Source organism: Temnothorax nylanderi, unplaced genomic scaffold, assembly GCF_030848795.1.
Source record: "Temnothorax nylanderi isolate EJ_2023f unplaced genomic scaffold, tnyl_v1.0 TNYL_tig0664_pilon, whole genome shotgun sequence".
In the NCBI taxonomy this organism is placed as follows: Eukaryota; Metazoa; Arthropoda; class Insecta; order Hymenoptera; family Formicidae; genus Temnothorax; species Temnothorax nylanderi.
In genome coordinates, this window is record NW_027249726.1 from 21,010 (window position 1) to 88,166 (window position 67,157).

Sequence of the window (67,157 nt, forward strand, 5' to 3'; positions counted from 1 at the left end):
TTCCTTGTTTGACAACGTCAACTGTTAATGACAATTCTGATTTCAACTTCCGTTGAATGAATTGTTTCCTTTTTTTCTTTAATTCTTTTTCTTGGAATGTTTTGGCAGCACTTTTTCGAAAATCGAGATTGTACGCGATGTGCAGCAAGTATTCAAAACTTCGAATCCAAGCATGTAAGGTGGACATCCCAAATTTATAGAATTCTTCATTGCATTTGCGTGTTATGACATGATTGAGATCATTCATCAATTTTGGGCCAACTCCGCAGATATTACACCGAGAAGATGCTTTATTCTCCGTCAAGATATTACAAATTTTTCCGTCTATCATCGTACATTTCATATTAAAACTCAAATGAAATTCCATATCTCCAATTTTAAGATAGTACAATTCAACTTTTTTAAGTAAATTTTCATACTTCTCATATGTTGCTATCACAATTTCATGGGTTTCTTTAGTGAAATTACATTACAATTCAATACAAAATCATTTATCTTCAACCTATAATTTTTTTCATATTTAAAATTGTAATATATACTCGGTTTCCATTCATAGGGTTCAGAATTTCGGATGCACATTGCAGCAGTGAAATTTTGCTAATTCATATTGTTGAAAGATGGAATATAGGGTGAAGAACTTGTTCTTGTGTGAAGTTGTGTGGAACAGTAATCGACGACGACACGGACAGAAAAGTAAATTAGATGTGATATTAGAAGATATACAATCTTCGAATTCTTTCTCCGATGAAGAAATATCTCAAATAAGACAAAAATTGATCAATAACTTCTTCCCACAATTCAACAGACAGTGGACTCGTGTCACACGTAACAAAAGTCTATTCTTAAAGAGGTATGAAACTTTTTGGCAGAAGGACTTCGTAGTTGTGTTCAATAGAGACGCAAGGAATACAAAGGTGGATGAAAATCGATGTGTAACAACACCAAAAGTTGGTCGTCCACGTGTGAATTATGAAGAAGGATCTGTGAAGACTAAGCGTAGACAAATTCAAGATAATGCTAGGAATTACAGCGCGGAAGAATTGAAAAGAGCGCTAGAATTGACAAATTTATCCGTAGATGACGATTCTGCTTCAGACGTTGAAGACGAAGTTGATTCAAACAAAGTACTTGCTATGTACAGCGATTTATCATTAACAGTTGATAAATATCGGAAGTTGAGACTCCACAATGAGCAACTTTTTGGAAAGAAGATATATCCGCCTTATCGCAAGATTCAGGCAGCGAAAGTCAATTGTTATCCTGAACACATTGACATCACCGACCTTGGAGCAAAAGTTGACTTTATCTCATTGATAGATCATACAGTAAGAAGAATATTACTTACCAATTTCCAAGAAAGTGATCTTGAGAAATTACAGAATACGAAGTTGTTCCTCTTAGGTAAATGGGGAATGGATGGAGCATCGGGACAACAAACAACCAGACAAAAGTGGTCCAACAGTCTCCGGTATCAACTTAGTGATGCAGATGATGCTGTTCTCTCAAGTACCATCAATAGATCCAATAATAACAATAAGTCCGACAATGAATATGATAGTGAGAATAATGATGTCTATGACGATAATGCTACGAAGCAAATGAAAATTTTTGATGAGACTGTATTTATGGTTAGCATGGTTCCCCTCCAACTAAAAGCTGATGATTCTATCATTTGGGAGAATGAAACGCCCTCATCCATACATTGGTGTCGGCCTGTAGAATTCAATTTCACTAAAGAAACCCATGAAATTGTGATAGCAACATATGAGAAGTATGAAAATTTACTTAAAAAAGTTGAATTGTACTATCTTAAAATTGGAGATATGGAATTTCATTTGAGTTTTAATATGAAATGTACGATGATAGACGGAAAAATTTGTAATATCTTGACGGAGAATAAAGCATCTTCTCGGTGTAATATCTGCGGAGTTGGCCCAAAATTGATGAATGATCTCAATCATGTCATAACACGCAAATGCAATGAAGAATTCTATAAATTTGGGATGTCCACCTTACATGCTTGGATTCGAAGTTTTGAATACTTGCTGCACATCGCGTACAATCTCGATTTTCGAAAAAGTGCTACCAGAACATTCCAAGAAAAAGAATTAAAGAAAAAAAGGAAACAATTCATTCAACGGAAGTTGAAATCAGAATTGTCATTAACAGTTGACGTTGTCAAACAAGGAAGTGGAACAACCAATACGGGAAATGTGGCTCGCTCTTTCTTCGAAAATGCTCGAACTGTAGCTCGTATAACTGGTTTGAATAAATCTCTTATAGAACGGTTTCACTAACATTATGCAGACCATCACATGCAACAAAATGATTGACAGCGGAAGGTTTAAAATTTATGCATTAGATACAGCGAATCTGTGTGTACAGTTATACCCGTGGTACAAAATGCCTCCTACGGTGCACAAGATATTAATACATGGAAGCAGTATTGTGAAGTTCTTCAATGTACCCATGGGTTATTTTTCCGAAGAGCCACAAGAAGCTAACAATAAGATATTTAGGAGAGCTAGACTGACTAATTGTAGAATGACTGATCGCATCTCCACTAACAACGATATAATCCACAACTTAATGATTTCGTCTGATCCTTTAATTAATTCCATGCGGATTAAAGAAAAGAGAAGAACAAAAGAACTCTCAGCCGTTGCTGAAACGTTATTACAGTGATCATGTTCTTATGATCCAATTCATACAGTTTTGTAATATTCAGGAAACATTGTAGAAGCTCTGGAGAATGGATGCCACGATTAAAGGATAGTAATTGGAAAAAATAGAAAAACAAAAAAAAATAAAAAAATGTATATTAATTATTGTATAAAGCAAATACTGTCGTCAGGTGAAGACAATATTTATGAAAATAAAACTTTTTTTAGAAAAAATCATGTACAGTCCTCTACATTTTTGTGCGTACTTTAATCGTGTAAAAAGATTTTCCATTATGTTCAGCCAATTCAAAGATATTGCTTAGACCGATTAGTCAGTGTCGCTGTCACTCCAGTACGGGGATTCTCTAACTCCTTAACGACAGTTTCGGTATCGTTGCGCAGGTATTATATATGGTAAAAAAGCTGCGCAACGATACCGAAACTGTCGTTAAGGAGTTAGAGAATCCCGGGGCAGGATCCCCTTAAGGCTGTAATCTTGTCATGGTAGAAAGGCTTCAGTATTGTTTAAAGAAATTCTTCTATGGCAATCAACTAATAACAGTCAACAATTCAGGATTCCCTGTTGAAATGCAGTTGATAACACAGGCCCACAAAAAAAGTTGTCTGCCCTATTGACTAGACCATGATATTCCAATGTATTTTGGCCCGTTGAAACCGAATATGACCTCAGTTCTGCCCCTACACGTCAGGATTTTTTTCTACAGTCAAAAAAACTTCAAAAATCCATTAACAAGGGAACCTTGCGAAGTGTTAATTTCAGATTTTAATGAAACTTGGCATAAATGTAGAGGGGGTGAACACATGAATTTAGCAATTTTTCGTTAATGCTCAAAAACGGTTTAAAAGGGTGAAACCTCCCTTCAGAAGTAGAGACATTTATTGCTTTTCTCGATATATCTCATAAACTAAACAAAATATAAAAATATGTTTCATATAAAAGTTTTACAGTATAAATACCTCTATTTAACTGTGCTATTCATTTTTTGATAGGGTTGAGGAACTTTTTCGGAGGGTTAATCCACTTTGATCGAATTTTTAGCAGTGAGACCTCAAAGTTAAACTCTTTACGAGTATTTAAAAAAAAAAACATTGCAATCCATGCAGAATTCGGGTGTAGGCAGAATTTTGTCCCCTAAAAAGTACTTTTTGTCACACTGTGCGCCGGCCTGCGAGTCTCGCCGCGGTCCGCTCGCGTCGATCGATATCCTGGCTCGATTCCTCTCGGTCGAATCATTCCGCATTTTACGATCCGCTGCATCTCCTCAGGAACTCCAGTCTCAGCTCGGTGAGGCGCCACGTATCAATACAAAATAACAAAAAAAAAGGATCAAAATACGGAAACGCAATTATAATTATACCCCTGGAGATCTCTCGCTCTGACTCTGTGAACCGTCCTCGGGCGCGAAACGAAATAACCCGCGCCTTGTGACGGCGGCGGGGCGCTGCCACGATGCAGCGAAACTGCAACGTCACAGTGCATATATTGACTAGTAAAGTGTATGCATTTAATGAATTTATTGTAACATATACTTACTAATCAATGTGTGCACATACATATTGATAATATAATATATAGGTAAATTTAGCAGAAAAATTATGCATTCACACATTTACTATATCATATACACTTACTAGTCAATGTATATGCACATACATATTGATAATATAGCGTATAAATACAGCAGAAAAATTATTATAAATGTTACAGTAAATGTATAAATGCATAGTTTTTCTGCTATACTTACATATTGTATTATCTCGTGTATTATCAATATATATGTGCATACATTGACTAGTAAATGTATATGTAACAGTAAATATGTAAATACATAATTTTTCGGTTATACTTATATTAGGCGGTAAACTTAATTCCTGCCGTTTTTTCGTCTCCAAAATTGATTTGTTTAGAAGGGAAGATAAATAAACCTTAATCAAAGTAATTTCCTCCATTTTCTACTACTTTTTCCCATCTCTTCGGCAACAGGGCAATCCCACGACGGTAGAACGCGGTGTCTTTCGAGGCAATCCATTTATCTATCCATTTTTGGACTTTTTCGTAACTGGAGAAGTGTGTGTCCGTAAGTGCGTGTTGCATTGACCGGAAGAGATGGTAATCCGACGGTGCCAAGTCTGGAGAGTACGCTGGATGCGGGAGGACTTGCCATTCAAGCTCTAGAAGTGTCTGCTTCACGCTTTTCGCAACATGCGGTCGAGCATTATCATGCAAAAGAATGACTTTGCGTCAATTGTTGGCTACGGATGGTCTTTTTTCCATCAATTCGTCACTCAATCGGCATAAAAGCGTTTGAGCTGGATTCTCATCGAGCAATTCTTGCAGCTCAACATCTTCAAAACTTTTTTGGCTGTCCGGGACGTTCTTTGTCTCTCACGTCAAAATCACCGTTTCGAAAGCGTTCAAACCAAACTCTACATGTTCTTTCCGATAGACTTTCGTCACCATATACTTCGGATAATAAGCGATGCGTTTCAGCTGCGGTTTTCTTGAGGTCGAAGTAGTGAAGAATCACATGTCGGAAAAACAGCTTATCGCGGTTCATTTTCAATCGATTGGAAAATCTCTTTGGCGTCAAGAAATCTAATCTGTGAGGACTGAATCACTTTCAGCAATGTCTAAACTACAAAAAACATGCGACTTCACCGTCGAAATTCACCAGCGTTGTAGCTGGCGCCCTCTAGTAGCGAGCGGCAGGAATTAAGTTTACCACCTAATATATTGTATTATCAATATTTAAGTGCACACATTGACTAGTAAGTGTATATGTTACAGTAATATGTGAATGTATGATTTTTCTGCTATACATTTATATTATATTATTAATATGTATGTGCATACATTGACTAGTAACTAGTAAGTATAAACATTTACTGAATTAATACATTTACTATGTTGTGCCCCCTTTTTGCGAGGGGTCACTTGGATTCTTTTGGTCCACGGAGGGTACGGGGTCGATGGAATTAAATAGCACTTTTTGAATAAAGGATAACGTTTAATAGTCACTCTGCGTTACAATCGTTATTCGCGTTTGATGCCGTTACTGGTCTGCTCCCTGACTCACATTGCCCTCCCGTCTCCTTTTGTCGCTTCCTTTTGTATCCTCGTCCTGTCCTTCGTTATCGCTGAGTTGCTCGATCGTATGTGGGCCGATCGCGCAACTCATCTCGTTCTGATTCGGCTTGCGTATTCTGTCGGACTTTCGCGGTCGCGTTCCTTATTGTTATTCTCGGTCTTTCTTCTTTATTATTAAATTCTTTTCTTTAAACAGTATTTCTTAATCTATTTCGTAATACTACTTGGGGCCGCAACATCCCTCCCCCTTTGAGAGAAGGAAACTACGGTCTGTAGTTTTCGTGACAATGTTTTGTTGCTTATATCCTACTCCTCTTTCTATTAGGGTGGTTTATCTTCTTTATGGTTTACATTTTTCTTATTTTCTAGTATAATATCGCTGGGTCGCCCTGTATGTGCGGTTGGGCTCTTGCTCGTTTCTTGTTTCTTTTTATTATATAGATACTTATTCCTATTACGCTTAGTATTATTATTATCGTGAGTGTCGAGCCTACGGGGTAGGGGAGACCGGGGCTAGACCGTTAGTTTTTTTTCGGTGCCGATTTTTAACAACAAAATAAATAATTGTAGTTAAATGTGGTATACCACTGTAAAGAGTGAACCTTTAGCTACAAAATTTATACAGGAAATTTTATCTACGTCGCTTTGTTTAACCGGTATAGAGCAAAAACGACAACGGTGCAAAAATTGAAATCTCAAAAATGCCGGGGTTTAACCGTTACACTGCATTTTCAATACATATACGTACATCTAATCCTGAAAATGATAGGATACATCTTAATAATTGTTTTTTAAGAGAAAAATATAAAAATTTATTTAAAATTTTTATGCGAAACGTTATTAAAAAATAGTTACGAGGGTTCCTCTTTCCGCAGAAGTCACTCGCCCGACTTGTTTCACTCCTCGACGTCCGATGACTCTATTCGGTGTCTGAATGGTTGTAATTCCCATCTCATCCATATTCCATATGCAGTGAGCCTGGAAATGCCCGGAAATGCCTTGGAAATGCACCCGGACTGCTTACTGACGGATTAACCCCAAACACAAGTTTCAGGTTTGATCGCCCACGAAATATTAGACATCAACGATAATGAAAAAAACTACACTGGATTCGTGTTCAGCATGCATTACTCTTTATAATCACGTACCTCGAGATTTGGAGAGCAAATATTATTGCAGATATTACAAAATTTCCACGCGCAGAAAATGTAACTTTCACCTTCCGAAAACACGTTTGCCCTCGTAAAAATCATAACACGGCAGGTAACCTGCCGAAACTCCGTTGGTCACATGGGTACCATAAGCAGCGTTTACAATGTTAATAGCGAGTTCGCACAATATACAGGTTCTGAGATATTTGATTTGACGGTTCAACCCCGGCGACGGTTAGGCCCCGGTCTCCCCTACTTTAAGCGGCTTATTTGACTGTATTTCTAAAAAATAAAGATAAAATTAACAAAGCACTTTTATATTTTTGATGGAAGGCAGGTTTTTGATAGAATAGTATATTTTAAGATTTGTAAAAAGTATAACTATTAGAAAAAGAAAAGAAATATTTATAAATGTCAATTTTACAGTAAATAAGTAATATAAGGCTATTTATTATCATATTTATATTGTGTTTACTTATCCAGAATTATTAAAAATGATTTATTTTGACAATAATATTTTTTTATTATATATAAATTTAAGTTACATAAAGTATTTTTAAACAAAAATAAATATTTATATTCAGATTTTGTTCTTTTTAAAATCTTTTATGTATTAATCCGATTGATACGGGAGGATCCCAATTGCCTACAAATCGATTGAATCGCGTTGCTCGATTCGGCCGTCTGTAACCGTAGAAGTAAGAATTGAGCAACGCGATTGTCGAAACCTTACTGTTACGTTCTACGAAAAGTGTGTGTGCCCTGCTTTAGAGCCACCGCACAAGACTCTCGTATGGTCACGTAGCGTAACTTAACGTGAGTTTGGTTACAACCGTTACGGCGTTATACGTTTTTTGTGCGTTGATCTACGTTACGTTACCATGCGAGAGCTTGTGCGGAGGCTCTAACAAATACGTTTCTTGTGCGTTGACTCACGTTACGTTACGCTACGTGACCATACGAAAGTCTTGTGCGGTGGCTCTAAAGCAGGGCACACACACTTTTCGTAGAACGTAACAGTAAGGTTTCGACAATCGCGTTGCTCAATTCTTACTTCTACGGTTACAGATGGCCGAATCGAGCAACGCGATTGGTCGAAATCTTACTGTTACGTTCTACGAAAAGTGTGTGTGCCCTGCTTAACGCTCGTCGTAAGTACCAGATAAAATAACCAGAGTTGGGTTATTACGTCACATGCTGGAATCGTCCAATTAGAACCTAGAAGTAGAGCCTGTGACGTCATAACTCAACTCGAGTTGGCTTGAAACCCGACCCAGTCAAAAATGCTATAAAGCCAGCGGCATACGGAGTATGTTTTCCGGCTGGATTGCTTGCATAAATACCTCGTACCTGAGGTAGAGCGCCGCACGCTTTGTTTACAATTGTCAGGCTAAAATCTAAAAAACTATTTAAAAAACCCGAAGATAGGACATCGATAAATAATCTCTAGATATCGTGACAAAATCACCTGCAAAACCCTGTCTCAATCGGAAGAGTGGTTTATTCAGAAGTACAGCCCTCTGAACTAGTGTAGCCAGTTCAGCAATAGAAAACGGACCTCATGTGTGCAATGTTGCTTGTGCGCAATAGTGTCGTGTGTGCAAACGTGCATTCGTCTCCTAATTTTTTATTTGTGCGCAATAGAGCTTGTAAGCAATCGATCTGTAGGCAATAATATCATGTGAGCAATGTTGCTTGTGTGCAATAGTATCTTGTGTGCAAACGTCCATTCGTCTCTTAATTTTTTAATTGTACGCAATAGAGCTTGTAGGCAATCGATCTGTAGGCAGTAATATCATGTGTGCAATGTGGTTTGTGTGCAATAGTATCTTGTGTGCAAACGTCCATTCGTCTCTTAATTTTTTAATTGTGCACAATAGAGCTTGTAGGCAATCGACTTGTAGGCAATAATTTTTGTGCGCAAACGAATTGTCGGCAAATGAGATGTTGGCAAACGACACTGTAGGCAATCGATTTGTAGGCAATTGGGACCCTCCCAATATTTCAATGACGTTAATGCAAATACGTTATTCTATCAAAATTCATGATTCACAATCATTTCAATTATTTCCCTGCTCATTACATAGTTTATAACGCATTGCAATCAATCTCAAGATTTCGAATCTCATTTCTAACTAATTTTTCTTTTTTATTTTCAGGTACGCGACTTTGCCGCTGGATCATCACAGGAATCAACAGGTAAGTATTAAATAATAATTACCCCGCATGAAACTCAGTTAATTAATATTGACGCTCGCTTAACTTAGGGGTGACGGCTGGTCTAGTGGGTAGAGCGCCAGATTCGTAATCCGAGAACCGGGTTCGAATCCCGCTAGGCCACTGAGAATTTCTCAGCAAAAACGCTGCCCCCCCCCCCCCCATCTAGCGGAAAGAGGTATCCCTAGATGGAGAAACTGGGCTCCGTCTTTCGGAAGAGATGTTAAACCGTTGGTCCAAAGGAAATGGTGATGGTAATGGATGAGTTGAATAGGGTTGGGTACGTCCCTTTAAAAACGCCCTTGCCCCTTGACTTGGATAGGGTTGGGTACGTCCCTTCAAAAACGCCCTTTAAGGCCCCCTCGGGGTAAATAAAGTATATATCTTTATCTTTATTAACGTTTGTTTTCCCTTTTCAGGAATCTTGGTAAAACATTTTTTTAAAATGCCTCTACCGCCTTCAAAATAATGCCAAATAATTCTCTGAGTTATCAAATAAACGAATCTATCAATTGTATTAACCTCGCACTCACTGTACGAAATTCGATAAACTGACCTACGACAATAAATTTCTTCAAACATGAACTTTTCGCATTTTTTGCTTTAGAATATCAAATGTCATGCTAATCCATTGCACTTTATGCTACTTTGCTCACATAATTATCGAAATGTAACTAATTACTAAGTTATGCCTACTTTCTTAATAATCATCCGATCCGCGTCAGACAAAGTTTATTGGCTTTATTTTGTGTTAAGAAACACGAATATAATGTTAAATATCTCAAAAGTATGAAATTACAAAAGTGGGTAAGTGACCCTAAGAATATGTGTTGTGACAGGAGAATATAATCCTTCCCCCCGACATCGACACTCGACGTAATAATCGATCCGATAGGGCTGCCGATTGTCGTATTGCCCGCGCTGTGCGAGCGCCGAGACCCGAAAACCGCCGAGACAAAGGTCCAATAGCGTAGCCGCACGCGACGAAATATATCGACCGATAACGACTAGGATCGAAGGTATGGTCGCGTGGTAGCAGGACGACCGAGAGATCGACGAAAAGGGACTCTCTCGTCGGTCTTCGGCGTGAACAGTCCGAATCATACATTGTCATATTAGAGCGTTAGAGAACTTGCTCGTCGGTCTTCGGCGTGCAGAGTCCGAGTAATTTTGTCTGCCAGTCGAGAATATTGTAGAGCGTTGTGTTGTACGAGTGTTCCGAGCAATTGTCAACGTGATATAGAGATTGTGAGCGGGCCGTACGCTGTATACGGTAGCAGTAACGTAACCTGTACGTAAGTTTAATTAAATTAATACGCTTGTATAGCTTGTCTATCTCCCTTCTTTTGACTTTCGCAACATTCCTTGGGTCCCCGACGGAACTCCCCTTGAGTGTCTCATAATTAGTCGCGGATTAATAAACGTGAGTTTGTTAGTTCTCACAAAACTAACTGGCGCCCAATTATTGGAAAGTACAGAAAATTTTAGAGCCCTGGCAGCCCTTGACCCAGGCCGCGCCAGGTGTCGGCATTATTCGTCGAGTATTAAGTGGTAAAAGAATAACGCCGGTCTCATTTGGCGCCCAACGTGGGGCCACGTCGGCAAATTTAATTGTAAATTATTTGATAATTGCAAATTATAATTATACTGGCCATTATAAAAATACTGGCAATGGTAAAATACTTGTAAGAACCTTGATAATCGTAAATTTTGTTAATTGTGGAATTTTAATAATTATAAAATTTTGTGAGCAACTCAGGAGACTGAGATCCGAAGGAATTTATTTGTAAAGTCGAGCATGACGAGAAACTGTTCGGATTGTAATAGTTCAGAGAACAATAGCACGTGGAATTCGCGTGAGCGATCGAATCAGAAAACATAAACACTGAGAGACCTTCGATGGCAATTTTGACAACACAGCTATCTCGCCATGTTCGGCTCTCTTTCGCTTAACGCATGAATAATATTCTACAGCGCTTTAAAATTTTCTGTGGCAATAACATGTTTCGCCTATTGCTTATCGCTTCTGCGTTATTTGATTAATTGTTTTCGCAACGCTTTCAAAGTTTCTTTTATAACAGTAATTTATTTTGCTTGTTGCTTATTGCTTGTGTGTTATTTATTATCTATTAATTGATTGATTATTTACCTGTCACCTGAATTATTTAATTGTTATTTGAATATGTGCTTATTTATTTATTGTAATTTTGCGTTATTACCTACCCGCTTATTTAATTTAATTTAATTGTGAATCTTGGCCCGATTATAAACATAAACTCGAAATATTGATAACGTCTTGGCAAGACAAATCGTTGAGGAGTAAGTCCGGAAAACTGTAAACACGATAATTACATGTGCCAATAACGATGTCGGGATTCGGTAATTTACTCTGTACGCGTTCTGTCAACGGATTTATACCGCTATGAATTGTTGAGGGGGCACATACTTATGCGTTGTTATTGAAAGTCGACGACATTCCGGTGGCTTGAATCTGTCTCAGTCACTGACTGATAATAAGTATTACATGTTGTTGTCGAAAGTCGACGACATAGCTCGAGTTTTGGTCGACTCACCGAACAATTGTAAATAGATTAAGCTATTGATTTCTAGTGGAATCTTGTTAAAGGAGTAGTTGGTTACGCCAAAATTAAGACACTAAATTGTCAAACTAAGCATTGGCATAATTACCGAGTAATTAAACCGAAACACACAATTACTGTCGGATAAGGCCCCAGCAAGACTAACGTAGTTTAACGTCATGACGTCTATGTTTATTTCGCCACCTAAACGAACGACCAGAGCCGGAACGAAATTAATAGAAACGAGTAATAAAAAACCGTCAAATGACCAGAGTTCACAAATGCCGCTCAACGAAACGTTTCCAAGGGGGGACGCGTCGAACGGAGACTTACAGATCGGGCCCATCCCGTCACAAACCATCGAGGACGTGGGGGTGAAGAGCTCGCTCGCCGCTCGAGACTCGAACACGGCCGCTTTAACACAGCGAGCCACTGGTGCCATTCCCAAAATCATTCGGGGGGGCACGCCAGTGGGTAGAGGGAGAGGTTCGCGAGGACCGACCCCGACATTTAACGAGAATCCGCGTTGGCAATCATTAAAAATGACGCTCGGGACCGTGACGACGAGACTAGACCATCTTGATACAAAATATGCACGCGTCGAGACTCTCGAAAATAAAATAGACCTGCTTTTGCGAAAATTAAATATGTTGGGTGATGAAGCGCCGCCCAACTTAGCGTCTAGAGGGGAAAGCGCGACGCGCGGTATAACAGCGAATAACGAGACAATCGATCCCGCGTACACTAGCGACGAAGAAGACAACGAAGTAGAGGTTAGCCAGATCAATACCGGGTTGTCAAAAACGGCCGGAAATAGGCAACAAAGTAACCTAATTGACATAAATAAAAAGATACAGCTGTTATATCAAAACGTACGTGGGCCACCGCGAGAAAGACCGGCGAGCCCCCCGGGAGCTTTCGTACCGTATCGCCGGGAGAGCGGACAGAGAAAATCAGTACGCGTAGAATCGTCGAACGGCCCACGGAATATTGACAAAGAGACACAACGGGCAAATCAAAATATGCGAGAAATGGTGTACGGAACCGAGCTATTTGGTAATAACAATTGCATGTTCATTAATAACCCGCAAACTGCGTCATACCTTCGCCGTGTAAATTTTCGGACAGGAAACCTAATAAATGGCAGTCACCGAAATCCGCAATTTATGAATACGGAACGGGGCAATCAACGAGCTAATAGATTCATAGTCGCGGAGATAACCTCCGAAGGCGAACTAGTAAATCAAGAAAATGTAACTGACGAGGAATATCGTCAAATGCGAAATAGATCTGAAACAGAACATGGCGAGACCCGTGCGCCTGACTTCAGATCCTGGCGCGAACAACGATCGCCATCGATCAGGAGGGGAGTTCTATCGTGGCGTAGCAGCGAATCGGACGATAGCGACGTTGATACTCGAGGAACCGACGGTTATCAACATGCGCGAGTTCAAAGGAACGCCTCGTCAACAAATCGGTACGGTGGTAGGGAAAATAATTCGTCCGCGCACGACCGCGAACTTGAATCGGCCATGAAAATCGGCCGTATTGTCAGAGACTGGAATCTCACGTTTCCCAAAACAGAAAAAGATCCGGAACAATTTTTATTAATTTTGAAAGATCAGCTGAGCGTGAGCGGAATAAAGAAGGATTTGTTTGTCCCTTGCCTGTCGAGCGTCTTTGAGGGACCGTATAGAGCTTGGTATTTATTAAATAAACAACGTTGGCAAACGTGGAAAGATTTTACACGCGCTTTTCGTTTTCAATGGGCGGTGAAGAAGGACGATGGAGCACTCTTTCTGGAAGTCTGTAACTTAAAATTCGAAAAAGGGGAAACTCTAGCGGAGTTTACTTGTCGAGCACGTCTCATTTTCGAAAGAATGCAGAGTCCACCGTCATTTCGCGAACAGTTGAAGCAAATTCTCGTCAAATTTAATCCAAGATTAACCTTTGAAGTCTTAAATTTACCTATCCGTGACTACGACGAATTCTTACACTACTTAAATGAGCGAAATTATCTATATAATCGTTCAGTCGAAGCTCAAAAGGGAGCGCGCGGAAGATCCCCTAAGTCGGATTTGAAGTGTTTGCAAGATGACACCGACGAGTTCGACATTCAGTCCGTCGAGGGCGGGAGTAGCGACGAGGAAAGTGCAACCGAGCTAAGGGCGATACAAACAAAACCGCGTAATGTTAAAAAGGAAAATAATTCGGCAAACAATACAAAGACATTAGTAAAGCAGAGGCTTGAAAAAAATATAGCGACCTTCAAGAAAGCCGCGAAATCGTCAACCGACACCCCAAACGAACAACCACCGGCTCCTCAAGCAAAGCCTGCCAGAGACTTTACTAAAATACTCTGCTATAACTGTGGCGAGATGGGACACACGGCGCGTTTTTGTACCGCGGAGCGGCAAGTTTTGTGTCATATTTGTCTAAATAAAGGCCACGTGAATAGGGATTGCCCAACGCGGTCGGGAAACGAGCAGGGCCGGCAGTAATCCCCCCTCAGGCTACCGCCACAGAAGGCCCAATCGAGGGAGAGAAAACAAAATTTAATATAGAACAGATAAAATCACTGGATCGATTAGAAACGCGCGCCGATGTGCCTACATCAAATCAATCTCCAGTTACCGTGACTGACGTTAATCGCGAGACAGTATCATTAGATCTATTAGAAACGCTCTCAAGCGATTCGGAATGGTCTGAGGACGAAATCGACCTGGAATCAGTCAATTCGAACGAACAACCCGCGGAAATTATTCAATTGTCCACGTTGACGACTGACGAGACATCAGACGTTAAGAGCGCGAAACAAAGTAGCTCGCCAGATTTAGACAATTTAAAAGAATGGCGACCGATCGGACTACCACCGCACCTTGTCCATCGCTTAACGCAGCGTCGAATTTTTTGTACGGGCAACGGTCTTGCGGAACCGACTAAAGTCGTAAGAATACCGGTGGAGATCTCGATTTTCGGTGAGAAAATTCGCGGGATAATAGATAGTGGTAGCGAAAGATCGTACTTAAATCAGACAACTTACAACCGAGTAAAAAATTTTCAAGTTAAGGAACTTTCTTCGGACTCGACATCGGAAAAGGGAGTACGACTCGGTGATAGGACAGTTGTTAAAACTAAAGGGGGCACGTCTTTTATAATCGACGTAGGCGACGTTTACGGCCCTCAATGGTTTAGTGTCCTCCCAAATTTGTCGAGTGATTTGATTCTCGGTATGGACTTTTGGATGTCCTTTAAGGTCAAAACTGATCCAACGACGAAAAAATGGACTTTGGAGGGGAGTAAATACTCCTACCCCATATTACACCGATTCGTCACACCGACAAACTTAACGGCTTTGACAGACGAACATGCCAATAGACTGAAAACTTTTCTTGACGCCGAATTCGCGAAGTTTGATCGGGAATCCACCGGTGTTACAGATCTAACAAAGCACGTAATCGAACTAACGGACCCGACCCCACACAGGCAGAAACCGTATCGACGTAGCGAAGCAATCCGCGAATTCATTAACAAAGAAGTCGACAGGTTGTTAGAAAAGGGATTCATAACTTGGAGCAATAGTGACTGGGCGTGCTCACCGGTCGTGGCCCCCAAAGCAAACGGAGGTCTGAGGTTTTGTATAGACTACCGTCCCGTGAATCGTCAAACGGCAAAACCTGCTTACCCACTCCAACACATGAAGTCAATTTTGTCTCAGCTACATCAAGCAAAAATAATCTCGACCCTAGATATGAGTGAAGCTTTTCACCAGATTCCGATGGACGAGGAAAGTAGGAAATATACCGCGTTCGTCGTCGAGGGCAAAGGATTGTTGGAATGGTTGAGAATGCCATACGGGTTAACAGGCGCGCCGTCTACTTTCCAGAGTCTGATGGACCAATTAAAACGTAAAATTAAAGAAAAAATCGCCGAAAGACATCTCCCGAATAAGTGGGCGGATCAGGTATTCGCGTATTTAGATGACTGGATTGTAGTTAGTCAAAATCTTGAGGAACATCTTGCAATATTATCAATTTTGTTCGAGGTACTACGCGAAGCAAAACTCGTGATCAATCGTGAGAAAAGTAGTTTTGCCTGTAAAGAAGTAAAATTCCTGGGTTATATAGTCGACGAGTTTGGTATGAGGCCAAACCCAGAAAAAATCCAACCAATTCTTGACTTCCCGGTTCCGAAAGATCGAACACAACTGCGACAATTTAACGGTTTGGTAAATTGGTACCATCGCCATCTGAAAAGTATCGCCCGAGTTCAGGGACCATTGAATAAACTAACCAGTCCGAAAGTTCCGTGGAAATGGACGGAAGTTGAACAAAGGTCGTTTGACGAGATCAAATCAGCACTAGCCAACGCGCCGCGATTGTACACGCCGATACCGGGACAACCTTTCATTCTGTATACAGATGCCAGTGATTTCGGGCTAGGCGCGATACTAGTACAGAAAGATCACGACGGCGATAAGAAGAATCTAATCGAGGTATTGAGTCGACCGTTGAGAGGCGCGGAACTGCACTATACTACTACCGAGAAAGAGTGTCTGGCGGTGGTTTGGGCGGTCGATAAATTGCGCTGTTACTTAGAGGCCATGCCGTTTAAGGTCGTCACGGATCATCAGGCTTTACAGTGGCTCTACGGATTAAAAAATCCTGTAGGCCGCCTCGCGAGGTGGGCCATCTATCTCCTACAGCATAAAATGACAGTCGAGTATAGGCGCGGAACAACAAACGAGGCGCCGGATGCCCTTTCGCGCATGCACGACGTTGACGTTGATCCCCTCGGGTGGGAGAAAACGGTCGAGGAAACAATTAAAAGTCAAACTAGGTTAACAACGATTTGTGACAAAGATTGGTACGATGTAAAACGCGAACTCGTAAGCAAACAACCCGATAGATTCGCGGAATGGAAGATCGAAAATGACGAGTTATATTATCATAGACCAGACTACGCGAAAATGCTGATCGATGACGAACACCCGTGGAAAAGAGTAGTTAGACCAGCGGAAGTTCTCGAGATTTTACGCGAAAATCACGAAACCCCACAGGCAGGACACCTAGGTAGAGATAGCACATACGATCGAATTCGACAGAACCACTACTGGCCAGGCATGTCACAGGACGTAAAATCCTTCGTCGAGGACTGTGACGTGTGTATGAAGGTCAAGTTTAATCAAAGGCCACTGAAAGGACCTTTGATGACAAGACCCCTACTCACACCGTGGGCGCAATTGTCAATCGATACGGTAGGGCCGTTTACTCGTTCGAAGAAAGGCAATGTATACATAATTGTCGTGCAGGATCTCTATACGAAATTTGTCGAACTGTTCCCAGTACGTAGGCAAACCGGTAAAAATGTCGTTAGAATTTTGGAGACGGTATTCGATAAATGGGGAATTATCCCCGAGTCAATTATTACAGATAACGGTACCGAATACGTAAACAAAGACGTCAAAGCATTCCTTACAGCTAAGAAAATAAATCACATCACTACCCCATTAGCACACCCTCAAGCAAATCCGGTAGAACGCGTCAATAGGACAATAAAACCAATGATAGCCGCGTTCATAAAAGATAGTCAAAACGAATGGGATAAAGATTTGTCAAAACTTCAACTTGCTTACAATACGGTACCACATTCCGGTAGTAGAGTCACGCCGTTTTACTTAAATTACGCGCGAGAGGCAAACATAAGCCAGCGGAGATGTTTCGTCGATGGTAATGAGGAGATAACGGATGACCTGGTCAAACACTGGGTTAAAAAACTGAGTAAATTCGACGAATTACGACATCAGGTCGAAAATCAGTTGAAATCATACTCTGACAAACGTCTTGCCAAGGCTAATCGTGACCGAATGAGACGGTTTGACTTAAATATCGGCGCGGAAGTTTTTTATCCGAACAAAAAACTGAGTAACAAAGCTGGAGGGTACTCAGCTAAACTGGGTCACCGCTACCTTGGCCCAGCAATTGTAAAGCGAATAATCGGGCCAATGATCGTCGAACTGGCAGACAAAACTGATAAAGTCATAGGCAAATATTATGTAACGGATTTGAAAGTTCCTCGACGGAGTTTACGCAACTCTTAAACTTTGCATGCCATCCGACAGGACTCATCTGTAATCGACAGAACATCACGGACGGCGGAGACGACGAAATCACGCCGAGCTTGGAGGAGCTACTCCAACGAAAATTTACTTAAGGAAATCCGGGCCCTTCCCCCTCCTCGCCTCAAGTTGACGAAACCAACGAGGGTTTCCGCTGCCGAAGTCCGTGCGGAAAACATAAAACGAAACCGCATCCCCAGCAAGGATCATCCCTTGCAAACATCGTCGAAATGGAAAAGGAAGTTGAAGACAACCGACGATCCTAGGGCATTGGTCGCCCCTTCGGTAGCCGTAATGCCACTTCCACTGGCAAAATGCCGTCCTTCGACGAAGTGCTGAAGGAACTCGGCGTCCCGGAACTTCCCGATGTCACGGGCGGGAAAACGCCGTTGTATTTCGCCGATTGTAGAATAATCAGCGAAGGCATGCTCAAAGACCTCATTATTAAACGAACTAAACTCCTAGTCGAACGCATGCAATCAACTAAGGTGGATCGTGGCACTCAAACCTTCGTCACCTCCGTAGGCAAAAAGCACGTCGCTGGATGCGTCAACTGCCGCTCAAAGGAGCATCATTTCAAAGATTGCAGACTGCCCTATTGTCCCGGATTCTGCCAAGTTTGCGGGGCCGATGGATTCGACACCGACGACTGCGTCTACCCACATGGGATAGAACACGAACTCGCCCTCAACCGGTGCCCCGGATGCGCTACGGACTTGTCTCTCTATTGCCCGGAATGCCCGGACTGCAATATCCGGTGCGGAGACATCGTCGACTGGTTGAGACTCAATTACGCAACCTGGCCTACAGCATTGATACCCAAAGACCACCAATACCTGGTCAACGAGGGCACAGAGACCCTGAAAAGGAGAGTCAAGGCTAAATTCGACGACCCCACGGACTATCCAAACCGTGTACGCGCCTTCCTAATTCGGGAGAACGCCCTTTTCTCCGCACCGGTCGTCGCCAACTCCGCTGCACCATCAGCAAGAGAGTTGTCGGTAGAAAAGAACCTTCTTGCGATTCAAGCAGTATGCGCACCGCGCAACAGGAAAGCGCTGGATGAGATCATGCGGGAGAGGCCGGAAATGCGAGACGGGGAGGAAATCCACGTCTTAGTACCCACCAAGTACAAGAAGAGGACGTAAGCTACCCTCCTCATGAAGACCTCGACGACCAATGTTAAACATTTTGTTCTAAATATTCTGTTTTCATATGTTTGTTTTGCCGAGTTTATTATTCACCGTGACTATTGACAAGTTTAATTTATGTTGTTTCGGTGAATTTGTCAAATTTAATTTAAGGAAGGGTCGTCGAAATAAGTATAGATAAGTCTTCCGTTGCGTTCTTTCGTCTCACTTAGCAAATAAGCATTACAAGATTATAAAGCATAATTTTGTCACCAAAATAATAAGTGTACCATTTCCAGCCCCACTTACTAACATCTCTTCCTCAAATTGCCAAAGTCAATGAGAAATGTCATACCCATAAATTATGGGTGAAAGGGAGATTTTCAGGTGACTATAAGTGGAGCAGCAAGGCGAAGGTACGGCCCGTACGAGACCTTCCGAACATCTCATTCACGATGTCAAGGTTCGAGGGAGGGGAGTGTGACAGGAGAATATAATCCTTCCCCTCGACATCGACACTCGACGTAATAATCGATCCGATAGGGCTGCCGATTGTCGTATTGCCCGCGCTGTGCGAGCGCCGAGACCCGAAAACCGCCGAGACAAAGGTCCAATAGCGTAGCCGCACGCGACGAAATATATCGACCGATAACGACTAGGATCGAAGGTATGGTCGCGTGGTAGCAGGACGACCGAGAGATCGACGAAAAGGGACTCTCTCGTCGGTCTTCGGCGTGAACAGTCCGAATCATACATTGTCATATTAGAGCGTTAGAGAACTTGCTCGTCGGTCTTCGGCGTGCAGAGTCCGAGTAATTTTGTCTGCCAGTCGAGAATATTGTAGAGCGTTGTGTTGTACGAGTGTTCCGAGCAATTGTCAACGTGATATAGAGATTGTGAGCGGGCCGTACGCTGTATACGGTAGCAGTAACGTAACCTGTACGTAAGTTTAATTAAATTAATACGCTTGTATAGCTTGTCTATCTCCCTTCTTTTGACTTTCGCAACATTCCTTGGGTCCCCGACGGAACTCCCCTTGAGTGTCTCATAATTAGTCGCGGATTAATAAACGTGAGTTTGTTAGTTCTCACAAAACTAACTGGCGCCCAATTATTGGAAAGTACAGAAAATTTTAGAGCCCTGGCAGCCCTTGACCCAGGCCGCGCCAGGTGTCGGCATTATTCGTCGAGTATTAAGTGGTAAAAGAATAACGCCGGTCTCAGTGTCATTTTAAAGTAATGATATTTCTGAGTTGAAAATCATATGAGTTCTTTTCTATTAATCAACTAAACATGAATCAATCGAAATAATTATCAATTATTTGATATTTAAGAATTTTACCGAAATTTGCAAAAAAATATGTTCTTTTGAAATATTCATATTTCTTGTTAAAATCATATATCTTATGCTTAGTAAAGCTAATCCAAACACGAATATCATAACGAATATGAATGATTATGATTAATTAAGAATCTTGTAAAAAACAGTCGCATATTGAAATAATGGAAAATTCAAATTAAAATTCATATGGGTTTGTTTAGTTTACCCTCCTGAACACAAATATATCGATAATAAATTGCTCCGACGCTTATTTCAAGTTTCGACTTGAAAATCTGAAAATCTATAATAATGAAAAATATCGCATAAAAACTATATGGGTGGCTTTCTACGATCATAAGAAACAAAAGACTATTCTCAATTCAATCGGACCATTATTGACAAAGTTGATTTTTCAAGATATGAAAAGTGAAAGTTGTTAAATATTCACATATCGTTAATTATCACTACAGATCTTTGTTAGTTGAGTCAAAACATTGATGAAAATGTTTTACACGACTTGAATATCTCAATATTTAGAGTAGTTACACTTTTAAGCCTACTTTTGAACTAATTGTCCGATCCTTAAATAATGGATATCTTCGTACTTGTTTCATCTCCCTGAACTTATCTATGTTATCAAAACACAAATATTAACTTTATTTCAACATCTTACAATAGCTTCACCCTTTCGGTACGCATATGGAATGCGCTATGTAAATCAAATAAAAAACATACAACTATGTTTGTACTATCAAACCATACAAGAAAATGTAATACTTATCCGTCTCAAGTTCTTAATTAAATTTTTCATACTAATTAATGACATTATTGAATATTGATCTCAGGATCTTGAAACTCAGAATTATTATTTACGAATGAATATTATTCATGAAATCAGACTTATTTTTAAGAAAACTTTCGTGTTTCTAAGTCCTCAAAGTATACTGACTATCTATATACACTCACGTATCTCTAAGCTATATTATGTAATGTAAATTAATAAAACGATTATAAAAATAATGGCTAAAATGATAATAACTAATTCTAACGCTATCTCGCATACGTTATACATACTGACATATAAAAGTCTCTTTCTCATACCATTATAATTATGAAATAAGGAATGTGGGAATAAAAAGTCTTTATTCTCGGGAATTATCCATAACGAACAATAAGTGGGATTGTCACCTTTATTGAGTCGTTGTTGTCCCTGGGTCAGCTTGGCTGCTCTGTATGACTTCGTCGAGTGGTACCTCGTCTCCTTGGCTGTCATCCGATCGCATCGAAATATCGGCCAAAGGGTCGCTTGTGGGACTGTCAGGGTCGGCGGCCTTATTGACCCAATAGGGGTGGAATGCGTCATTTGCTTCACCTGTGCCTTTGTTCTCAGCTGATCAGCTGATATTGTGGCACCTGCCTCGCTCGCTGCTGGGCTCGATCCATGGGATGTCATCATGGATGTCAAGGACGAAATAGCAGCCAAGGGCGGATTTGCCTTCGGTTGCAGTGTTATCTATTAATTGTGAGATTCTCGGGATAAGAATCGCGGCTTGGTTTGTTTTCCGGAAACTCGTTATCCGACCGAATGCACACACGAGACTGTCCCTACTCTGCGTAATAATTAAAAATGTTCACGCTCTTAACGCAGGCGGAATGCGGGATGAGAACTCGGGCTCGGTTTGTTATACGGGAACTCTATTGTAACGAAAAGATGTTATCCGTCCGAAAGCTCGCGAAGGACTATCCAGGAGGACCGTTAAGGTGGAAGCACATAAAATTACAGGAGCCATAGGCAGAATGCAGAAGCCATAGCGCATGCGCTATGGTATTACTTTATCTGCCTATGGCAGAATGGCAGATATCATAGCGCATGCGCTATGGTTTCTGCATTCTGCCCATGGCTTCTGAATTTCCAATCTACATAAAAATACATAATGCATAGCCACGAGCTTAAAGGTCTTTCTACATAGAGGTTTTAGTGCAGTGGCAGTAGGGTACTGGTTGTAAGCCGCAAGCCGTAGCGCAATTTCTTGCGGCCAGGCTCGTCTACAATGGCTTCGTAGTTCGTAGTAGGTCGTACGGCGTAGCAGATTAACCAATCAGAAAAGCCATATTGTCCTCGGAAAAGAGGTAGGAGCCAATCAAACCAAGAAGAAGAAGACCAATCAGAAATGAGAATTGAGAACGGCGGTTGAATTTGAAAGGCGCTGCTTTCGATCGTCATCTGCACGTGCTGTGATTGTGTTCTGTGGTTACTTCTGTATCATTGGTAAGTTTGCTGAGAATACTCGGCGATCTCTTGACGGCGATCTGTGACGGCGATCGTTCGATCTCATTGGCGTTCTCTGTGCAGGCTTTCTCGGAGACCTGGAAGCGCGACTTGATGTTCGGGCTTGAGAGTTCCTCGAGTCCCAAATCGGGTTTGTCGGAAGCGGGCTGGTCGGATTCCTCGACCGGTTTCATTGTCTACATTGAGCTGCTTGCTGCACTGCACGCATCGGAAGCAATTCTTGTGCCAGACCAGACCCTCGGCTATCGTCTCTATCTGCTTTCGCTGTTATCGTCATCAGTTATTTCTGTATCATTGGTAAGTTTGCTGAGAATACTCGGCGATCTCTTGACGGCGATCGTTCGATCTCATTGGCGTTCTCTGTGCAGGCTTTCTCGGAGACCTGGAAGCGCGACTTGACGTTCGGGCTTGAGAGTTCCTCGAGTCCCAAATCGGGTTTGTCGGAAGCGAGCTGGTCGGACTCCTCGACCGGTTTCGGTTGGATCAACATCATGTCGGATGAAGAAGCTGACGGCGTCACCGATATTGAAGATGTCGAGAACGATGACGATCTGTTGTGGTTGGATCGGCGCGAATTGATTCTGGTAGTAAAAAGTAACCCGGCATTCATGCGAGGCATGAAGAGAGATGATGATTTGCTCAGTCAGTCAATTATGGAGCAAACGAAGCAGCTATCTTCTCTAGTGGCAGCTAATTTAACTCATTCTAGTAATTCAGTTCTTGGCGCACTCTCGATTGACAAGGTCATCGCACAAGGTGTGCCTGTTGAAAGGCACCTGGAGTGCATAACGGAATTACTGTCCATTATCAATCAAAAGTATATTAAGGGTCGACAGGAGTAATTCCATTATGCACTCCAACAGTGGATATCTCTGTATTCTGATGTTATGAAAGATTTTCATATAAGATTGAAACTTATGTAACTAACTCCGATATAGATATTCACACGCCATATTGCTGTAGTGTATGACTTTGTTAAATGCAATATCTCGAAATTGCCCAATTATATTGGTTTACTTAAGAGTAACATAAGTCTTATTGCCAACACACTGTTAATAGTAATCAAATTTGTATCGTAGGTATGCTGGACTCTGTACTCTATATTGCTCATTGAATAAAACTGGCAAATATTACTGCTTGAAATTTATCAAGTTTGTAATGTTTATCTAAAACCAATGTACATATATAAAAAAAAATTAGCTTTTTGTTTCCATGAATTTTGTTCAATGAGTAATTTTGGTAATATAATTTGACGTATGCGTATGTTAAAACTCTACCAAGTCTTGCCAAGCGATTGTTAATATACTTTGTAGTCGAACTACAACGTATACCTTGATAAAGTAATGAATTTATTTTTATACTTGCATAGAATTCTAATTTTTAAACATGCAATTTATTAACGAATTATAACATTGGACTTGCAAAGTTTTATCGACAGATAATAATTATTACAGTTTATTAAATATGACATACATTATCGTTTTGAAAAAAATATATAGCATATTATGTTAAAAGATACTTTCCCTAACATAATAAAAATTAGAACCGTACTTGGTGGTGGTTTTAATAACACTATAATTTATTTATGTATCGTTATTTTGAATTATTTACTACTTGAAGACGTACGTAAAAAACAAGTTCACATTTATACCTCAAAATATAATTGCTGCTTTGTAACATGATACGTTCAAAATTTAAAGTGCATTATTTTTTGTAATTGTATCTTTTTGTATCTCTATTAACTGATATAAATACTACAGGCAGCTTTACAAATATTCTTGATGAATGTTGTTTTATTAGTTGAAATGCAGTACAAGAAGAAATAATTAGTTTTGTATTATTAATATATAACCGTATTCGTCATCTTATTGTATTTTATACAGAATGAATGTATGTAGGATAATAGAATTAAGCGAAAATGTATGGTTATGGAGGTGCCATTAAAATTTAATTAAATTTAATTTAATTAACGTATCTATAGACGATTATAGATGGTTCGGAGAGGACCAATGTAGTCATAAGAAATATATATAAGAAATGCGATACCTCTAACGTTTCACTTAATTTCACGTAAATAAATCAAACTACTAATCTTGATTTTTATTTTCACGTCTTTTATGTGGATTGAGAGATTCAGGCGCATTTAATTTAAATTTGTGCTTTTCATATAATTCAAAGCATACGTATTTAGTTTAACAAATAAGATAACTAAATGACCTACTATTAAATATAAAACATTTAAAATATTACATATGATTTTAAAAAGTCATAATTGGAAAAATTTAAACAGATGGATATCTTGTAATTATTCGAACAATAATTTTAAATAATTAAAAATAACAAATGTAATACTAAAACTAAATTTTTATGAAAAAAGTTATCGCAAAGTATTATCTAAAAACAAGAACGTGTGTCGTATACGCAGAAAAAAGTATATTCTTGATTTCGAAAATATCTTTAGTTTCTGAAAAGCATATGAATAAAGTCATTTATATAGGTCAACCAAGAAATAAATGTTGAAATAAAAAGTTGAAATTCTTACAAGATTATAGATTGTTTCGTATATAAGCAAGAGCACTGTAATTTTCTTATAAGAATTTCAGCATTTTTTTTTGGTTGAACTGTATATGACTATTCAAGCAAGTTTTCATCGTTTAACGCAATATAATCACATTTCAAGATTTCCATGTTGAAACTAAAGATAATTTCAAATCAAGAATACTATTTTTTTCTGTGTAGGCATAAAATAAACATTGCATTCGGGGATGAGATTAGCAACAAGATGTTTAACATATGAAGGGTACAGGGGAAAACCGACCCAAGTCCTTTTTTGTCGAAATCATGTTATCTTGTGGCAAGAACTTTCATAATTCTTATCCGTTTAAAGAACGAACGGTTACAATCATTGAAAATAAGGCTGACACATGTGCTGGGAAAAACGATTATAATCCACTCGCTTATGAGGAAGAACGAAGAACCATAATATTCAACATACATTGTAATCACTAATTGTAAGTAAGCACACATGCTGATATTCACTATCACAGTATTATCTTTTCGATAACTCCTCAAGATATCTGAGACCTTGAAACTTAAAATTGCGTTTTTCTCAAATTACTCCGGATGGACATCGATGTGCATCGAAAACATATAGAAACGCGCCGCCGCTGATAAAAATCGCAATATCGCTCTTTTTCCAAGGAGAGTGTGCGTACAGGATTTCGCTTCTGCAATTTCGCCTGTCTTCCCACCGGGAAGCTAAAGCTCGATCGTGGTGGTAAAGTCAATTAGTACCCATTAATCCTGGATACCAATCAATCCTGGACGATCCAAGGAGATCCTGAGAAATACTCTAAACGATACTTTACATTCAATTTCACGATTTCGGTATATTGATATTCGATAAAATTACAAGTTCCGTCCATGCGTTTTTCCTAGAAAAAGAAAATATGTACAATCGCCATCGGTATTAATCGACGTTGCTATCGGTCCTAACGCTTATAAATGTTAACAAATCTCTCGCTTTCTCATTTATTCATCCTCTCTCTCGCTCGCTATCTTACTGTGCCACTTTTATACAGTATTATGTACAAAAGAATATACTACAGATTTATTCGACAAACCAAAGGGATATCTCACGATTCGTGAGATGCAACGGCTGACGACTGGACCGGAAGTCGTCTCTTCGGCTCTCCCGATCGTGCCGTCCCACCGCCCTGACGTGGTGCTTCGCGTGTGTCTATCGTATATATTTCGCGATGTCACTCTTCTTCATTTAGTATAAAAAGTCTCATCCGGTGACACGTTAATAGGTATACGTAAGCCAATCCGAAAGTTTGTTACACGCTCGACCTATACCCTTAGACTCGACATGCGCACTTTTAATGAGGAATCCTTAACGATTAATCCTTACACGCGTATTAATATGTGATGCTGATATGTGATGTAACTGAGATCAGTGGAACGCATGGAAGATAACATTGAGCCAACATTGTATGTATGATCCTTTGCATTTGACACTTTGCTGAGTCCAGACCGACCTGAAATGAGAAAATTGCATTATTAATAATTTAATTGTACTAAATATTATACAAACCTTTTCAATTATTATAAGCCAGAGATAAAATGTGTGTGAATATAGTTTCATATATCATCTTACATAAAACTCAACGTTGTAGATCATTTGGTCATTGTTGATTACTCCGGAGGGTTGATGACATCTCCCCTGAAAGCACGGTCATATTGCCAAGGTGCCTGTTCCTCTCCAATAGGAGACAGAAAGTATTCTCGTAGATAATTTCTCATCCCGTTAGCAGTATCTCCAGCTCGATTAGCCCCGACTCGGCCAAGCCTGGCAAAGTGTTGAGAACAGTAGTTCCTCCATTCCCCGTACGTGATGGTCCCATCCTCTGTTTCCGCATCAATCATGTTTATGGGGCAGTACTGTCTATCATTCCAATTTCTTCCTTCTTCACCCATCATAATGAAATTATGAAGACAGGGAAGGGCCTTGAAGATATTATCACAGTTGGTAGGCGACATGGCGAGTGGTCTATGTAGGATCTTCCATCGTGCAGTCAAAATTCCGAAAGTGTTCTCAATTACCCGCCGTGCTCGAGACAAACGGTAATTGAAAATTCTCTTTTCATCGGTCAGTGTTCTCCTTGGGTACGGTCGCATCATATACTCTGTGAGCGGGAACGCTTCATCCCCCACAAACACATAAAGGAAAGGTCTCCTTTTTCCTGGAATTGGGCTGGGATCAGGCAGACACATTTCCGGATGCTAAATCTTTAGCAAAATCAGTGTTGGCCCATACGCCGCCATCACTTATGGAACCTAAAAAAAAGAAAACAACTAAAACTTTCCACTTGGCGATTATCATTCTATAGCTACAGAAAATGCAATGAAGAATAACACTTACCAAACTGTCCGACATCCACCCATGTAAACTTGTACTGTGCATCACACGTTGCCATCATAACCATACTGAAGAACTGTTTATAATTAAAGTAATTCGATCCTGAGTTTCCAGGTGCTTGAATCCTCATATGTCTACCATCAATGGCCCCTAGGCAGTTGGGAAACTGCCAGGATGTCATGAAACCATCACTGATTGTCTTCCAGTCTTCCTTGCTGGGAACTTTCAAAACAAGAGGCTGAAGTACGTTCCAAATCTCTCTGCAAGTTTCGTGTATGACTTTGTACACCGTGGATGTCCCAATCCTAAATTCAGCATGTTTCAGTTTGGCTGTATCTCCTTGAGCCAAGTACCTGCAAAGTTGATCACAGATGACATTAAAATAGACTGAACAGAAACAAGCAAGGCTAAAAAAACTATATAAGAAACTCACAGCAATGTGACGGCAACACGAAGGTCTGTTGGTAGTGGTGTGCGATTACTTCGCTTTATAAGACGAGGGTGAAGGAGGTCAACCAAAAGACGAAACTGATCAGGCGACATTCGGAACAACCCAAAAAATTCTTCGTGATCAGTTTCAATAAGTTCCCTGACGAGGTTAGAGTAGAAACCTTGGGCGTCTCTCACTCGATTTACCGGTCGAACCCACCACCGGCGACGAGTCACTCTCCTTCTTCTCCTCAGCAAGACGTATTGCAGCAGTATCAAATTGTTCCAATTCAAAAGATACAGAAGCCGCAGATCGGTATTTCTCAAAATATCCATTTTTCTGTTCCGATTATTATTTTGAATTAGAAACCTTTATAAGATGCTACGTTTTAACATATATATATGTATATATGAATATTTACTTGATAGCACGACGATCCAACACGTGTCAACACTTCTCCGTTTTCTTCTTCTTCTGATGGCCGTCGAGCGCTGCTCAAATATAGGCCAGGGCGAACCACTCGTCGTATAGTAATAAAATCCCCAGGATAGAGGGCCTCAAAAGGCGCCAGTTCAGTCATTAACTTCGTCGATACAAGATGCCGAGCAAAAACACTTCCCGTGACTTGCACATGCATGTCCCGCCATTGACGACGTAGAACGTACGTCGTAAGAAATGGACTTGGTTCATTTCGCCTACTGCCACTGTTACGACCTACTACACTGGAAAACGCTTTCTTCATCTTCTATAGTCTATGCCTGAAACGTACTGCTACTGCGTTAATGCCAACTTAAAACTGTTTAAATCCTCTATGTGGAATATGTGCGGTTGTAGCACTTCGCTTACTACCACTGTTACGACCTGCTATACCGAAAAGCGCTTCCCTGAGACGTACTGCTACTGCGTTAATACCAGCTTACAACCTCTATGTAGAACAACCTTAACGCGCCACGCAATCCGCGTTCATGCTAGAATTTTATATCGCTAGTTCAAGATAGCAAACCGAATAGCTGTCACTATGGCAAATAAGATCAAGGTGAGAGAATTTTAATCTACTTTATAAACATATGGCGATATCGTTTGAAGGAAGTGTACATCTCAATTCTCAGGGGTCATATATTTTTTTATTATATTTATACTAACCGGTTTTATATTTATACCGCATAAATATTATAAGCGGTTGATTTCAAAAATTACTCGATGCACAAATATCTGACATGTTGCATTATTAGATATTGTATACGTAATATTATTATTATTATTATTATTATTATTATTATTATTAAATGCACTTGTGATGCATTGTGTATGAAAAGTCGACGAATACAACAAAAAACATTCTTCTTTTTCATTCTTAAAGTGTGATATAATATAGATAAACATACAAGTTATTATATTATTACTATACACTTTTATATTTTTTAGGTGGGATTAATATGTGGTTCGGGTCTGGGTGAGACCGTACACAAAACGTTCAATTGTAGCAGCATCACAAGTCGCGAGAATGCAGAGAACGACTTCGGATATCCGTCCAGTGATCTATACCATGGATGCATCGATGGAGTAAACATAGTGCTACTGGCTAGGTGGAATTCCTTATAAACCCTTTTGTTTTTGCATCTCTTTTTAAATTATGCAATCTAGACTGGCACATTAATATACAGAGTGTTGAAAAAGATGGTACCAAATTTTAGAAGTATGTAGTACTTGTTAAAACAAACCGAAAAGTCTTAGTAAGCATTACTCTAAAAACCATTTATTATGTGAGTTATAAAGCATTTTCTACAGTAGATGTTCGATGTTCCCTCTGTTCATTTCAACACACAATTCGGCACACTTTCTCATTGAAGATCAAACATGGTCAAAAATTCCAGGTTTATTTCGTATTTGTTGACTAGAGTTTTCTGTATCAGTTCGTCCAATGTATCATCTGATGTAGCACACACCATGCCCTTCAAATGCCCATAAATAAAAGTTTAACAGATTTAAATCCGGTGAGCGAGGTGACCATGTGTGCAACTGGACCGCCACGTATATTCCACTTTTACTCGTGAAACGAATGCTGAGAATACATCGAATGCTTTATAACTCGGAAATAAATGGTTTTTGGAATAATTACGACTTTTCGGTTTGTTTTCACGAATACTACATACCCCTAAAATTTGGTACTACCTCTTTTCAACACCCTGTATACTTTGCTTTATCCTTTTGCTATAAATTTTTTCATGTAAAAGCCGTTTTACTTTCTCTGTTTTACAACGTTTAGTTTAAACGTTTGTCTTGATCATTAATGAATATTTTCCTCTCTTGACGCAGACATGGTGCAGGGCATGTATTTAGCCCTACCGGAGTTAATTATCGTGCTAATATAGAAGCGTTACGGCTTGCTGGATGTACCCACATATTGGCGTCTACTGCGTGTGGATCATTGACGGAATCTATCAGCAGGGGACAATTAGTCGTGCCTGATAGCTTCATAGATAGAACTAATTCCAGAAAGGGCACGTTTTATGACGGAACATCTGCCAAGTACAGCGGTAGGTATATCATGTATATCTTTTTACATGTACAATCTTTAAAGTATGTTGCCTGTGAAATTACAGGAGTATGTCACATGCCGATGGAGCCTGCGTTCGATCCGCGAACGTCAGAGATCTTGTTGCAAGCGGCAAAAAAATTGGGATACAACATAAGGAAGGGTGGAACAGTAGTAACTATCGAAGGACCGCGCTTTTCCTCTAAAGCGGAGAGTAACGCTCTGCGTCTTTGGGGTGGACATTTGGTCAACATGACTATATGCCCGGAGGTCTAAATAATAAATCTATACGTAAACTTGTACGTCTTAACAATACTATTTATATAATGTTTACATTTTTTAAATCAGGTATTCCTAGCGAAAGAAGCCGGTCTTTTATACGCAGCTGTAGCAATGGCGACTGATTATGATTGCTGGAAAGAAAGCGAGGACAATGTTCATGCAGCCGACGTATTAGTTGTGTTCAGGCAAAATGTTGATAAAATAACGAATGTGTTACTGGAGGCAGTGAAGATTATTGGCTGTGGAGCTTGGGAGCAGGATATTCTTAAATTGAACGTAATGTTTATTATTGTATATTATTTGTAAACCTATAATATTATACATAATACTGAAGATATATATTTTTCTAAATACATGCTAACAAACAATAAAAGAGAAATAATTTTCAGGACTTAATTGAGAGCAGCAATGTGACTGCAAAGAAATAAAGCTTCTACTTGCAAAGCGGAATGAAAAAACATGCCTATATATACATACATATATATATAATAATAAATACATAATATTGTCAAAGCTGTGTAAGATATGTAAGATTTTAATGAAGAGTTCTATACATTCCACGCGCGGAAATTTTTATACAGAGGCTATTATACGAAGAATCAATTTATTTTATGATGACATTTTATGACATAATCACAAATAAGAGCTTGTGTAAAATTATTACATAAAATTGCGTTATATACACTGTTTTGCAATTCTATATATCTTACCTTCTCCCCCTCCTCTAAAACGTTTTATCGAAATATTATCTTGTTGCATTATAATTTTATTACATTGATAATTCAAGCACAGAGTCGCAGCTCTGTTTAATCTAATTACGCACATGTACATACACAATCGCAAGAAATCAGGAGTGAGAAAAGGAATTGGATTGGTATTTTCCGCTATATTTAAGGATCTAGTAATGAACGTATAAACAAAAGATATTGACAATTAAACTTAATATTTATTATCTACAATTATATTTACCTATACAATTCGCAAAAGTCAATTGACTGTATGATAATTTCTTTAAACGTATCTACATAATTGAACTGCCAATATGTATATGTATCCTTTCTTTTTTATTACATGCCACATCTTGCTTCTTTGTGTAGGCTTAAGGAGCAGACAACATTTAATCAGTATTGTCATCGATTTCCGCTGGTATGATTTTGCTTGATTAAAACATTGTACATTGGTGTGCATTTTACAATGATCTTGCAACTCAAAATATAATAATATAAAACCATGAACGCTATACATGGATTTTTCTTATGTACAAGCAATTTACATCATAATCAGTGTGAGAAACTAAACTTGTTTGAACATGAAATTTCTTCAGAAAATACATTTTTATGGTATATATTTATAATATATATATATTCACCAAAAGAGACTTATATATTGTGCAGTTTGTAACGGTGCCAACTCAAAAATAGCTAAATTTAATTTACAAATGAAACAATTGATAAAAAAATATAGTCTACATTTTTGAATAATAAGAAATATGGATTTATGCTTAATAATATAAAAAAATCGATATATTGTTTTCTCCATCTATTGGGAGTCGAGTTTTACGAAATAAAGAAAATTTGAAAAACGTTTTTATTAATTGTCTTTTCGATAAATTCGCTGTTAGCATAAGATACCTTCAATCTAATAAAATATTTGGACGCTAAACAATGATTATAATATTGTATGTATATGTTTCAATTATTAAATGGTTCATAATATATTAAAATTTTTAGGCTCATGATAATATGACAATCAATTTTCCATACAGACAATACATAATGTAAACTGCACATGTTACGCACGTGTGAAACTTACTTTTATAGTCCATAAATTTGTTTGAAACAATAAAATACTATAAGAATACATGACATGAAACTCTCGTCTTAGTATTCAACAATATAAGATATCCCATTTTTTCTATACTGTGGTTAACAATTCACATTTTTTGTTAAATATTCACATGACACAGTGTGAATATTCTTTATAAGATGTAACAAGGTGCATATATATTTTTTTTTCACAAGTCTTGATCTCTTACACATTAATGAAAAGATCAGCACTTTAACTCTGTATAGACAGAGATTAACAACAGATTAACGGGTATAGAATTAATCATATTGTGGCAATTCTACTTAGAAACGGTATGCATTTTTATGTCGCGTTAGCGTGTAAAATATGTCACGTTGTTTCCAAGTATCGAGAAGTAACAAAGAATCAAAATAAATTGCTGTCACAGAGATACTTGATGCCACAACTACAAATTGAAAGCATGTGATCAATGGTAATTGCCTGAGAATTTATAATCTTTATTATCGTCTATAATTTCACTTGTTTTATGCTTAATACTCAGGAGAAATATGTATAAGGGAATGCACAAACTATTATGCACAGTTCCGAGTATAATATTACATTTTATACATTATTCCAATTTTATTGGTTTAGAAAAATAATTATTTCCGAAAAAAGTTAAGTGACACTTTTCTCCGATTGTAGTGAATTATGATTTATAATTATAAACATAACAACTAAGGAAAAATTGAAAGAAGTTTTCTGGAAATGCAGTGTTCTTTTTATATATTGATACAAATGGGAGACTTGTACGCACCCGCCGCCAGATTCCTAATGTAATAGAATTATATCCGGATATATAAAAGGAAGTGCGACATTCGGGAGGAAAAAAGCAGACTCTAATGATTAGACCTTATTATCAACCATATCCACGTTGATCTTATAATAGACATACGGGAAATAATCACTTTGGCCAAAACCTAATCCTGGTATATCCACGCTCTGTTAAAATTAAAATGTCATCACATAAATATAAATGTGTTCCGTTCAGGAAAAAAATATATATTTTTTGTTCGTATATATTTCATATTATATAACAGATATTAAAATTCGATTCTAAAGTAATATTTATTTACAAGAATAAGAATTTAATAAAGTTTCGAAACTGTGATTAAATGTTAATCTGATTTCAATAATATAAAACAATAACCATCTTATATAGCTTTACTTACATCCTGATTATGTAGCGCCGTTGTACCGGTAGCAGATGAATCTAAATGAGCATAAAGCTGATTTAGAGCGTCGCGTAATCTCCTTGCGCATTTCTTATGTGGGTGCAGTAATATTGCTTGGAAATTGACAGGTAAGCCATATCTACAAATCATTTATATTATAATATGTTATTATCCTATAGTATTTGTTTCAATAAAACACATTAATATACAGTAGTACCTAAGAACAGATTCAACAAATACGCGCAAAGCTTTAACATGAATCCAAGCGCAAAAACATTCACTGAAATTCACTTTTAACCAACGGACAAGCGGTCCGAATTGCTTCTTTTTGTCAGTTACCAACTTTGTAATTTCATTCTTTCCTGTAATAAAATGTAATTAGAATAAATTTTATTCTTTGCAAAACGTATATATCCTTAATCTCTAGAAATGTCTAATATGTGAAACTTATATTTATTTTTAAATTATTATGTTATTGCATGCAATGTTGTTCCACGCAAATCATAAAAGATCTCATTATAACAAACCTGCTGCTAATTCTTCTTCATTATATGTAAAATCTCGTACAATAAACTTCTTTTCACGAGCATGCAATTTAAACTCGTCCATTACTTTCTTAAATAAAGTGACTGTAAATAATCCGTATTCTGAATCCTGAGTAATGAGCTGTGTACTACGCGGTACAATCATATCTGTCAGTTTTTCATAACAACCGTACCATTCCTGGAAACTGGATCTGAAAATATAAGATACACATAGATGCTAATTCCTTATATAACTCAACAATATGATAATTCTTAAATGACTTTAGTATAGTATGGCAAAAAAAAATAAACTGTAAGTGTGTTTACTCACCTCGGTACAATTACAAGCAAAGTAGTTAAATATTCGCTATCCAGAATAAAGTGTTCCTTTTTCACTAAGTCTGCTAAATTTCGTGTTAATAAACTTCCCCTGTCACAGATTAAATATTACATAGTGACATTTACATAATGGTCGATTGTATTCAATTTAAAAACAAATCAAACTTACGTCTGTTTCTTTTCCAAATTTTGTAAGCTGCCTTTCAAATTGTTGTATATCGTGGATTTAGTTTTTAGATCAGCATCGATCTGTCCCACTTGTTTACTGATAATATCTGCGATGTTTCTCAGAGATTGTTTGATGGGGTATTTAGCCATGTCCCACTGGAATCGAGTTATATATGATGGCAGATCACCTAGTGAATTTTAAGTATTAATCCAATTGTTTTAGACAATAAATAATCTTGATGAACAAGTTTGTAAACAGAGATTTAGAACATATTTACATATTCTTTAACACATAATCAATAGAGAATGTAGCGAACCTCTACAAGTGCAGTAAATGTAACATTTTTAACAGATTCAATATTGATATACTTCTCAAGCTCTGCATATATTATCAACATATACAAATGCTTGTACATGTATCTTTTTTGTTATAATAAATCTACACGTTATCTGAAGTAATGTTATTAAAAGAAAAATATTCAAAATGGTGAGATAAAGAAAAAATGATTTCCACACACAAGCAATTTCTTGATTTTACAATGCTGCTTATTCGTCATTACAAAAAAAAGAAGCAGGACATACACAGAGTATATCATGCAACCCATAATAAACAAATCCATAAACAAACTTTATATTTATTTATATATAAGAAAAAATAAGAAAATATACAATATATATATAAGAAATATATAATTACTTTTTTACAAAAACACAACACAGTTATTTGGTATTATTTATGTAAAATTCTGTATACGATATTTATAACGCAGAAATATAATAAAAAACTTTATTTAAAAAACTTTTAATTAATATATATATATAATGCCTTTGTGTAATCTACATATAACTTTTATATTTGTACATATTTGTACATGCAGATCTTAGCAATGTCTTGAGAAACTGTATTATCTTTTGCATTTATATCGCTATATCTTATAAATACATTGTAATTATATATAATACAAAAAATTGTACATTAATCTAGTCAGACAAAATAAATCCTTGTTACGCATGCATATGTACCTGTATGCTCTTATTAATATTACAGAAAATATTAATTATATTTTTTATTCACTTTCGCAATTATCTGCATTATTTTCTTATATATTCGTGAATAGAATGTTTCTGTTTTATATACATGCTCAATAAATACAAATAAATTTTGGCATAACGCGTATATATGCTTTTGTATTAAAAAGAAAAAGATGCTCACGTACATTTGAGAAAAAAAGATATGTTAAACATGATAATATCTAAGTCACGAATCTTTTCGAAAATCTACATTTTAACGATAACATATACCTACTAATATACCTTTTTCTGCACGTTTCCTCACAGGTATATATGTAGACTTTTATTACTAACACGCATGATTAGCCATCACAAATCAATGTGCAATAATGCAATATAATAAAATAAGCGAAGTAGCCAAAATAAAGAAGCGTGATAGGTGAATTAAATAATGCATAAAAAGATAATAGTACATTATTCCATTTTTTCATACGGATATATATGGTTTCTAGTAGCTCTTATACTATATAAGAGCAATATAAATTACATACGAGAACTATGAAGCGCACATTTGTTTCTTATTAAATTCTATTCCAATAATCATGCAAAGTAGTATTAGCCATAAACTCACGTACCGATCGATAAATATTTGTTAATTTCTACTAATGCTATTTGTGCTGATCTGTGCTACTATCTACAATATCATTGTTTTGTATATGTATTATCGTCTGTGCTTATAAAATGTGATTTTTTTACTGAAATTATAGTAATTATTAAAATGAGAATTAAAGATCAATATTAGGAGAACAGAAATATAATTCGGGATCAAATGATTGGAGCGGGGTAAAAGTGTGTAAAAGATTTCTAGGTACATTTAATTGTAAGTGTCGAGTGTTACATTTCTCTCGTCTTTTATCCTTTTTGTGCCATTTGCTTTCCCAGATCCATTTCAGTTATATCCTGCATATATACATAAATGATATCAAACATAAATGCTAACAAAATATATGTATATACAATATATATATTAGTAACAAAAAGTTGCAATAACTAATAAATAAGAGCAGAAGTGATACACGAAAGCTATGAAAAAAAAGAGCAAAATTAGGAGAAGAAGCTGAATTGTCTGGTGAATAACCAGATAACTAGATATATATAATATGCAAATCGATTCACCACAAAATGGGATATTGAGCTATTTACGTTCGCGCGTATAACGGTTGTATAAAATTGCAACATAACTATACATAATTAGTATAAAGGACAGAAGACAAACGAGCCAAAAACCAAAGATACATCAGCGAAATTTCTTGAAGAAAATCAATTGTGAAAAAAAGATACACACTCATCATAATCGGGATGTGCTACGGAATGATGAATTTTCCCTTTAACAGCTTCCGATTTATTTATCATTAAATAAATACAATCGGAAAACGTCTTTAATTACAATTTCGAAAAGGATGTATTAATTTCAATTTAAATATATCAATTTTATTGGAAGAGAGATTGCCATATATTTCTTGTTGTTTCCTAACTATTAAAAAATTATGTTTTTCTTATTCTGTTATTTATATAATCAAGATTTATTATGTTTAATAATAATGTTTAAGACAATAATTGTTCTACAATAATACAAAGAGAAAGTAAATTAACAATAAATAATTCTTCCTTATTAAAATGAGCTTATTAAAATAATTTTACACATACTTTAACAAAAGTTTTACAATAATATTGTAGTCAATAGTATATTGTGCACCAAGGGGCGAAAGTAGCGTTTTTCAGACGAGTGTGAAGTTTGCCTCCCTCGCCTTCGGCTCGGGCGGCAAATCACACGAGTCTGAAAAAGCTTTCGCCCCGAGGTGCACACGATATTTTTCACAATACCTTTACGGAAAGTTCGACTTCCATGCCTAGAGAGAGGCGAGAGTGGTCAATTTCAAGCCAGGGCTTACTTTCCTCCCTAGGGCGTAAAGTGGTTACTTTCCGCCCGCTAAACAGGGAGGAAAGTGGTTACTTTCCGCCCGCTATGCCGCCCTGGCGTGAAATTGGCCGCTTTCGCCCCTCTCTACAGGCATGGAAAGTCGAACTTTCCGTGGAGGTGTTATGAAAAATTATTATTGCATTATATATATAATGCAATATATATAATGCAAAGCTGTAACGTTTAAAGAAATAGAACTAGAGTGTAAGTACACCTACATTATACTTTACAATGTGATAAAGTTTAGAACTATAATAAATCGTTTCTTTACATCTTTTCTTCTTTATTTTCAAACTTTTTCAAATGTGTTTTTACCCTCCTGTAAATTAACAAGTATCTCTACTCAAGAATTCTGGCAACCTCTCTGTTTTTTTTTATTTTTCCTGCGTTATATTACCTCCCAAGAAAACACGATAATGATTCAGTCGCTAACCATCGAGACACGTGGTGCACGGGACGAACAAAGCTTTGGAGCAATGTATCAAGAAGGAGGGAGACAAAAGGGAGGAGGAATGACGGTCTCACATCGACCGGCAGTGGCAGGGTACCTGGATTCGGCAAATTGCCACTATGGTCTTGGTCGCTGTTTTGGTCCGCATCGTCATCGTCGTCGTCATCATCATCTCCAACCGATTTGCGGGCAGATCGATCTGGATCTTTCTCAGTGGTGGTCCGCGGACGTAACGGCTGCTGCCACCCAAGCTCTCCTTCGCTGCTACAGTTCGATGAGAGGGAGGAGAGGGTTGGACTCGCGGGAGTGGGACTGGAGCGTGGCGTCGAAGGTACAGAAGCAACGCACCAATGGGCATGGTAGCATGAGTATATCGACGAGACATAGTTGTTGGGCTGAGCTTTGACATCACAGATCCCCTGAAGATCGTACGACAGCTTCTTTTCGAACGCGGGGGAATGATCGTTGTGGTGATGTTTATGGGAACTATGATGATGTTGGTGATGGTGATGATGCTGATGGTCGTGGAAATGATGACGTTGGTGATGATGCTGACCTAAACAGGTGGCCGGCTCTGGTTCGGACTTCTCCAATTCCCTCCACTGTCTGTGATGCTCCATCGTAGTCTTGTGTGATGGTGTAACAGGGGTGTTTGGCGGGGTGTCCGGAGCCCCTTCGGGGCTCGAGCTCTCCCCCTCCATTGATGTTTGACCTATCCATTACAGCCCAGTCCCAATCTCCGCGCGATCTTTCTTATTGTCTTGCTCAACTATTATTGTCTCCTACGCAAACGCCTAACGACAATGCTGACGAAACTGAATGAAAAACAACTCAGGAGAAGAAAACAAGGAGTATTTAGCGCGGATTATCTTACTTTTATCAACCAGAGTGACGAAATTCAAATTTAATGTCGTTTTTCAGTGGTAATATCGATTAGTTAAATGGATGCAGATGTTCCAAAATATGTATATAAACACAGTCCGATACAAAAAGTAGCAAAATTTTTTTAAAAAGAGCGAACAATACAACGTTCAATAACATTGCAAAATAATTTAATGTACTGTCTAACGCTTTGAATATTTCTATAGTATTTAAAATTTGGACGACCCATGTTTGTAAGAATGTTTGCACTATTCTGTATTCAATGTATATGATTAAAAACTTTTTCTGTTCTTTAAACAGCTGTAATTTTTATTTCTACATATTAATTTGAACGTATTCAAAAAGAAGAATCTAAAATATATAAATTATGATTTATAAAATATAAATTTATCATATTAATTACAGCTTATTAAACGTTAAATACTCCAATATATTGCGAAAACAATAACAAAGTAGAAAAACTAAGCAACAAAAAGAATATTCGAGAGAATATAATAAGTAATAAGTATTGACGAAATGTATATACTGGAAAGTAAAGAAATAAGAGTCATTGCGACTCGAAATCATACGGTGCATCGCAAACAGATAGTAATATAAATTATAAACGGAGGATTGATGATAAGAGAACCAAGGAAAATAAAATCTTGTAGTGGCTAATCAGAGCTTGGTGACCACAGTAACCCAAGCAATTTCTCGCGTCCTGCGGAAGATTTTATCCGACACGCGTGTGGTCCGTAATTCCAGATCTGTCCATATACTTTTGTTTCGTTTGTCCTTTACATATTATGTTATGGTATTCGTGTCTCTCGAGAAGCATCTTTTTCCTCCTTTACACCTTAATATAGATTCTTGCGTAGTGCACATGTACGAGCAATTATTAATAAAATAATAAGAAGGGTGGGAAAACAGGGTTAATGTGGTCGAAGTTAAACAAAAGTAAGCCAAGCGACATCACAAATTTAGAAATAAGTCTGTAGTAGATAATAAACGGAAACAACTAAACACATGAATAAGCATTCTACGAATATATTAACTAGGTACAACTAGGTATTACATGAAGCATATCATTCGTAGATAATTAATTAATTAATAATTTACTAATTATATAAATATATTAAAGTATATTAAAATATTCATTAAAAAAGTCTAGCATAATTATTTGATATCATAATAAATAATAGAAAAAAGGGTTTGTGAATAAAAGTTATTTTCAAATGATATGCATCATGTACATAGATGTTAATACATATATACTACAGGGGAACTTTGTCTGTATCCACCTAATTAAACTATTGAAACATGCAGAAATGTTCTAATATTATGCAACATATCATACGTTTCGTACGTACTATTTGTGTATACAGACAAAATCGTTACAATCTCATTCTATCGAACTACAATATGGGGTATCGTGGGGAGAAACGGGGAGATTATACTTCTCTAAAATTGAACTTATTATCTCCAACAAATCAAGATAAAATCTGGGTTAATCATAACTGATAGATATCGAGGATCATTGACAAAAAAGGTAACTCGAAATAGTGTGCATGTTTCGTGTTGTGTACAGTTTCATTGGTGCGTTAATTAATCAACAGAATGTATATTACCCTAAGTTAGAGCGTTATAAGAAAATGATGCATAGACAATACGATCGATACCTGTTCGCAAGGGTCCAAAATATTTTTTCCCGACAATAAACGCGTAAAGTTATTTCTACAACTAGTCCTTTTGATCAAATCATATAGATAACATGTACAATGCACACTTATCCAAGCGATGTTGAACAATGTGGATTGTAATATTCTATAGATTCGCATCTTCTAGTCTATAACTCTTATAGTGTATCTGTTCTCTGTTCTCTACCAAAGTAGAAAACGCGAGTTTAAACTACCAGAATAAAAGTTTAACACCTCGCAATATTTAAATAGAATTATGACAAATAGAATTATAATAGACCGCAGTCTTTTATACATTATTAATTAGATCGAGTGTTGCTTAACATTCGAAATAAAGATAAAATTGATTGAATAGAAATAGATAAACGCGGATAACGGTTTGGACCCCTGATTTGGATAAACAACTTGATCCTCCATCACGTGGACAATATTGTCGAAAGAATGTAAAGGCCCAAGAGATAAGGCAACAGGTGTCTCCTCTACTTACTGTTGTTGGCCATCAAGTTCTCGTGCAGCTTGTCCCTCTGGTCCTCCAGAACCTCGCCCAGATACGTCGCCACTTTACGCGTTACTTGCTCCACATATGTGTCAAGCTTGCCCAGGTCGTCCGACAAACCGACTAGCTGGTCCAGCGTTCCGACCTTCAGATCCGGGATATGAAATTTGTAGTTCACCGACAGAGAATGTTGTTTGGATGTTAAATTGTTCATAGTCTCCCATGTCTGCTGACAGGTTTTGTCGCCCGGCGCGGATATCAGCCAATACTCCGTCATCTTGAGTAGTGTGTTTCGCGACTAAATCTCTAATATACCTGAAACAGCGACGATATCGTGACACCAATTTAATTGAAATTTTTCAAGAGACCTTATCTCTAGATGTAAACAAATTATAAAAAAATTCCTTCTAATTATATGTACGTATAGCCCAATTAGGTAGTCGTTTTTGTGAAAAATTAAGGTAGGCATGCGTAAGAATATAATATTGAATTACTCAAGAATTGTAAACGTAAAAGATTTTACACATAAAAAACTTGCTTTTGTATCACTCTTAATTTTCCTGCGTTACATGACACTTTACTGTATGCAAAGATAGCCAAAAAGCAGAAGGAATTTTTGAAAATATATTAAGTATTAAAATACAAGAAAAAAAGATACATCAATCTTTAATATCTCCTCCTTTAATGTTTCACTGAGTGATTGATGTAAAATCAGAGTCGTTATTACACCTTACATTTTATTAAATATTAGTTATTTTTACATAAAACGCGGTAGAAATAATAATAAAATAGTAACAAATACATATGCAAAACTACAAGTTTATAGGTTTTATCATTTATGAGAAAAAAATTGCCTATTTTCAAGCACTTTTCAGCAAATACCTCCTTAAACGACGAGTACTATATTCAACTCCAACCGACACATTAAATTAGTATATAGTATAATATAGTATAGTATAGTATATAGTATATAGTGTACGTATACATTGTATACTATATACTGTATGCTATATACTACTCTATGTATATAGCGTACATAGAGTACATAGTGTATACTATATATACACAGAACATAGAATATATTTGTTTTACAATTAGTAAATGCAAGAGCTAATCTTTTTTTTTATATAAAACTGTTTTTATACAAAACTATAGAATGCAGGTAGCAGGAGCAGGCATATACGACATATTTCTGTGCAGTTAGGGCCAAAGCCCATAACATGGCGTAGCGATATACGACGGTCGTAGTCCTCGACCTGACAAATCAGGATACGCCAAAGCTTGTGCGTTACTTACGTCCACGATTACGACTGTCATATGTGCTTTGGCCCTTACGCTTTTTTAGAATGTTTTGAAGATATTAATCAAATTTCAAACATGTATAGTCAAATGTATGATGATATTCTAAACAAAATAATTCATATCTAAACACAATAATAAAATGAATAAACTTATAATCTGTTATATTACAAGAGTATTAGAATAGACAAGGATATAATACAAAGTACTTATAGATAACACAAACCTCTATCAGACATTGGATTTACAAGAACATAAACATATAAAACTGACAGCAGGGAAAGCGCGAATGAACATTTTAAAGGGCTGATCTCCCCGGACAACCACCTGCTGCCATCCTGTCAGTCAGCCATCGAACCAGGTATGCACCGCGCCGTTCGCATTTGCGCAGGGGATGACCCGTTCAAGAGCCGAGAGCCGAGAGACAAACATGATCATCCTGGATAGAAGGGCAATTAAATTCGCGAGAATTTGCGGATCGCGGAATAAACCGCACGCGCCCGCGCGGAAGGGGGTGTGGCATGGCGAGCGTCGCGTCTGCTTGTTATGTAATTAGGCGCGTTTTCCACGTGACCGTACGTACGAACGGCTCGCGGTGTACATACCTACAGCCGATCAATATCGAGAGAGAGAGAGCGAGAGAGAGAGAGAGAGAGAGAGAGAGAGAGAGAGAAGAGAGAGAGAGAGAGAGAGAGAAAGAGAGAGAGAGAGAGAGAGAGAGAGAGAGAGAGAGAGAGAGAGAGAGAGAGAGAGAGAGAGAGAGAGAGAGAGAGAGAGAGAGAGAGAGAGAGAGAGAGAGAGAGAGAGAGAGAGAGAGAGAGAGAGAGAGAGAGAGAGAGAGAGAGAGAGAGAGAGAGAGAGAGAGAGAGAAACAATCCGCGACAAGTGCGACAACGCGGCGACGTCGAGAGACGGCGCGCGTCCTTCGGTAAAATCCCTGAACAGAATCTTTGGCGAGTTACACGGACGGATTCGGCGATCCCAAAAATTAGGGGCAAGAAAAATAGCCGCCTCCAGGCCGATCCAATAGCGTCGGCGGACCACGGGCCGCCCTCGGGGAAGAGGGGGGCAGCAATCGATAATAACGCGTCGATGGTGGGTACGGGGGAACGTGAACGTACGTGTCAGGACAAAGAATTATACGCGAGGAATCGCCAAGAAACCTCGCGGGCGGCTCGCTCGACGATCACGCACGTCTTTATCCAACATGACGTTTCGTCGTCGAGAGAGCGAGAGATCGGCACGCGCGTGCGTCTCGTCGACGGGTAGAGAAGTTGATGTAAACGCGCTACGGCCCTACGTACCAGTAGGGAGATCGCTGAATCTCCTCTTCTTCCTCCTCGTTGTCGTCGTCGATGTTTTGCGGCCGGACGCCAGGTCGGCTTTCCACCGGGAGGAGACTTCAGAGGATCTCGCGGGTTGGGCGACGCTGCTCGCCGACGACGGGACCACCAGAGACCATTGTGACCGCTCACGTGATGACAGATTGCGTGGTGGTGCTGCTGCTGCCTTGCGACTTGCGACCCGCCCGACAACTAAGCCACGGCGTCACGCGGCTCCGGCCCCCGACAAGACAACGCCGTGCCGTCAGCTGACTCCGCGGCAGCAGTGCCGCCAACGGCAGGCGTCTCGCGTTATGAGTTATGACTGATCGAAATTGATCAAGATCGAGCGATCTCGCGCGCGCGCACGTCCGTCATCGTTTATCGCCGTTTATCACTGATCGGGAAAGTTCCGACGACGCGAATTGCGACGATCGAATGTCATACGTCACGTCACACGGTCGTATGAAAAAGTTGATTTAAACGGAGCAATTGGCAGCACTGCCATTGTATTTTGTGTGTATGTGTATGGGTGGTATGTATAATGGGTGCATTCGGGGAGACGCTATTTAACGCTATAAACGCAAACGCTATGAACTTCGTTCGAGGAGCCAATAGCGCGATAGCGATAGCGCGCTTCCCGAACGCAGCCTAAGTGCCAATAGCATTTCGTGCCTCACCTCGAAAATAATAGCGAAAATAGCGCGAGTGATGACGTCACGCTGCCTTTACAGTGACGTCATCATCGTATATCACAGCGCCACAAAGCGTCTCCTCGAACAGTTTTGGACGATAATTGTGCTAATAGCGTGCTCCCCGAATGCACCCAATATGTATGTATGTACAGCTTATCCTCCTCCTCTCTCTCTATTACTACGTTTACGCGAGCTTTACTTCTGTAGTAACTTACGATAATTCCTTCGCGTAAACAGGATTTTCCTTCGCGTAAACGGGATTTTGTAGTAACTTACGATAATTTACTCCGCGTAAACGAGTGAATCATCGTAAGTTACTACAGAAGCAGAGCTCTGACAGAAGTAACGCTCGCGTAAACGTAGTATAAATCCTATATGCTCGCTGTAATTATTATTTTGCATATGGTAGAAAGGACAGGAGCGAAACTGATTGCAAGCCGCTTTTGTATGTTTGTATGTGCACATGTATACACGCTGCTGTACCAAATGTGCGCTATGTGCGGGATTTGAATATATCACGTGACTCTAATGTATGTATGTACATATGGGATCCAGGAAGCGAGAAATGTTGAGAATTGACACGTTGAGAATTCTTGCGTAGTATTTCCAAATAAAAAGATATTTGCTTAAAATAACACTATACAAATCACTTCAGCACACTTCGAAAATACTCGAAGTTAAGTCCACCCCTTTCCCTTGACAGTTAATAAATAGCCGTAAAATGAATGTAATACGAAATCTAGTCATGCGCCTGCGCACAAGCCTGCATCGTTTTACGGCTGTTTATTAACTGTCAAGGGAAAGGGGTAGCCTTAACCTCAACTCGGAGTATTTTCGAAGTGTGCTGAAGTGATCTGTAGTGTTATTTTAAGCATATATCTTTTTATTTGGAAATACTACGCAAGAATTTTCAACGTGTCATTTCTCGCTTCTGACGTCGCATTCCAACATGGCCGCGACGAGTACCCAGGAGCCTTAAAATTTCTTGAAAACGATCCGACATGACTCGCATCGCTTTATTTTGCCCACCCTGTATACGCCGCCATTTCTCTTTCATTCGCGTCGTGGTCATCGTGGACGTGGACGTGTTTAGTTTGTTGCAGTTTCATGCAGTTTGTTGTGTTCCCGGTGTCACCCAGTGTTCTGTAACATCTTGTTTGGTTTGTTTGTCGTCTTGCGTTTGCTTCCGTTGGAATCAAGAAACAAGAGGAATATATATTTATATATAATATAAAATATATCGAGATATTTGTGGCAAAGTGTGAAGTGTCATCATGGGTTGCGACGGTGGCACTATTCCTCGCAGAGACGAGCTCGTTAGAGTGAAAAAGAAACCGGAGCAGGTAGGATTCGAAAGTCTATTATAGGCGATTTTTGGCGTGACTCTGGTATAAGCAACCAAAGCTGTATCAAACTGCACCAGCACCAATAGCAACCATCGATAGCAACTTTGGTACATGTATCAAACCATACCAAACAATATCTATAACCTCAATCGGAGAAGTTCGATTTTTTTATTGGAATTGCTGATTATTGGGTATTTGAGCTGGTGCACACTGATGCCGTAAGTTAGAGTGAAACAAAATATACTTGTCTCACTCTAATTTATTGCACCAGTTCAGTCTAGTTCAGCCAGTGCATCTAAAAGAAACAGACGGATCGTTTTATTTTCATTGCTTTTATTAGTTGCTTTCCATTTACATCAAATGGAAAGCACCTATTATATCTCGGGTGATTTTCGGTAAATCTGAAGGAAAGTGAATTCCTCATCAATTTGGCTGAAATTTAACATATTGTGTATTTTGGTGCGTAAAACACGAATGTGAAAGATTTTCTTTCATTTTTGTTTTGTTATTCTGCGATCTTGAATATTATATTATGTGAAATTAATTGGGTGCCTTTTTTCACAAAATTCAAGATTTATTCACAAAAATCAAATACAGGTTTAATATTGTGAAATAATCTCCATTATTTTATATAACTTTGCCTCATTTATCGGGCAGCTCACAAGAATATCCTCATAGAAGAAACTTGACGGTTTTGAATCGATATGAAGTCTTTGAGATTTTTTCAGACCTCTTTAATTATCTTGAAATGTGTATTAACCAGGTGACGTTGAAGCAAACAGGTGGAACAGATTGTAATCTGACGGGGCTAGGTCTGATGAATAATCTGAATGAGGGATAATTTCCTAGCCCAAAGCATAGATGACATCCTTCGTCCTCTTGCGGCATAGTCGAGCGTTGTGCTGCAAAATGATTCACCTAATTTCAAAAACTCTGATACTTTTTGCATGTTTTATGAGTCAGTTAGAACAAATAATTTCCATGGCTTCAACAGCATTCTTTTTTAATTGTAATGTGAAAAAATGCAGTGTCTCAAATACTGCTTTCGACGTCATCGTGTTCATTGCTGTTTCATGAGATTTTGTTGTCTGTGCCGCCAAAACATATGGTGTTTTGAAAACATAAAGGTCCACACTTGGGTCCACACTTGCAAATCATGAAAGGGCAAAAAATGTTTAATCTCAAAACTTTATATTATAAAATATCTCGAATGTAAAGGCACCAGATTAATTTATACATCTAATATTCATATAGAAGTCAATGTTGTTTATTTAATCACTTTCTTTTTTGTCTATACTTGTACAATGATCTACATTTAGAAGAAGACAAAGTTTAATATTGTATTATATAATTATTGACGGAACGTAAATAATTTTATGCTTGCTTCTTTTAAAGTAATTGCGTAACTACTTTTAAAGTGCTTTTAATAAATAACTTTTTTGAATTATGTATATTTGTTTTTATACTTAATGACCTTAATAATTTACCTATTTATAAAATTTATCTATTTATAAAATCTAGTAATCTATCTGTAGTAATTAATTAAATATTTATGCGTTTGCGTATAATTGTTTACAGAAAGACAAGGAAGCGGAGTTAGCTTTCAAGTGGAGGCACTGTACGATACGGCAGTTGCCATTGCAACCACCGATAGTAGGTTGCAGCTTGGGTCGTCTGTACAGCAAAGAATCTGTGCTGGAAGGTCTTTTGGATCGCAATACTCTTCCAGAATCTGCTGTACACATCAAGAACTCGAAGGATGTGAGGAATCTTAATTTGACACCAAACCCAGCATTCAATGGCGACAAGGCTGAGAAAGGAGATGGTTACAACGACGGAGGCAAAAGCCCATATATTTGTCCAGTTATTGGTTTGGAAATGAACGGGAAATATAAATTCTGTTTCTTATGGTCGTGCGGCTGCGTAATGAGCGAACGTGCTCTCAAAGAAGTAAAGAGTACAGTAAGTAAAATATCCGGTATTTATATAGCAGAAATAAATACCGACGGAATTTAAAGTTTAACAAGAAAATGTTGAATTTCACAGTTATGTCACAAATGTCAGCAATCGTTCGAGGAGACGGACATAGTCATATTAAATGCGGAAGGTGACGATCTGGATCTCATGAAGGAGCGAGCGGTACTCAGGAAAGCTAGTCAAAAGAAATCGAAAAAGAAGAAGTTAGATGATGATGTACCAGCAGAAGAGAAGAAGACAGACGAAGTGTCCAAGAAGAAGATGAAGAAGGAGGACAAAGTAATCCCTAAATTGAACAACAATCACAAGGAGGCCGATGATCCTGCTTATAAAAAAGCTAAAAGCGATTATAGCGTCGCAAAGGATCCTAAAGCGTCGGAAGTTTTCAAAAGCATTTTTACCACTCATAAAACTGCTACGGAGCAAGATAGAGCACACTGGGTTACTTATAATCCATTTTATAATTGATGTACCTAAAGTAGAGCTAGAAATTATTTCTTCAAAGAGAGGAAAAAATGTAAAAAGCAAAATGTTTAATATCATGTTATCTCATTAGGTCTAATATGTAGTTTAATAATAATCTAGGTTTAATATTATATTATCTCGTTTGGTTAAAAAAATAAAGGCAATAGATAGCATGTGATTTTTTTATATCAAAATAATTTATTTGTATAATCTACAAATTCATATGTCATATTGTATGTTTTAAAGGCACATAATATCTAATTTGCATATAAATGTCTTGGAATTTAAATATACCCAATTTCCTAAAAAAATTACCTTAACTATACATTTTATGTACAATACACAGTAATGGTTCGTGCAAAATTATCAAGTTACATTTGCGCAGGTATCCTTCGCACAACTAATGCTCGAATGGCTCTAAATATTCTGAGTATAATACGTTTCCTGCGCGAATGTCTGTTCAATCCCAAATGATTATACAAATACACGAAAGCTATCACTATAATAACTATTAATATTACGTATTTCCATTGGTATACGATTATTTGTTCATCTCCCTGATTTTCTTTCGTATCATAAGCCAAAATGTCTGTATCGAGATTTTGCAACGTAGGGATACTAGCTCCACCAACTCGTCTCTTAAGCCACAAAGTGTCTGTATCCTGTACTACTGAATTTGCCGCGCTCATGGTATCTCCTATAGAGAGCAGCTTCTGAGGCTTGTAAAGTTCTCTGTAAAAAAAGAAGAGATGAAAAAGGGAATATTCAAGTAGTTTACAAAACCTAGAAACGATTAATAATAATGAAACAAAGATATAATCTGCTTGAACACTTTACACGAGAGCCATCAGCCGTTTTTAGCTGACTTCTGATTATTCAGTCCTTCATCATAATTATAGGACAATTGGGGATGCAATTTTAAAACGTCAGACTAGATATCTTGATAATTTTCCTCTGGCATGCATTTACTTTTCCGAAATCAAGATAGGAACAAGAAAAGAATTGGACAGGTTTACGAAATGTTTGGAATAGGATTGGTATTTATATATGCATGTAAAATTACTTACATTGGCACAGATTCATTAACTGGTACAGGCACGGCATATACAGGGGTGATACATAATGGAAGAGATCTGAAACTGCCTGCTGGCTCATTAGTCATTAGTACTTTACTGTGACGACTAAAATGATTTTCTTTCATTCGACGTGGTAATTCTCCAGTCTCTATACTACTAGTGGTTTTAACAGTCTTGTGCTTCCTCTGATTTTCATCCATGAAAACAGTAGGTACGTAACCTGTCGTTGTGTATTCTAAGATAGCATCGAGCATCCAAAAACAGGCTAAATATGAATAACAATACATTTTAGTAAATAATATCCAAACCATAAAATTGTGTAATTCAAAGATTACCAAATTTTTCAGAAAGAAACAAAAGATTTGAAATATCGTGTAATGTAAAATATTGTTTATCAATATTTAAAATATTGTGTCATTAACATCTCTTTCTTGTAACAACATACCTTTTTGTAAATGGCTGTCATCGATACAATTTGAATCTCCATAAACAACGAGTCTACCAGACGTACTCGTCTGCTCTTTGACATCGTCATTCTGTTTTTCGTCATTCTGATCTGCTTGATCAACTTCGTTATTAATGTTGTCATTATGTGTCATTTCAACATTTTTCTCACTAGTCACTTGTAAAAGTCCGAGTATCGGTACAAGCTTAGGTATCCCTGATTCTTTTTCCAAAAGTTCTTGACCTTGGTCATATAACTCTGCATACAGAACGATTCCGCCTTTTGGAAATCTGAACAAATATAAAATCTGCTGTATACAATCTAAACCAGTTTTCCCGCGCGCAAAATATTTTACCTAGTTAGTGTAGTGCCAGACGCGAATATGACTGGCGCATGCTGGCCAAGAGTGAACTGACCGTTTCGTACTTCGTCGCCAAATGCCACACCCCAATTAGGATAAAGCAGATCGTTTATAGCTGGAATATTGGCACCTCCCGTCTCAGGTATCCACCATCGACGGGTATTCTCGTCATAAAACTTTATTTTTCGCATGACTGCTGTATTGTACCAGTCTGCAAATACAATTACTGATAAACCGTCCTCTTCCACATCGTGTTTTAGCTTTACCACCTGTGGTTGAAACCAATTTATCATTTATAGGCATTTTAGGCAAGGTCGACATTTATATAGGCGGTAGGAACTAGCATAATCTTGTGAGACATAAACGCATACTTCTTCAGGGAAAAATTCCTCTTCCGTATCTACGATAAGCAGGGTCCCGTAATGTCTCGCGTCGAAACAAGTGAACGGATAGCCAAGCACTTCAAGATAATATCCGGCATTACGTAAATGTTGATACATGTCTTTAAAGTTTGTATGTATATGATCTCCGTTCCAGTCGAGAGGATCGTTCTTTACCCGCAAGTCATCTCTAGGAAAATATCCGGGTGGATATCGCAAGTTATGGTACTGATCCCACAAAATACGTTTACTGAAGAGATAATAAAAGATATAAATAATCTTATTAAATATCCACGCAAACATATGTCAGTACATTACGTTCAAAAGTAACGATTATCTAACACATTGTATACTTTTACTCACTGCCTAGGAGGTGTGGGTATGACTTTTGCCTGCAATGGGAGTGTTATTGTTGATTGCCGTGGTTTACCTGCGCCATCGCTCTCAACCGTGAGTGAGATATGACCTGTACGAAAATGTAATGCGTGAAATGTCTGCTATAATACAAATTGATCTACCAGAGAAACGGAATTATATTCAAACCTTGTGCGATGCCCTGCCAATCGTGGGATGTCGATGGGACTGTTATAGCAACTGCTAACCAACCGGACCATGGCCACAAGACATCACTGTGCGTTATCGCCACATCAATATGTTCACCATTGCCATTACCGGCATACGGATGCCAGGTAAGATTTACTACATTTCCAGCCACACCCAAACCATTTATTATAGTTACATTGACTATTGTGGGCATACCGGTATGATATATAGCTTGAGTACAGTACGGCCACATATATTGACACTCCGTCAAATCTATGTAACTAATCATTAACAGAAGCAAAACATTAATTACTGCATCATGTAAACAAGATTTGATCTATTACGATTATGTTATTACATATATATTATAAACAATAGTTAATGCTAATGAATCGATAGAATTAATTAATCAAGCAGATACAATCAAGATCAATAGACAAGATTAAACGGTATTTTTTTATATAGGAAGAAAAGTAAAGAAAAGTTTACCTTGGATGGAGCGTAACAGTAGGAGTATATGACTCTAAGAGATGAAATGCCCGCAAGAGATCTAATTTTCCTGCGCCTTGCTCGAACATACCAATCCCAGGTAAGCGACGGGCTGAATTCAGTAACACTTGTTTCATACTTGCCGGTGTTACCTTACATACATTTATTATTACTTATTAAGCATAAAACGCAATAAAATTCTATTTTCCTATAATATTCTGTAGAATTATATTTCTATTGGCGCATAAAGAATCGATAATTACCTTCTCTTTATTAATTTTAGATACATTTGTATCTACAAATGCACTAGCTAATAGCGCTACCGCGCCGGCAACGACAGGACTAGAAACGGAGGTACCAGAGAGACTTCTACATCCATTCTCCAAAGCGGACCCTCTTACTCCTGATCCATATATGACTAGGTCAGGTTTGATTCTACCGTATCCATAAGGTAATTCCCACGTGGTCATGCCGCGCGAAGAGAACCTTGCTATTTGATCGTCCCAATTGATGCCTCCTACACCAATCACATCCATTTGATCGGCAGGATTATTTAAAGTGCTGTGCAAACGAAATACCATGACGTACAAACACAAACTAATCAGACTTATAGTTCTTCTAGATACACGGGAGTTGAAAGGAACAGCTCAAACTTTAAAGTGCATACAATACTTGCTAAACTAATTGTAAGTAAAATGTGCTTAATTAATACGAGTTGAAAGAGTTATCATTTTGAAGATATATGTATATATGTATATACAGGGTGTTTTCTAACATGTGGGACCCACTTCAGCAGTGGATAGGAGACACAAAAAAAACAATGAAAAAAGTTCATATGTATAAGTCCCACAAGGTTGGGTAGTGTCTAGTTAAAAAGATAAAAGTTAAGTTAAAAAGTTAAATATTTTTAACTTAACTTAGTTACATTTTAGACTTTTAACTTTTAACTTAATTTAGTTACATTTTATCGGTAACTATTAACTTTTAATTTAACTTTCTTGAAGTAAACCATGCCATAAATAAAGGCGTCGCGAGATGCCTGCCTACAACTCTACATTTATAGTATAGGACCTTGATTCTCGAACTCAACTGTGAATTTGTTTACATACGAAACGGCCCAATACTGCGCCAGTACTGGTTGTTGCAGTTCGGGTACTGGCGTAGTACTAGCAACACTACTGGCGCGGTACTGGCGCCAGTACCGGATGATAACTTGGGCCCAATACTGGCAGACAGTACTGGCCCAGCCGTTGTCTACTGGTACTGCCCCAGTACAGGATTTATGATCGGTTTAATACTGCGCCAATACTGGTTGCCAGGTGCCAGATTTCTGATACAATGCTACGTGCCAGTATCGAGCCAGTATCGAGCCGACACTGATTTCCGATATTCACCCGACATAAAAAAAATTATTTATTTTGAAATTGTATTACTATTTTTTAACTAAATTTATTTCTTAAGATGCAGTCTATGATTATAAATATTTTATCGTATTTGAAAAACACACTTACCTTGGTGGAATTCGAACTCGGGACCTCGGGACCTCTGGATCGTGAGCCAACTGCCTTACATGGTAGACTACTTCTTAATTTGATGTAAGTGTTATATACAATCTACATATGTCATAACCAGCGCAAATATATAATTTTTCAAAAATTATCTTAAGAAACAAATTCAGTTTAAAAAGAGTAATAAAATTTTGAATTGGATATATGATATAATATTTCTTAATGTCGGGTGAATGTCAGAAACCAGTGCCGGCTTATTACGAAATTTTGTGTTCGTAAATATATTTATAAAGTTAAAACATCCTTATCAAATCCTTACAAGGGCCTCATTACACAAAAATAAGAAAAACCTTTCTTATGGCATCCTTAATAAATAATGATCGGGACCTCATCCGGTTAGCCCTAATAAATAAGTATTTATGAAGTTAAAATATCCTTATCAAATCTTTACAAGGGTCTTACTAGACAAAAATAAGGAAACCTTTCTTATGGCATCCCTAATAACTAATGATCGGCGCCTTATGTTATGTAAGGCTATCCCTAACAAATTTTTACACGGGTGGCTGATAGAACCTTGGCCGGCAATTGACTGCCGTAGCATCGGCCAAGCGTTGGTCTTCATTGTAATGCCAGATTATTCTATATAGGTAGGCAGCCAGTTATTTGCCAGTGATGGCTCAGTACTGTCTGGCAGAATATTGGGCGACGTACGGCTGCCAACCATCGGCCAAGCGTTGGTCTTCATTGTAATGCCAGATTATTCTATATAGGTAGGCAGTCAGTTATTTGCCAGTGATGGCCCAGTACTGTCTGACAGAATGTTGGGCGACGTACGGCTGCCAACCATCGGCCAAGTGTTGGTCTTTGTTGTAATCCCGGATTATTCTATATAGGTAGGCAGTCAGTTATTTGCCAGTGATGGCCCAGTACTGTCTGACAGAATGTTGGGCGACGTACGGCTGCCAACCATTGGCCAAGCGTTGGTCTTCATTGTAATGCCAGATTATTCTATATAGGTAGGCAGTCAGTTATTTGCCAGTGATGGCCCAGTACTGTCTGACAGAATGTTGGGTGACGTACGGCTGCCAACCATCGGCCAAGTGTTGGTCTTTGTTGTAATCCCGGATTATTCTATATAGGTAGGCAGTCAGTTATTTGCCAGTGATGGCCCAGTACTGTCTGACAGAATGTTGGGCGACGTACAGCTGCCAACCATCGGCCAAGTGTTGGTGTCCGTTGTAATGCCGGATTATTCTATATAGGTAGGCAGCCAGTTATTTGCCAGTGATGGCCCAGTACTGTCTGACAGAATGTTGGGCGACGTACGGCTGCCAACCATCGGCCAAGTGTTGGTCTTCGTTGTAATGCCGGATTATTCTATATAGGTAGGCAGCCAGTTATTTGCCAGTGATGGCCCAGCACTGGCTGATAGAACCTTGGCCGACAATTGACTGCCGTAGCATTGGCCAAGCGTTGGTTTCATTGTAACATCTGGCAACTCCTATATGGGGGGTCATATTCCGTGTAGTGTGATTGGTTGTATGCTTCTAGAAGAATTGACCAATCACAAAGCTCAGAATGCCCCATTTCGTATACGCTAGTCGCAGCACTATTACTTATCTCCGTGAACGCACTAAACGCAGTATAGTCGATCTGGCCACTGGCTTCCACCTCTTTACAACAAACGCTATATTTAATAACACGCTGGACCAGAACCGAAACGAAAACGTGATTATAATTGATCATATCATTCAACATATCGACTGATACATTTGCGACGGAAAAAGATTTCCCTCAGGCACTCAAACGTGCTTTTATACAATATAATAGGAGGACTCGTTTCCTCCTGCACTGAACAACCGTTCAACAATGAGCTGAAGATGGTATCGAGGTATTATATTGTATAAAAGCACGTTTGAGTGCCTGAGGGAAATCTTTTTCCGTCGCAAATGTATCAGTCGATATGTTGAATGATATGATCAGTTATAATCACGTTTTCGTTTCGGTTCTGGTCCAGCGTGGCGACAAAAAAATTTAACTTTTAACTTTTTAATTACTAATTATTATTAACTTAACTTTTAATTCAATTAATTTCATTATGGATTAACTTGTATCTTAACTAAGTTAAATTTTCAAGGCTGTTAACTTTAACTTAACTTAGTTAAAAAAAAAGTTAACTTACCCAACCTTGAAGTCCCACATGTTAGGAAACACACAATATAAAGAAGTGATTTCCGATTCTGTAGCGGGATTCTGTAACTCGTTACCGACAGTTTCGGTATCGTTGCGCAGGTATTATATATGGTAAAAAAAAAGCTGCGCAACAATACCGAAACTGTCGTTAAGGGGATCCTGCAGCCGTATGATTTACCGACATTATCGTTTTTCGATGGATCTTTTAATTGGCTTTATAGAATTGCAAAAATCTTTTACAGAATTAAAGTCCGCACAAAAATCTAGAGTAACAAACGCGATTTTATATCAAAAACACCAAAAAATTAAAAATATTACTTATTTGGGCACATACAGCTGTCACCTAACGACAATATTTGTTTAAAACAAAAATTCTGCAGTTTATACATACATAATGTTTATCATCTGCCCTTGGGAAAACATGTAGGAATAATATCGTGCAAGTAGAAGTAAGATTCAATGCGTACAAAAAAAGATCCATCGAAAAATTATTTTAGTAATGCAAATACGGATGCAGAATGACAAGAAGAGCAGCAACAGTAGTTGCCGAATCTTGCAAGAGATGGCGAGCAATCAAACAAGGACAGATGTCATTTCGTTAGACAAAGACAGATATAGGGAAAACAAAATTAGAAAGGTTGACATTATCGACATCGAGGAAGTTCGCCTGTCACTGCAGGATCCCCTTAAGGAGAGTTATAGAATCCTGCATCTGATAATAAAAAACTGAAAAGTCCTCCTAAATTCTTTCTTTTTCAAATAAACTACATGAAAATTGTAATATTATTTTACTTACCCGTATAAAGGTCCGTCATTGCCAATTGCAGACACCATAATGATACCATTAGCTGTAACCTCCCACACTTTATCGACGAACGGCTGGTCCATAAAATCTGGACCGCCAATGCTCAGATTTAACACTGTCACCTTGCGAAATATGGCATGATTGAATGCATCCAAGAACCATGAGGTATAAGACACCTATTACATTTCAGATAATATAAATTTTTTTAAGTGATAAAATTACAAGTAAAAAGAAAGCACAAAGAACGGAGATACCTGAGCATTTGTGAAAACGCGAAAAATATGAAGATCCGCATCTGGAGCAAAACCAAAACAATCTCTAGAGGATGACGCGATAACGCCAGCTACAAACGTCCCGTGGCCTAGGCTATCCTCTCGAGTATTTTCATTCGTCCAATTTATCCTCTCTTTGATATTCTTAAAATGTGGATGACTAGCGGCAAGCCCAGTGTCGAATATCGCTACTTTTATATATTTCCCAGTAATACCCTTTTTCCACAAGACATTAGCTTCAAGTAAAGACGTAATTTGTTTCGGTATAGCTCTTAATAATTTTCGAGATGTATGTCGGTTTGTTGATTGCCCAGGCTGAACATTCTGAAATTAAGTATTTTTTTCTTAACAACAGCCTTAGATACATTTCAGTATCGAACAATATAACTGTTCAATACTGAAAATTCATCGATTTATAGCTACATTGATTTTATGACATTTCAAAATTTTGACAATTTGCAAACTTACATGATCATTGATTCTTCTTTTAGGGTTCTTATATGCTAATACATCAGAATCGCTTGATGTTCTATTGATAAATTTTAAAGTTCTACGTATAAGTCTTTGCGGTGACACAGTCTTTACAAGTGGATGATTACTTAAAGCCCTAAGCCCTTCATACTTATCCGTCTCTTTTAAGTGTATAATATCAAAATCGCTAGGATACACAGATGCTGCATTGTTGCGCAATATGATCTTCCAGTTCTCAATGTTAGACGAGTTTAAAGCAGCTCTTATATAATTTTCTCGTGTACATGCTCTATAGTAACCATTGAATTTGATTATATATTCATTTTCGACTACACTAGAAGAAAATGCGACTTGAACTTCTTGAGTATCGTGACAGGATGGGCCTAAAGACACATGTGTTTTACACAGTGGAGATTCTGCGATACAATCATTATCGTCATGTTTTTCAGAGCTGCTGTTTGGATAATTACGGCTCGATCCATAAAGAACGCAGAGCGAAAGTAACAAGGAGACATATAGTAAACATGTGTGTAGCTTCATACTATTGATTCTGACTGAGAACTATGCTTCATACTTAGCCAAGGATGTAGCAGGCACTAAGCTAAGATGTGAAAATATTTTCGAGTGACAAGAGCAACTTTTCCTTTTCTTTTTTTAAATACAAGAATGCTCCTCACTTCTTCGATCACATACTTCTTGTATTCATGTGATGGAGAATTGGTAGTTTTTGTAATCAGCTCGTGGCGTGGTTTTGAAATTGAGTCTTTGGATCAATTAGTTCGAGCGGTTCAAAATGACCCTGAAAGCAGCCACGATCGCTTGTTAGGCCTCTTTATGAACATTCATCACATTCTAACCTCAACAGACGGCTTTCGCAGAAAAATGATTTAAAGTATTTCGGATAATTTACAGAGCGCATTTTAATTGCGAGCTATTTTATGTCGTTGAGGGACTGCTTTGACAACGTATCGATGTAGATAATTCACATTTGGACACAGCTTGGACACAGTTTAATATATGAAATGTGTATGTATGTATGTATGTACATACATTGTATACATAACCTAGCCTAGGGTCTGTTTCTTTTAGCTGCACTGGCTGAATTTGGTGGAAGCACATAAAATTGCAGGAGCCATAGGCAGAATGCAGAAGCCATAGCGCATGCGCTATGGTATTACTTATCTGCCCATGGCAAAATGGCAGATATCAAAGCGCATGCGCTATGGTTTCTGCATTCTGCCCATGGCTTCTGAATTTCCAATCTACGGCTGCGTTCGGGGAGCGCGCTATTAGCGCTATTTGCTTATTCTATCCTTGTTCTACACTTGATGAGCGATAAAGATAGAATGATGCAATAGCGCTAATAGCGTGCTCCCCGAACGCAGCCTACATAAAAATACATAAAGCCCCTTGCACAATGCCAGGCAACAGGCAATAGGAACAGGGAATAGAAATCAGAAATCATGTATAAATGCAGAATAAACAGTGACACAGGCAATAGACACAGAGTTTCCATCACGTTGGAAATTCTGTGCCTATTGCCTGTTGCCAACCAATCATAGTATTCGAATTTTTTAGGTTGTAATTAACGATTTTTTGGTTATTTCCTGTTCCTATTGCCTGTTGCCTGGCATTGTGCAAGGGGCTTAATGCATAGCCAAGGTCGGTAAATGGCGCGTCGGTAGCGACGCTACATAAGGTCTTCCGACGGCCGCCATTTTGGATCCAGTGACTGTGTATTAGTGCACGTCGTACAATAGTTGTTACTGTGGCTACGGTCAACGTGACGCTACAAATGCTTTGGAGCGTTCTTCTTCTCCTTCTTTCTTCATTGAAAGAAAAGAGAAGAGGAATGCTTCGAAGCATTTGTAGCGTCACGTTGACCGTAGCCTGTGTGCGTAGTTCGCCATTCGCGCTGATGGTGTACGCTGAGCGTTGTGGTCGCCATTTGGATCCAAATAGCTCGAAGTGCAGCGGAAGACTATAGGCCAATTCCTTTTAGTGACACAAGTCGACACAAGTGTCGTTCTGTCTTTGTTATTCATTGAATGCCAAGAAGGATAGAACGATGTTTGTGTCGACTTGTGTCACTAAAAGGAATTGGCCCCTTATGTAGCGCGCCATTTACCGACCTTGTGCATAGCCATGGGCATAAGGCATAACTAATTGTAGCCGGTAGAAAAGTAATTCGCATTTTTAAAGAGAATTAAGAACAATGAACGGATTTATTAACACGTAAGTATTCTCATTATTTAATTATAAACGTAATGAAAATACGAACAATGACCGTATATAATTATTAGTGTGAATTGTCTCAGTTTCGTAAACATAGTGTTTTGAGGTTAATTTGATTTTGTGTGCAAATTTCTGAAATTGTAATTTATTGCAAAATAAACGCATCTTCTCATAATTTTCAGTTAGTTTTATATACAGTTTAGGTGTAAAAATTCATTATTAAAACACTCTTGATTTGGTTAATTTTCTCGAATAATACTTTATTATTTTTTATGTATCATTGAATATTTTTTACTCATTTTGATATTTGATGTTTGCGCTGTTTGGCCATTCTTTAACGTTTTTGCAATTAGTTCATACAATTCTGAATGTGATTTTAATTCGAGAAGACTGCATTAGATTGAATTACATGAGTCTTTTCACAGAAATGGATGATTTCGATTTGTTGTTAATTGCTCTGGTCAACATGGGAGCATTTTTGGTGCAACGTCGTAGGATCAACCGTGAACGTCATCGTCGCCGTCGGCGTGTCTGGGTACGACCAATTAACACAAGGAGAAGACAGCAAGGAGCGTTTTAACTATCTTTTTCAAGAGATAAAAACAGATGAGCAAATGTTCCACAAGTATACACGCATGACACTGCCAACATTCCAGCACTTGATGGACATTGTTAATCCAAGCTTAATGAAACGAAGTCCACGGGCACTTGAACCAGAGCAAAGAGTTGCTTTAACATTGCGGTATATGTTCAGATTACTCGTAGTCTAACAATACATATGTGTAAAAACAGTTTGGCAATTAATATCATAATATTGATAATGATGTTACAGATTTCTGATTGGAGACAAAGTTCCAGCAGTTGCTTTTGCCTATCGTGTTGGTCTATCAACAGTACATAAAATAATTAAAGAGACGTGTGACGTATTTGGAAGATTTCTTGGTCCTATCTATCTACGAGCTCCTTCGAGAGAAGAATATTTACAAATTGCTGAGGGTTTTTTGGAAATTATGGAATTTCCCACATTGCTTGGGGGCACTTGACGGAAAACACGTCGATGCTCAATGTCCCCCTAATTCTGGTACGCTGTACTTTAATTATCACAAACGATACAGCATCGTACTTTTGGCTGTGTGATCACAATTATAAATTTACTTTGGTCGATATTGGTCAATGGGGAAGAACTGTGATGCGGGAATTTATGGAAACAGCGACTTGAATGTGATGAATGAGATGCTGGATATTCCAGAAGGAACCAGTTGCTTAAGCGGAACCGATATACAAGTGCCTTATTTTTTTATTGGAGATGAAGCATTTCCAATTGAAAAGCATTTGATGCGGCCATATTCTGGACGGTATTTGGGGGAACGCAAAAACATATTTAATTATAGACTTTCGCGAGCCCGGCGTATAATAGAAAATACATTTGGAATTTTGGTAAAAAAGTGGAGTATTTATAACAGACCGATCGCTGCGATTTCTGAAAATATCAATAAATATATTTTGGCAACTGTATGTTTGCACAATTTCTTAAGAATTTATTATAAATTTTTAAGAGCCAAAATGAAAAATTTGGCTCTGTACCGGGTTGCGGCTGATCTTACTGATTAAAACGAGTATAAGTTTAATGAGATTTGTTAAGGGTCGACAGGAGTCACGGCCGAACTCCGAATTGATATTGGAGACCTCGCGCGGTGACAATGCGAAACTTCGTTTCAGTGTTGCCAACGTCGAGAAAACACACACCATTGAATTGCTCACGCGGACGCACGGTAGAGAGACAAATGCTAAGACTGCGGCGTTGCCGCGTCTGTGCGGCGTTGCCGCGTGCTCCCCGCTTTAGCAATACGGCCTGAAAATGCTTTCTGGCCGTCCGTAGCAGAAGGCAGTAACGTACCAAGGCTAACAAGCACCCGCTTTAGATGAATTTTGTGTTTTGCTGATGTATTTAGAAAATCCACAATAAACTAGAATGATTTATCAAAATGATTTTATATCAGCGGTGCACACGTAGTTTTGTTGTTAAAATTTTGCAGCAAATATTGAGATCCTGATGTATTTAAAAATTAGATGGATAATATTGTTGATTAAACACTCCGTTTTTTGTTCTTTTTTTTTAATGTTATAAAACTTTATTTCACATTATACGAAAATATTTTACAATAAATTTTATTTCTGTAATATTACATGTAAGTTATATCACATATGTCATAATTATATATATACATATACTTATTGCAAAGTGTTCTCATAATAATATGTTTCTAATTCTCATTTATTTAACATTTCTGATATTGTCGTATTTTAGAGAATGACTATAGAAACTATAGCAAGTAAAAAAGTCGTTATTTTATTTTTCTTCTAATTTTTTCCAATAAAGAACTGCCTAATTGCGTAGTTTTGTAATAAAATTATTTTAAAAATTATTTGACGAAAAATTGTCACATTTTAATACTTGCATGATTGCATCTGTTCCTGCAATCTATGATGAAATTAAGTCCTTTCTTATGCTTCTCTAATCTATATTAGACAGTACCTAATGTATAAGATCAAAATTTAAACTACATACTATTTCAATGAAAATTACATTGAGTCATAAAAAATAAATTAAAGAAGCATAAGAAAAAACTTGATTTCATCATAGATTGCAGGAACAGATGCAATCATGCAAGTAATGTGACAATTTTTCGTCAAATAATTTTTAAAATAATTTTATTACAAAACTACGCAATTAGGTAGTTCTATATTGGAAAAAATTAGAAGAAAAATAAAATAACGACTTTTTTACTTGCTATAGTTTCTATAGTCACTCTCTAAAATACGACAATATCAGAAATGTTAAATAAATGAGAATTAGAAACATATTATTATGAGAACACTTTGCAATAAGTATGTATATATATATAATTATGACATATGTGATGTAACTTACATATAAAAAAAAAACAAAAAACGGAGTGTAATCAACATTATTATCCATATAATTTTTAAATACATCAGGATCTCAATATTTGCTGCAAAATTTTAACAACAAAACTACGTGTGCACCGCTGATATAAAATCATTTTGATAAATCATTCTAGTTTATTGTGGATTTTCTAAATACATCAGCAAAACACAAAATTCATCTAGGTTTTCATTTATTTCTTGCATACTAATTAATGTATGTTGAGATACTGCACCTCTCTGGCCACCTTCTAATGCATAGCACACAGTCTTATCCAATATAATACCAACTTCATTGGTACTATTTAATATCTTATTGATGTTTACTGCTTTTCTATTATTAAATTTTGTAGTTTTGGAATTTTTATTTATAACTAATTCACCTATAATATATAAAATAGATATTATTTTCAAGTTACATCATATTTTAATCACAGAGAATATGACAGATATATTTATAGCATTTACTTTAATCTTACCATTGATAATAATGCCAAGGAGTTTGGTGTTGAAAATTTATAATTACTTCCATTGTATGTATAATTGTATTTGAATGAAAGTATTCTCAAAGATTCCTTAGTAAGTATGATATGATATAAAATCATTTTGATAAATCATTCAAGTTTATTGCGGATTTTCTAAATATATTAGCGAAACACAAAATTCATCTATGTTTTTATTTATTTCCTGCATACTAATTATAATGTATGTAAAGAGTTACTGCATCTCTTGCACCTCTAATAATTTTTTTCCTTGTAATATAAATGAATGATGTAAAACATCATTCATTTTATTTGAATTTAAATAAATAGGCAAGGAACAAAAAAAACGAAAAAAATTATTAGGAACTATGTAGGAGATGGTTTCTAATGCATTCAATGCACAAATCTGGATGGATGTTGTTCTACAAATTTTTAATGCAAATCAAAGACCTATATTAAAGGATTCAAATCCATGTTATTGCCAGTATAAAATCTACACATGTGTCACAAGATTTTGATAGAAAAAGCAGTGACCGAAGCTACTAAATTTGCATCCATACATTTTAAAAAAATTGAGGCTTACTAATAAGAATGGATAAGCGATTAAACTTGTTACAAATTATTATATTATTAGCACAAGAAATACATATAATTGTAATAAATTCATATTTTTATCTCTATCTCTATATAATGAATGTATGTATGTTTGTCCGCTATGCAAATCTAACAGTTTTCAAATTAGAAAACCAAAGTTGGTATACTATCTCATGATACTCTAACTTAGACCGTAGACGTATTTTGAGAAACCGCATCATCACCGATTTTTTAGGATATCGGTTCCAAAATTTTCCTAATGTCTGTGACAGTCTGTCTGACTGACTGCGAACTACTCATTTATTAATGGACCGATTTATTGGAAACCGGTGCCAAAATTTGTCTAACTTTTCGGGAATGATGTACTAATATATAAAATTCTTACGGGTGGTGTATGTTTGAACGTTATTCTTAAAAACTAATCAACCAAAAATCTTAAAGTATTATATATGAAATAGGGGTAGAAAAACTGACGAATATAATAGAATTCAAAAAATTGTTAATAATAAAGGGGTTACCGATTTCTGTCTTAAAAAAATCTACGTGATTGCTCTAATTTCCGTAAATTTTGAGATATCCGAGCTAATTTTTTTATAGATGGAGTATCATTAAAGGTAGGCTTGGTGGTATTGAATTTGGCGAGAATCGGTGAAGGGGTTGCCGATTTATGTCTAAAAAATGTATAAGTTATTTGATGGATTGATTATCATTTAAGGAAGGTTGTTATTGAATTCGGTGAGGATCATGAGCGATGTAAAAAAGTTATTGACAATATGTGTTTATGAATTAGATTAGCTAGATATAATAAAGTTGTAAAAAAAGACGCCCGGGCGAAGCCCCGGGTAACCAGCTAGTTTAATACAAGTTCCACACATAATACTTTATATTATAATTCTAAAACAGTATTATATAATTTCTTTATTTTATTATTCATTTTATTCTTTATATTGCTTTTTATTATATAGATTATATATTATATTTGTATATTTTATGTGTTTATAAAATAAAGAAATATAATAAATAATATAATATAAACCAAGAAAGAATAGACCTTTTAATAAATTTCTTACGCCAGTATAGAATAACAATTAAAGTAATTTAAATCGACCGTGACTGGCAATATATAACGTCTTTCCGATGTGAAAAAATTTAAACTATTTAAATTAGAAATTACATCAACGGACCAAAACCCATGGTCGAATTAATAATGTCTCGATGATTGTCCGGAAAAGTGCTGTGTGAATCCGACAAATCAAGTTGGCTCACAGTTTTTCTATGTTCACATCGGAAAGACGTTATATATTGCCAGTCACGGTCGATTTAAATTACTTTAATTAATAGACCTTTTCTTCGCTAGTGAATAAATAAAGGAGAGTAATAATCGACGCTGACTGGCAATATATAAATTTATTATATCTCAAGAAACATGTCAGCAATCATTCCGTTGTTAGTAGGCACCGTACCTCTTATGATCACGAATTCGAATGGCATAAAAAGAGATATTACATTGCAAAAACAAGTTAGGAAACGCGAGATCGCAGAAATGTTCTTCATAAAACAAAACAACAATACAATTAACCTACAGAAAAACACTGATAATTTGACCGGGGCATATGATATAATAATAAAGAACATTTAACGTCGATCGTGATCAGTGTGCCTTTTGTCACTCGTGGGTTGCTGACATGCTTTTCCCTCATATAACACTTCTTTTACATATGACGCGCAAACTTGTAAGTTATTTAAACTTGGCATTTTATACTTTATACTTTCTTTTCATCTTTTTTATCGTAGGGCGATTATTACTCTCCTTTTAATATAATATAAATTATGTCACTCTTGACAATGAGTAATAATTAATCCGTATTTGATAAATAAAAAAACCAAATATCCGAGTTTAGTGTTTTTTTCATTTTCTTAACGATCCACTTTTAAAAAGGCGTGTTAACTGAGTGAATTTCGTTTGTATCGAAAAATTGAAGCCTCTTTCCGCGATGCCGATTGGTTATCTCGATGCGTTGTGCGAGTTATTTGCAGCTGTCATTGTATATTTTGACAGTTGTGTGTATCAAGGGTAATAGTGTAATAGTAATAGCATAATGTTAAAGCTAAATGGCGCGCGCGAAGCGCGCGCGTCTGTAATGTCTAGTCCACTTTTAAAAAAGGCGTGTTAACTGAGTGAATTTCGTTTGTATCGAAAAATTGAAGCCTCTTTCCGCGATGCCGATTGGTTATCTCGATGCGCTTACTTCATTTGCAGCTGTCATTGTATATTTTGACAGTTGTGTGTATCAAGGGTTAATAGTGTAATAGTAATAGCATAATGTTAAAGCTAAATGGCGCGCGCGAAGCGCGCGCGTCTGTAATGTCTAGTATCTTAAAAAATACAAGCGACCCCCAAATTTATCACAGTTTGGATTCGGGGGGCAAAAATACATAGAACTTACCTCTTTTCAATTGATTTCTCGTTGGAGCCCTAATTGTAAAAATTTACCATATTTTTTACATGTACCTCTAATTTTTTAATGTTTTTTAATATATGTAATTTTGTCACAAACTGTCGTGAATTATAAATCGTGTAAAGTGACCTTAAAACTAATACTCTTATTTCAATATCTTTTCTTTTTGCTTCCTCATAGAGAAAGCTTTGTGATGTCAAAAAAATTTTTTTTCGAGATTTAGATGGAAATAGGTTTAGATGTTCCAAAATGTCAAGAAATCATATTAGTAGAAAATGTCCGGAAGTATGTATGTATGTATGTATGGTGTGTGTGTGTGTGTATACGGATTTTTTGTACACGCATCTACTTCTACAATTTTTTAGATACCGGGTTGAAATTTTGCACACAAATAGAGTATCATAGAAAGTATGTTCTCCTCTAATTTTATTAAAATCTGTTGACCGGTATGGATTTTAAAGGGATTTTTATTTTTTGGAAAAGTGTGTTTTACGCTGTAGCTTTCTCAATATTGAGATATCGATCTATTTCTAATTCTATTATATTCTTCAGTTTTTTCTACCCCTATTTCATATATAATTTTTAAGATTTGGTTAATCAGTTCTTGAGTTACAGACGTTTGAAATTTCGGAGAATTTGTACATACATAGAAGCCTTATAAAGTTTGGTCTAATCAACCAAATTTAAAGAATTATATATGAAATAGGGGTAGAACAGACTGAAGAATATAACAGAATTAGAAAAAAGTTGCCTATAATTAATACTAATTGTCCCAAATTGAGACTTGAGGTATAGTCTTTAAGGGTTAAAGTTGACTTGAGTGCCAAAATGCAACGTGATACAGAATTAGAAAAAATAAAAAAATGGAACAAATGGAAAAATTAAGAAATATCCGAAATTAATAGGGATCATTTTAGTAAAAACATTAATTATTTAATTCATTTTTATAATAGTATAACAAATATTAGTCGCAATAGAGATTATCACAATAAAAAAGAAACTTTTGCACATTGCTTCCTCATAGTTTTTAAGTGTGCAAGTAGAAACTTGCACATTGCTTAACCTTATAAATTTTAAGTGTACAAATTATAAATTTGAACATTACTTTCTCACAATTTTCAAGTATGCAAATTATAAATTTGCACGTTGCTTAATCAAACATTTTATTTCGCTTATAAAGCTTCCTCTATGGGGAAGCCAAATTAATAAATATCTATAATAATTATACATAAAAAAAGGCTTCGTCATAAGAGGAAGCTTTATGAGCGAAATAAAATGTTGATTAAGCAACGTGCAAATTTATAATTCGCATACTTGAAAATTGTGAGAAAGTATAATGTTCAAATTTATAATTTGTACACTTAAAAACTATGAGGAAGCAATGTGCAGTTTCTACTTGCACACTTTTTTCTATGTTCTGTCCTGTATATTCTTGTCTATCCTTTATATATTTTTATGTGCCTTATACCTCTCTCTGCTCTCTCTCTCTCTCTCTCTCTC

General features: G+C 37.3%; 4 protein-coding genes, 1 long non-coding RNA gene and 1 pseudogene across 10 annotated transcripts; 3 read left to right on the forward strand and 3 right to left on the reverse strand.

The window, feature by feature from the left end:
- Nucleotides 1-25,504: 25,504 nt before the first annotated feature.
- Nucleotides 25,505-28,706, reverse strand: LOC139784706 (uncharacterized; annotated as a pseudogene).
- A 103-nt stretch (nt 28,707-28,809) lies between these two features.
- Nucleotides 28,810-31,433, forward strand: LOC139784708 (S-methyl-5'-thioadenosine phosphorylase). Its single transcript, XM_071723903.1, has 6 exons — nt 28,810-28,964; nt 29,354-29,514; nt 30,245-30,465; nt 30,532-30,734; nt 30,813-31,022; nt 31,136-31,433. Exons 1-6 carry the CDS (start codon nt 28,947-28,949, stop codon nt 31,172-31,174), a joined length of 852 nt encoding a protein of 283 aa, XP_071580004.1. The 5' UTR covers nt 28,810-28,946; the 3' UTR covers nt 31,175-31,433.
- Nucleotides 31,434-31,672: 239 nt separating this feature from the next.
- On the reverse strand, nt 31,673-44,199 carry Vha44 (V-type proton ATPase subunit Vha44). Of its 3 annotated transcripts, none has more exons than XM_071723902.1 (9): nt 43,898-44,199; nt 41,286-41,609; nt 38,338-38,952; nt 34,799-34,985; nt 34,622-34,720; nt 34,294-34,502; nt 33,984-34,128; nt 33,764-33,905; nt 31,673-33,533 (listed from the first exon to the last, which is right to left on the reverse strand). In XM_071723902.1, the coding sequence occupies exons 2-9, from the start codon at nt 41,569-41,571 to the stop codon at nt 33,438-33,440; spliced, it is 1,779 nt and encodes a 592-aa protein (XP_071580003.1). In that variant the 5' UTR covers nt 41,572-41,609; nt 43,898-44,199; the 3' UTR covers nt 31,673-33,437. The 3 variants fall into 3 exon arrangements, with proteins under 3 accessions (XP_071580003.1, XP_071580001.1, XP_071580000.1); XM_071723900.1 differs by lacking the exon at nt 38,338-38,952 and adding an exon at nt 42,820-43,032 and having other exon boundaries at nt 43,898-44,177; XM_071723899.1 differs by lacking the exon at nt 38,338-38,952 and having other exon boundaries at nt 43,898-44,176.
- A 1,298-nt stretch (nt 44,200-45,497) lies between these two features.
- On the forward strand, nt 45,498-48,576 carry LOC139784709 (replication termination factor 2). The gene is made up of 3 exons (XM_071723904.1): nt 45,498-45,953; nt 47,535-47,918; nt 48,003-48,576. The coding sequence occupies exons 1-3, from the start codon at nt 45,885-45,887 to the stop codon at nt 48,399-48,401; spliced, it is 852 nt and encodes a 283-aa protein (XP_071580005.1). The 5' UTR covers nt 45,498-45,884; the 3' UTR covers nt 48,402-48,576.
- On the reverse strand, nt 48,574-58,250 carry S1p (membrane-bound transcription factor site-1 protease). Of its 4 annotated transcripts, none has more exons than XM_071723896.1 (13): nt 57,992-58,250; nt 56,939-57,740; nt 56,453-56,794; nt 56,190-56,374; nt 51,956-52,253; nt 51,693-51,844; nt 51,204-51,484; nt 51,024-51,126; nt 50,652-50,910; nt 50,275-50,549; nt 49,920-50,209; nt 49,466-49,739; nt 48,574-49,130 (listed from the first exon to the last, which is right to left on the reverse strand). In XM_071723896.1, the coding sequence occupies exons 2-13, from the start codon at nt 57,479-57,481 to the stop codon at nt 48,770-48,772; spliced, it is 3,363 nt and encodes a 1,120-aa protein (XP_071579997.1). In that variant the 5' UTR covers nt 57,482-57,740; nt 57,992-58,250; the 3' UTR covers nt 48,574-48,769. The 4 variants fall into 4 exon arrangements, with proteins under 4 accessions (XP_071579997.1, XP_071579998.1, XP_071579996.1 ...); XM_071723897.1 differs by having other exon boundaries at nt 56,939-56,999; nt 57,992-58,247; XM_071723895.1 differs by having other exon boundaries at nt 56,939-58,250.
- Nucleotides 58,251-58,712: 462 nt separating this feature from the next.
- LOC139784710 (uncharacterized) lies at nt 58,713-60,691 on the forward strand. The gene is made up of 3 exons (XR_011721643.1): nt 58,713-59,176; nt 59,602-59,918; nt 60,009-60,691. It is a non-coding gene; the product is annotated as an uncharacterized lncRNA (long non-coding RNA).
- The last annotated feature ends 6,466 nt before the right edge of the window (nt 60,692-67,157 follow it).

Coding starts and splice junctions, on each gene's coding strand:
- S1p (XM_071723896.1), bottom strand. CDS start 57,481: ATGAAGCTACACACATGTTTACTATATGTCTCCTTGTTACTTTCGCTC. Junction 56,375..56,452: donor GCGTTTTCACAAATGCTCAG/GTATCTCCGTTC, acceptor GAAATGTAATAG/GTGTCTTATACCTCATGGTT. Junction 49,131..49,465: donor GTTAATGAATCTGTGCCAAT/GTAAGTAATTTT, acceptor CTTTTTTTACAG/AGAACTTTACAAGCCTCAGA.
- LOC139784709 (XM_071723904.1), top strand. CDS start 45,885: ATGGGTTGCGACGGTGGCACTATTCCTCGCAGAGACGAGCTCGTTAGA. Junction 45,954..47,534: donor TGAAAAAGAAACCGGAGCAG/GTAGGATTCGAA, acceptor AATTGTTTACAG/AAAGACAAGGAAGCGGAGTT. Junction 47,919..48,002: donor TCAAAGAAGTAAAGAGTACA/GTAAGTAAAATA, acceptor TGAATTTCACAG/TTATGTCACAAATGTCAGCA.
- Vha44 (XM_071723902.1), bottom strand. CDS start 41,571: ATGACGGAGTATTGGCTGATATCCGCGCCGGGCGACAAAACCTGTCAG. Junction 34,503..34,621: donor TTGCTTGTAATTGTACCGAG/GTGAGTAAACAC, acceptor TTATATTTTCAG/ATCCAGTTTCCAGGAATGGT. Junction 34,129..34,293: donor TGAAGAAGAATTAGCAGCAG/GTTTGTTATAAT, acceptor ATTTTATTACAG/GAAAGAATGAAATTACAAAG.
- LOC139784708 (XM_071723903.1), top strand. Junction 30,466..30,531: donor AACATCTGCCAAGTACAGCG/GTAGGTATATCA, acceptor GTGAAATTACAG/GAGTATGTCACATGCCGATG. Junction 31,023..31,135: donor AGGATATTCTTAAATTGAAC/GTAATGTTTATT, acceptor AATAATTTTCAG/GACTTAATTGAGAGCAGCAA.